Here is a 60,948-nt window from a genome sequence, read left to right on the forward strand (position 1 = left end):
GAGGCAGAAACACTATCAGTGCTATATGTGTGTCTGGCGACCAGCCTGGGAGAGAGCTGATTCTCTGCTGGGATACTGTGGCTAAGTGATAACTTCTTGGAAGGCACCAGACCATAACACTTCTGCTCCTAGAAAGTGTTTATCTCAATCCTGATGGCTGCAGAGGAGACTGAGGTTCAGGGGATGATGTTTGAGGCACCTGTTGCAGCTCAGAGACTGTGGACACTCATGGATGCTGCTGGAGCAGAGTGAGAAGACCCTGGGGGCAGCCCAGAACTTGGGACAGGCTAAAGACACCTGGCTGCTCACTGAGCCTCTGTGACAGCCAAGGGGAAAGCAGGGGATGGGGCTGGGGTCTTCACTGCCAGCCTCTGATGTGCTGTGATTGCAGAGTTCACACCTCATGCTGGAGGACTTGAACTGGCTGGTGGTGTCAGAACTTTCTGGGCACTGCTTCCCTGCCCAGGGAACAGCTCTGCTAGCAGCTGAAAACTGACCTGGCTAGGGCTCCTCACCTGCTATAGCTCAACCATGTAATATTGTAATAAATGCAGGTAATTCTGAACAACTTTTTGCAATCTCCAGACCTTGACTGAAACTCACTTAAGCCAGTTCCCATTAACTTCAGCCAGATTTGAAGCAGGTACTTACATTATTTTTAAACCTATAAGAAAATAATTTCAGCCTTAATGTTGTTATAGATACAACAGAGAAAGGCACTAATGCCTTCAAAACTCCCAGGTAATTTACAGAAGCTGCAGCCAAGGCAAGGAGCTGAGCACTGAGGGACAAATCTGATAAATTGATGCAATACAGGTCTGTATCTGTTAATCCAGCAGTCATGAACTTCTGCACTTTGTAAAGGATGACTTCTGTGCAAAACACATCTGCTGTGCTCCTTCATCTCTTCGCTCTGGAAAATATTGCAAAAATATTACATGCGGACTGTGACCTCCACATGCAGGTGATTTCTGTGACCAGTTTGAACTCTGGCTTTGTTCTGTGGCTACGTTTAAAATACAGAATTAGTTTAAATTGGTCTAAACTCCTCTTTGCAAGGTTTCTGGTCATTTTGAGCCACTCCATTCTGTGGCTGAAAAGAGCCTTGCCCCTGTCCTGGGGCAACTTGGCAGCGGGGAAAAGGGGTTTCAAAGGAGGGTAGAAGCCATTCAGGGTCAGGCACCTCCAGATTATTTTGGCATGGCAAATATTTTGTTCAAATTAAAAAAAAATCCAAACAAGCCAAACATCAGGCAACTTGCCAACAGTCTAAAAGAAGACTTGAATCTGCTTGAATAGGCATGTTTAGATGAAGCCCTGTATCACACTGGTAATTACAGACCCTGTTATCATAGTAACTCACTATCAAGTAAGAAATTCCTTATGAAATAACTACACCTAAGACCACATACTTATGCAAGGCAAAGAAGTAGAAGTAAATCCTTCACCCTTCTGCATCAGAGGGTCAAACTGCTCTCTACTGGGAAAAAAATGCAGAATAAGCACAAGGAAGCCAGACATTCACATATGCAAACCTAACCTAAGTACAAAGCCAGGCTTACAACCCATTTCTGACTGGAAACAACTATGCATGGAAAACAAGCACATAAATACCTTAAATATATGTGTGGATTTAACAGGAAAGATACAGAAATGAGACAGTAGAGGAGGGAGATGGTCTGCAGGTAAATAGGAGGTAAAGGAGGTAATTAATCTGGAGATTAATTTTCTTCCAAGCCACTTGGATCCTTGCTTGTAGTAAACAGCCAGTGCTTAGTATTCAGGACAATTTTCAAGAAAACCTACACTTTCAGCCTAGTGGTGGCAGGCACCAGAACCTCCCAAGCTGTTTCTTGTTTTCTTTTAAATTCTTAATTTTGCCTCCCCTTGAACAGAAACAAATGTAAACAGCAGGCAGGAACTGCTGTCTCTCCAGAAGAGTAATGTTGTCAAGGAATAGCTTCAGAACATACATAGTGCCTGTGTTACTGGAAGAATTCAAGGAAGAAATCTGCAGTTTTCCCTAGAATTCCAGGCATGGAATTAACAACATTACTTTGCATAATTTCTTAGGTCCAGAGAAATGGGGGAAAGTCTCACAATTGCATGCAAGTTTTTCATTTAGCAACCATTGAAAGACAAAAGCAGAAAGTCCACTTGAGGTATTAGAATCTCCTTCCAAAATTCCTGACAAAATAGCAGCTTTTAGTTTTAGTATTTACTTTTCTGTCCAGGCATGTAGCTGGCTCACCTGCTGAGTAGCCACACCAAACAGAGATACTCATCAACTGCATACATAACCAGTGACCCCTGTGTACCAGCCCTGTTCCAAGGAGAGCCTGCAACTTATGGCTACAACACACTTCCACTGCTCTGTTGTTCAGCTTTGTTCTGCTTTCATTGTTCACACCTCTCAGTTTTCAGGCGCTTACTTCACCGTTAGGATCTTCCTGAGGTGATGCATTCAAAGTGCTTACCCAGCTGTAAAGCCTCTCTGCTCACCAAGGCTGTCAAACAGAATGCTTTCACAACTGTTGCGGCTTTGGGGAAGTTATACTTCATTGAAAAGTTCAAACTCCTCACGTCTGAAGACTTCAGATCAAAATCTTCTTTGAGACAGTACTTGGGCCACTAAATTCTGCTACTGGTCATCATCAAAAGAGAGTGATGCTCAAAGTCCTATCACCTCTCTTAGCATTACGGAAGGTAGAGGGATGATGTGATGTCAAAGTGGAAAGTCCTACCCATTGGCCTCCAGCTCCTGGGAGCCAGTAGTGGTAAAAATGGAAAGGAAGATGTGCCCCGTGCCTTATCACAGCCTGTCTTGCTAGTAGAAGATAGAAGAGAAGATGGAGTTTTGTAGGAGTGGATGTAGCAGAGGTAATATGAAACTGCCTGATTCTAGGAGTGTTAGGGGGCAGTCTCCAAACAGCGAAAACATCCCATGTCTCCAGTGGGTTTTACTGGTGGTTTTCCTTCTCAGGAAAGGATAATGTGGGAGTTTTAAAATCACAGTAATTCGTGTGACCAGATGAGGTTTCAGAATAAAGTAGAATAATCCCACAGGATCCTTTGTGTGGACCTCCTGAGTTTTTCAACCTGCAAGGTTTGCAGTATTGATATTCCATTAGCAGATCTCTAAGCTTTCTAACATCTTACTATCAGCTAATCAATGTCCAAATCCTATGGAGCTGCTGAGAAAGCACACATTTCTGGTGAGGGAATTAGCTTTATCCCAGCTTCCATTCTCCTGCATGGAGCAGTGCAGTAGGACAGAGTCACACGTTTGTGTGAACATTCCAGAGCACAAGTATTAAAATGGAGACTGACAATGATAGCAGCAATTATTTTACTTGCAGTTAACGTATAGTATGCTCAATCAATCGGTCACTGCCTTATTCAGATTAGATACAGAGAAGGAATCTTTTACAGTGAGGATAGTAAAACCCTGGGACATGTTGCCCAGAGAGGGGGTGGATGTTCTGTCCCTTGAAACGTTCAAGGCCGGGTTTGAATGCTCAGGGCTCTGAGCAACCTGATCTAGTTTAAGATGTTTCTGCTTATTGCTGAACTGAATGACCTTTAAATGCCCCTTCCGTCTATGATTCTATGGTTCTATGGTTTGTGTTGCATGATAACTCCGGGTATAAAAATATCTCTTTGTACTCTACCAAGTCAATGCCACCCTTTACTTATGATACCACTAATAATGCTGGACCTCAGGGCTCCTCGGGCAAAAATCTAGTGGCAGTCAAGGAGAAAGTGACTCAGGAAATGAGGCACTGGTTGCTGCAGGCTGCAGCATCTTCATCTCTGCCTTTGCTGCAAAGATGTGACTTTTTCAAAGTACACAGCAAAGCTTCAGGAAGAGGCTAACATCAAAGAAGCACATGAAGAGCTGCTTTCTTCTGCCATTGATCAAAGAGCAGTGTCAGGAGAAGGAGAAATAATACTGCTGCTAAAAGGACTTTGTCTCCATGCCTCATCAAATTGCATTCAGAGGAGAGCAACTAAGCTGGTGAAAAGGCTGGGAGGTATGTCCTAGGAGGAAGAAGGCTGAGGACTTAGGATTTCTCTAGTTTGCAGTAAAGAAGGCTGGGGGCAACCTCACTGCTCCCTACAGCTTCCTGAGGAGGGAAAGCGGAGAGGCAGGTGCTGGTGTCTTCTCTCCAGTGACAGGACACATGGGAATCATCACAGTTATGCTCAGGGAGGTTCAGACTGGACATCAAGAAGCATTTCTTTACCAAGGGTGTGGTCAAACACTGGAACAGACTTCCTAGGGAGGTGATCGATGCCCTAGGGCTGTCAATATTTAAAAAGTGTTTGGATAATGCCCTCAATAATTTGCTCAAACTTTTGGACACACCTGAAGTGGTCAGTCAATTCAACTAGATAACCATTATAGGTTCCTTCCAACTGAAATATTCTATTCTATTCTATTCTATTCTATTCTATTCTATTCTATTCTATTCTATTCTATTCTATTCTATTCTATTCTATTCATTTCTATTTCTATTCTATTCTTCTATCCCAAGCGCCTTGGTACAGACTCTTCCTTGCATCTTTCAACCACTTGCTTCCTGAAAGTGTTTCCAGGAAGCAGGCTGGAAGGTTCCATCTGGAGATCAGACACACAGCAAAGATCCAGCTTCTCTATTCTGCATGCTCCATTTGGTGCTTCTCATCCCAAGTGGGAGAGACTGGGGAGCTGCTGGGCAGGAGGGCCTGGAAACGTGTTGTGGAGCTCGGCAGCTGTTTCTGAAGCTGCGGCATTTCGCCATGGGCAGAGTTCCCTGTGTTCTGCACACAGCCTGATGGACCTCAGGGAAGCATGCCTTGCAAAATGAACACCAGAGTTACTCCCTAAAGACCTTTATTTTTATTTAAAAAAAAAAAAAAAGGGCAATCTCTGTGTAAATGAAGTGCTCATTTACAGCACAGTGCCACAACTCTATGTGCTAAGCTTCATAGCCTTAGCTGGTTATAAAAAATATCCATATTATAGATATATATGGTGCAGAAGATGTAAAAGTCATAGAAGGTAAGAATAATAGAGATACTAAAGATAATAACATTCACTCCCCAAGACTTTACAAACAGCAGCCCTGACATTTAGTTTATGCTTCCAAAATACAGAATTTAGGAAAAATTAAGTCAAGGTACAAGTGTAATGGATGCAGATAATCGAGCTAGCATTTGCTCCTAATCCACTAAATTACTGCTACTTAATCACTCCAAATGTTTTATTAAATAAAGGTGACAATATTACAATTATATTGTAGTCTTTGCAGCTGTTTTCATATCTTAGCAGTAGAAACTGCCTTCCCTATACACATAAAGAGAGGGGCAGATATAACTGGGACTATTCAATTTAATATTTACAGAGAGTTTAAAGATGATCCGAGAACAGGCAAGAACCTGGATTTGAATGTATAAAACAAGTATTTAGAGCAGTTCAGTGAAGGGAAGAATAAGTCAAAGAATACCCTGGTCTCCAACTGACCGTGATGAAAAAAGCAGAATAGAAAGCAGGTGCATAAGAGAGGATTTCTGGGCATGATTTCCACTTGTGATGCTCTGTGAGAGACCCATGGGGAGAGGAAAGGGATGCTGACTGCAGGATGTCAACAAAGAGCTTGGAAGAGACTGATCCCTTCTGTAGGCCTTCTGCAGGCCCCAGGGCAAAGCCTGTGATTGTGCACAGATAAGTGAAATTTTCTAAAAGTTATTTCCAGTGCAAAGAATCTGGAAAGTTTGAAGCTGGAAATCAATACACAGGGTTTGTATTTACAGAATGTTCATTTGCCTTGTACAGAGGGGATCAGTCTGGCTAATATTTGAGTTTCTGCAGATGTTTCCCCATCCTCCTGGGTTAAAAGTTGGCATATTGGAATGGCAGGAGTTGAAAAGATTTAATTTAAATTAAAGAAAACAAACCAACCTTAACAGCATGCAAACACAATTTCATTTCGCTACTAAAGTGAAAAACAGGCAAAAAATGCATTGACGTACACAGTACCAAGTGGTTTACTTTAAATACTGCAATTGATTAGGAGGCACTTTATTGAGAGGATGGGAGGAAGAAAAGTCCTTTAGACTTATATTAGACTCCATCAGACAAAGAAAATTGTCTGATGGAGTCTAATATAACAGTTCAGCATTCAAAACTTTTGCAATGAGAAAGGTGTTTTGGAAAGCAATTTAATTTGTAGTTTCTAAACCAACTGTTCCAATAGAAAACACAACATCTAGGAATTCAGGTAACAGAGGCCTTGCTCCAATCTGCAACATGACATCAAAAGTATTGCAAACTAGAATTTTTTCCCCAATGGCAGAGGAATTTTTTTTATTTACCAATTAGAAGCACCTCATCATTGTTGGAATTTCTGGAATGCTTTTGAATTCTCCTCTAGAATACTGATGTGAAGACAATATTTTTTTCAATCAGCAGACTGAAAAATCAACCTCTGCCTGCTTTTCAATCAACCCTTACCTCCATTGGGCTTTAGGTCTGCTGATTCTCCATACCATAGAACTCAGAATTTCCCCTGGTCTGTGGTGCTGCATCGTCCCCTTTTCCCTCCATCTCCTTCTTCAGTTACATCCTTCCCCCAAACTCTTTTATCTGACAGCCATTCATCTCCTCTATTACCTAGTTTTTCATGTGTTACATTTCTTTTTCTGTGAGTCTCAGCACAAAACTACCAAATAAGCAGTTTGGCTTCTATATTTCCCCTTTCTTTTCTCAGCACACTCAGTAGTTTGCTACTTAGCAAAAGGAAACCCCTTTGCTGCCTAGAGAAAAGGGCACCATCACTGATGCTGGACTTCAAATTATCATGATACCAGATGTCTATTAGGAAACACTCATGTCAATACAGTCCCATACAGTGTCCATCAAACATTTTAAAGGGAGATAGGATAAGCCAGTGAGACAGAAACATGGGAATCTCAATAATTATCAGCCCTCCAAACGAGCCCCAGAGCTGTAAATGATTGGATCCATGTCACAAAGGCATGCAGATAGATGCTAAGGAGGCTGCTAGAGGGAACCCAAGGATTTCTGTGAGAAGCATATGTGGCGAGCTAGAAAGTTCGTTCAGAAGACATCGCTATGCACGAGGAGTTAGGCCCCGCCCTCTCCATGGCGTTAGCCAATCACAGCTGTATCGAAGTTACTTAAACCGGCGTTTGCCGAGCAATAAATGCATTTCACCGTCGACTGCATCAGTGTAGCCAGTGATTTGTCCGGCGACTGGGATTGTAAGTGTGTGTGTGTGTGTGTTCGCCGTGGCCCGCTCTAACCAGGTCGCCACTTGCCTTCGTTTCCCCCCAACGAAGGCAACAAGCATACCTTGAGATAGAGATTCCTTTATATTTCTAAGGAGATGTGCATTGCTTTGACCCAGGCAGGTCTCCATTATGGCTGTAGAATTTTAAAAATTTACTCTAGCCCCTATGGAAATGGTGTATAAAAATGGGATTTCATGCTTTCTTTCTCTTAATTTCTCTTTATTTCATATGGAAAGTACTTTAACTCTTAATTTCAACAGAATCAAGATTTTGTCCAAATTGCTTTCTTATTGTATATAAACCATACATACATATAAACCCTTCACTTAATGGTTTCACTACAGTCAGAGTCCCCTTCTTCTGTCCTGTCTTCTGTTTTTACACTGTCCCCTTTTGCTTTCTTCTGTTCCCAACCCTCCTCATCCTAGAAATGAAACATTTTCTTCTATCAAGAAGCTGAAATGGGCTATGCTTCAGCTTACAAATCATGTACATTACTATTGTTGACTAGCCAAGTCCAAATTAAACTCATTTTTCACCTAGCTTAAACAGCTGAGGCAAAAGATGGAGGAATCAGAATTATCTTCCCTAATTTGTCAGTTATCTGCACCTGCATATAAGCACTGAAATACCAGTTAACCCCAAGACTCAACTTATATCACTTTTGGAGGTACAGAATAAAAGAAAATGATGGTGCAACAAACACAAGCCAACATTTCTGAGCTGCTAAAGGCCATAGCTGGGAGTTCAGCAGAATTAGATCCCAGCCATTAAGCACTACCTGCATTTTTACTTACATTAAGCCAACCAATGCTTTGGAAAGTAATACACTTCTATAAGTCATTCATAGCATCATAATGCCAGTAATTTAACTCCTCTGGGGCTTCTGTAAGATCTCTGCAAAAAAGCAAGTAGAAGAAAGTCTATGGCTGCTGCCTTAGGCCATCTGTGGGTGTTAAATGCATGTAGGCAAATAGCTGACAAACCACATATTCAAATTAGCACATGCATATTCATCCGTCTTACTCAGGTTTGCGTAGGACTGGTTTTAACTTGGTCAAGAAAAAGCGTTCTTCCTTCTCCTCTCTGTTAGTCCTGTCACTACTTATTGTAAGAAAGGAGCACCCTAATTTAATTAGTGGATGTGGCCTAAAAAAATGTCAAGACAGATAGGGAATACACATACCTGATATATGTAGATGATGAAGGGTCAGATCCCCATCATACCTCCTCTGCAGCTGGTGCTTTTAAACCCACTAGAAGAGTATTGTTTTTGGCACTCCCATTACAGCATCTCTTTATTGTCACTTTAACTGCTGTGGTTAAATCCTCTCAAATGCAGTGAACGTGAGTGGGCACTGACAGCAGGGTAGGCAGCAGAATGGCAGTCTCTGCACTGGGATCTCTCCAGAAGCATGGCAGAAAGGAGAACTCCTGCACACCTGGCTGCCTGGGATGCCTGTGAGAGGCTACCTGGAACAGAGGCTAGACAATGTTAAAGGAATAAAGAAGGTATTTATTGAAAAGGCCTTCAAAGGATACACCTTGGGCAGTACAGGAGCCCAGGTGTGGCTCCACCCAAGATGGACAGCGTGTCATGGGTTTTCACACTTTTATAAGTTTTGGTCCATTTACATATTTGGGTTAATTGTCCAGTTACAGCTTCAGGTTCTGAAGTCCCATCCTCCCAGACTGGTCTCCTCAATTTGCTGTTGTTCACACTTTTTGGACCTAAGCTGCAGCAGTGTCCTTGGTTCTCAGGCTGGAAAAGGATTGTTTTGTCTGACTAAACTGTGAAGAGAACTTGCTGACACTGTGTGAAAATCAGAGTCACACACCAATGCAGTACAGAAACTGAAAATATGAAAGCTAAAGGCATCACCTGCAGGAGTGGATGGTAACCCTGAGATGGGAGATGGGAGAGCAGGGCATACCTTCAGGAGCAAGCATGGAAGTGACTGTGTCATGATCATGTCACAGGGTCTCAGGCCATTTTTGCCATCTCCCTCTGTACCCAAGGAATCAAGAAGAAGGCTAAAAGAGCTTGAAACTGCTAAAGTGCACTTCTTAAATTCCCATGTTTAGGAATCCTACCCAGAGTGAGAGCAAATGAAGGTGAAAATTGTTATTGTCCTACAGGAGAAAAGAAAATAGCTCTGGCTCATACTCTTCATTCTCATCTTTCCAGGAAGGTTTTAATTCACTAGATATTTGCCATTTGTGGTTTCTTACTTCAGAAAATAGTCTGCCCTGGGCTTATTCCAGGAGACAGGCAGCTCAATAAGCAGGACTTGAGTATATTTGCCCCGTTTTATTGTTTGCTGAGGCAGGCTCTGCAGGACACTCTGCTCATGCTTACACTGGATGTGTTCAACAGTTTTCCCAGCTCTCCAGGCTAGTGCTGACCTGTGCCATCTTGCTTCCTACTGCAGTGGCAAGACCAGCTCCTGCCTCAGTTAGATTTAATCAAGTCAGACTTGTTCTTACCTCTGTGCCACTATTCCTTGGTTGCTTTCTCCTTGTTGTTGAGCCTGGCTGGCCCTGTTCTTCTTCAGCCCTGTTCATCATCCTCATTGTTCCCTTTCCCTTCTCTTCAGTTTCCAGCCCTTCCTTTCCCCAGTCCTCTCCTCTCCTCTCCTCTCCTCTCCTCTCCTCTCCTCTCCTCTCCTCTCCTCTCCTCTCCTCTCCTCTCCTCTCCTCTCCTCTCCTCTCCTCTCCTCTCCTCTCCTCTCCTCTCCTCTCCTCTCCTCTCCTCTCCTCTCCTCTCCTCTCCTCTCCTCTCCTCTCCTCTCCTCTCCTCTCCTCTCCTCTCCTCTCCTCTCCTCTCCTCTCCTCTCCTCTCCTCTCCTCTCCTCTCCTCTCCTCTCCTCTCCTCTCCTCTCCTCTCCTCTCCTCTCCTCTCCTCCAAATTATAGTTAGCTGAATCCATACATAAATGAATACAGCATTTCATTTTGTGTACTCTTTGTCTGATTTTTATCTTTTCAAAGAGCACTACTATGTATTATGTGTAACACATACCAAAACTTTTAACCCACAGAGGGCATCTAACCCATTGTATCCTCAAAATAAGATGGGACCTGCTGCTGTCCGTTTAGTACAGTCAGTTATTAACATTTGATAATTATTGAGCACTTTTGATTCTGGAAAAATTTTATCAATCTTTTTCTTCATCCCTTGTATTTATCTATATACACATTCACATGCATGAACACACACACACACACACACACACACACACACATATAATCAAATATATCTATGTCTATGTCTATGTCTATGTCTATGTCTATGTCTATGTCTATGTCTATGTCTATGTCTATATCTATATCTATATCTATATCTATATCTATATCATCTATATCTATATCTATATCATCTATATCTATATCTATATCTATATCTATATCTATATCTATATCTATATCTATATCTAATCTATATCTATATCTATACACATATACAGGAAATCCAGGTCCAAACACTTTTTCCAGGTGCAGCCTCTTTGCTGAGTAGAAAATCAGTCCTCCTACTGGGTCAAAGCTTATCCTTGGCTTCTCTGGAAGTTTCCTAAGCTTATATTTCCCAGTATCTCTTTTAACTCCTTAGATTAGTCATAGTGAACTTCTTAGACTTTCTAGATTTGATTCTTTAGTTTGATCTCTTCCCTGATATATTCCACAAAACTTGCAGTGGCTTTTGCTGTGAGTGGCTTTCCTGCTGTGTTCCTGGCTATGATTTCAGTGAGGACTGTTCAGCAGAGGTCCTCTCAGATCTGGAGAGTGTACTCAGCAGTGCAGGTCTGCTGTACACTTACTGCCTCGTACTGGCACCCAACCAGAACCTGTGGTGCTCACAGCTGCTGCACCTTTTTCGCCTGCAGCACATTCTGAATTAGCATGTACTGAAAATATTCATTTCACAGATGTTCAGCTTCAAATTCCGCTGTTTAAAAGACAGACTTTATTAGAAAAAGAGCAGATTTTAAGGACAGAGTCTTCCCATGGACAAACTGAACCGAAGTTTGCTCTTTGCTTTCTTTCTGGAGCAGTCTATTGCACAGCAAAATGTCAATTCCTGGGAAAGTTTATTTAATGCATATTAATTGTTGCTCTGTGTGTCTTAGGTTATGCTTACACCTGAACATTTGTACTAGCCCTGAACTAATTAGATCAGCCACAATAGGATCTGATCAGGGTTACCAACCTATATTACAGCCCATATATTAAATGTAGGATTGCTGTGATGGGATGGCTACAGGTACATATATTTTGTATCCTCAATTTTTTTATTCCCCTCTGGTATAAAATCTTAAAATAACTGAATGAAATGGATTTCTACCATCGATTTCAAGGGAATCAGGATTTCTAGTTTTTGTTTTGCCTTTGGTGCAAGACTACAAAATCTCAAAGTAGTCTGAAGATGTCTTTTTCCTTTCTGTTGTAAAGCATAAATTTCACTTTTACCTTCATCACCAGGACAGACATTACCAGAAGCTATCCTTTGGACAGAAGGAACATGAAAACTGTAAAATTCTAGTTTGATGAATGCTTGTGAGGAATATTTTCAAATGTGTTTTTCCTCAAGGTTGCTGCTTCTGTGTGCAATGGTTGCTCATTTAATTCAGGTAGCACCTGTCTCTGATCATTATTTTTTAGAGAGTTCTAGTAATCTATAAACTTAATCTGGAAAAGAAAACATTGCTAAACTGTTGCTAAAATAGTCTCATAGAATCCCACTCCTGTTTTGATTACTAAGGTGCACACGCTGAAGCATTTTCTTGGCTAGAGATATTTAATCTCTTCTGTACCTTGCTGTGGTCTCCTTTCTCCTTTTTCCTAGTTTTGCAGATGCTTTTTCTGTCACTGCTTCAAAATTTTCCTATTGTTCTTGTAGTAAAGGTTCCTCTAATATCAGCAACTGATATGAGCAACCATCACAGGACCAAAAATTCCATAAGTTCTTATTGTTGTAGACTATAAGAAGTATAAAAAAATCCTCAGCTAACATGATACCCTACTAGTTAAGGCTCTATCCCAGCTCAGATTGCAGCTATAAATGCCATGAGGCATCGTGGATGGATAGGCACATAATGATGAACTTCCTCTCAGCCTGGAGTTAAAAATGGTTTATGCTAATGTCAGTCTTCCACTGACAGTGTTATGCTCTCCATCCACACACACTATATGTGCTACTAATATTGGCACTATTTCCTAGCTTTTTGGTGGTAAATATTTTTCAAGATAAGGACACTTGAATACTTCAGAAAAGAAAAGTGCAGCCAACAAATCCTCTCTGCCTTTTAATTATCATGGTTGGAATGGATCTGTTGACCTCTGCTTTGTTCATTCTGCCTACTGTGGAGATTACTGGAATTGGGAGCTGGGTCTCTCTGTCTCAGCCATTCTGAATTAGCATCCCTTCAAAGGCAGTGGCTTGCCTTCCTCATCTCTAGGACAGCATATCCAGCACCATCAGCAGAACAGAGGATCTTCTCTCATGAGTCTTACTGGTTTCCTTCTATTTTCTCTCTGTGCTGGGAGAGGAGGGTGAGCAGGTTTCAGTTGGGAACCAATCCGAGGCAGTGGGTACACAGCAGACCTTGGATCTGAGAAGCCCTTTGCTGATCCATCCTTATTGGAGGAATAGGCAGGAACGTGGAAGGATGGCCACTTGGAGCAAACATGCCTGCAGATATCTCAGACCATAATATCAGGGAAGAGATCCAGCTAAAGAGGGGACTGAAGGAGGAGCTGTGCGGGTGTTTGGCTGTTGGCTGGGGTCCACACACCAAAATGGTGGTGTGAATAGCACCAAGGTGCTCTTGTATGATGGGGAGGTAATAAAAACAATTTTATGTGTTCTCTCATTTGGGTTAAAGGAGAGTTTTTATTCCTTGGACTGTGTTCTCACAGAACTCATAACAAATTTCAAAAACTCATGGGAAAAAGAACAAAGGAAATCCTCTTATGATATCGGGAACAGCAACCCTTCAGCTGTGTTTCCATACATAACAAGGTGCACTTATTTTGTTACTACTGCACCTTCAGTTCTTAAGATGGAAGAGATACATGGCTGCGAGTAAAATATATTGTAATATATTACAAACTAGAATATTTTGATTGTGTACTTTAATAAAAGGCTTTAATGTGCTCAAAAGTATCAAAGTTTCTTCTGTTTAATTGTTATGAACTGGCCAAATAACTATTGGAGACTGAAAATAATTAACATACGTATATATGTTAATATATATTAATATGTATAAATACATAGATATACACAAATATATTCACATGTACACATATGTATTATATAGATATAAACATGCACATATATTTTATATATATGTACACACATGCCGACAATTCTCCAAAGAAAGGTCTCTGATGAGATGAAAATATTCCTTAATTAAACAGAGTTATAAAACAATAAAAGAAATTGTTTTTGTCAAATTTAGCAATTGGATGGCAGTTTGCTTAGAATTATAGAGATCAGAAAGGAGTTTTCCACCTGAGTAAAAAGCTAAATATTTAAGTTCTCTTTAGAAACACAGCCCTGCCATAGCTGCAAGTGCTGAACTGCATTGCACTATTTACAACCTGGGATATTTTGGGAGAATTTCAGCGTAATGGCTCATTTTGCTGTCACCTGGGATGGCTAAGGGACAGGCTCACCTTCCTTTTTGCCACACCTTAAGCAACATGGTGTAATCTACAACAGAAAGATGTGGCTGGCTACTGGAAGTGGTAGTGAAGTCACTGCAGCTAAATGACATTCAGCTATTAGAATACATCAGATTTCAGTGCTGAAGTTTGCAAATCTGTAAGGAATGAGTGTCATAAGCACACAGACAAGCAGAATTTCCTGAACTCTTAATGTAATTTTCCTTTCAACACTCCTACAGTCCTGGCATTTGTAATGTTTCTTTTGGTACTGAAGTTTTAGCTAGAAGAGTGCAAGAATCTCTATGCATATTTAAGATACTAATCCCAGATTATTTTTGAAAGTCAGTGCTTAGGTAAAATGAAAGAAGAAAGAACAGATGAAGTGGTTTGGTTTTGGTGTTTCTGGTCATGAACTAATTATGCAGCATTTGCATTTCTTAGGAATGGTGATTCTTTTCCAAAGGGCAGAGACAAAGTAATCTAATAATTTAAATATGAGATAATTTTATAGACTTACACTCTAATTTGCTTGTAGATCAAGTACAGTATTTGTGTTGGCTGAAAAGACGGGCAATGCACTGTATTAACAAAATCTTTGGTAAACAAAATGACTTACCAGCTTACAGTACCACTCTTTTGTGTTTTTGAGAAATAGGGTGTTTTTAGAAGTCAGACCCCCAATAGATTTGTAGCAGAAGTACAGAAGTACAGGAATAAAAAAACACAATAGCATCTATTTCATTGAATCCAGCCAAGTGCTGACTGCAATTAATTCTGTTGTGCTGACAGGCTAATCCCTGGCAGCTTCCAGATTCCACAAATAAAAAGCATTAACTTATCTTCTGAAGCCTCTGAACTTGTCTGAAACCTGTTGCCTCCCCATTGCCCAAGTGTGAGCCTTTCTCAATGTCTTGCAGTGTCAGGAATGCTGTACTGAATGCACTTAAGTGAAGCTGCAGGCATTGAGATATTCAAAGAGAGTTCCCCAATATGGGGGAAAAGTGTTAAGAGTCCAGATTTCCTGAAATTATTTCCCCTTAACACTCCATAAATGCAAAAGAGCCTGTTCCTCAGGACAGTGTAAGGAGGTAACACCTCCTTCCATAGGGAGGATATAACACTGAGGGTATAACATTTTTATCTTCCAGCCTCCATTAATTTCTTCATAACCACCTGTTTTTCCTCTCTGGAGGCCCAGGCACAAACATATAAGAATAGTTTTAATTTTCTTTGGCCTCGCTCCACTGTTTCAAGTCCTCTTGTAGGTGTTCTTGCCAAGCTCTCACTTGACTGATGTCTCTCCATCACTTGGCAGGCACTGGGGCTTGGATGGCTCTGAATTGTTGTATACTAGGGGTAGTGGGCATTAAACATAATTAATCTCCCTCCTCCATCAGTCTTTCCCTTTTACCCATCTAATTGCACTGGTGTTGCATTTGTGTAATTCGGTTACACAGACCCAGCTATGTATCTTTGTAAGCTGATGTCTGGATGGGGCACCATCAGAAAGGGCTGTTCAGTCAACCAGATGACAGTGGGAAATCACTGTCCCTGGCCAGACAAACAGATGTTGCAGCTCTGCCAACCACTGATGCTGACAAAGGTTCAGCTGGGTTACAGCAATGTTTGCCCTAATCAGGATGCTAACTCTAAGGTTTCCCTAGCAACAGGAGCTGTAAGTCCAAAGTGACATCTCATTTCTACTAATCTTTTATTTCATTTTCAGCAGGTAATTGCAGGTAAATCCTCCAGCAGCTGTTCCAAAGAAGGATGTAGGGGTCAATGCATTTCATTCTGCTGCCTACAAATATGAGTATATGAAGGAGTAGTGCCATCAAATTTTATTCTGAGACACTCAATCAGTATATTAATAAGCATTATCTAAAATAGATAGGTTCTCTTTTTGCAAAATTATGGCATACACTAGCAATGGAATATCAACTTTTTCAATTACATGATTGAATAGAAGGGAGCTCACATACTGTACTGAGGCTGAAGTATATAATTTTGATAAGAGAATTGAAAATAAAATTCTTATCATATGTCTCAGTAGACTGTGGACTTCCCTATTACTCAAGTGGTTTCATTCTATTACTAACAGCAGAAATAACAAAAGGAAAAAAGGAAAAGTGCTATATGATCCCCTATGATCCTTTTTTTTTTTTTTTTTTTTTTTTTTTTTTCTGGCTGTAGCTAACCAGCACCACCAGCACCCTCAGTCTTTGAATGATGAAAAAAATTTGGGAGGATTAGTTAATGTTAGAGGGGAGACTTCCAGAACATTTGCAGACATCTGGCAATAATTGTAGGGGTGAGTTGTTATAAAGTAAAGCATGACACTGCTCATTCCACATTAGATCAGCTCTCTGTCATGTCGTTGCTTTGCAAAGGGAGCACTTTACAATATCTGTACTGGCTCCAGTGACCTTCTGGAGAAGTCTCAGGTGGAGATTGAGAGACTGTGTCTTGCTCTCTGGTTGACAGCAAGCAGTTGTGGTTAGTGGCTGTGGTGGGGCTAAAAACTTTAACAGACGTGATAGAGCTTTTTCCCCCTGTACTTTTCCTATTTCCTTAGAAAAGGAACTCATGTTTCTTGCGAGGATTAACAGAGCTTGGTTTTGTTGGAGATTTTTGGTAAGTCAGAGGAAGATTTGAGGAAATGACTTAAAAGACACATGAAGGTCTGGTGTGAGAAGTTGTTACTTTTCAGAGTATTGGATAAGTATTCCCTTTCTTTTTATGAGAGACAGATTTGGTTTTGAAAGGGCAGGTGAATCTTGATAGACTTGATCTTTCTCTTATATTTTTCCAAGGAGTTGAAACCTTGGTTTCAGTGATTTGAAAACAGCTTATAAACACTCAGGGACAGAGAAAAACAGGTTGTATCTTAGTATTTATATTGCCACTGACTAAAATGAGAAGTTTGTCCAAAACTGATCTCTTCTAATTTAGTTAGCAAAAGACAAAAGAACAATTTCTCTCTGTTAGTCACTGGTTTGCCATTACAAATGAGTTTTGAACTTCCTGAATGCTGTTCAAAGGGATGGAGAAGGAGTAGGAAGAAGAGAAGAAAAGGCAGGGAATAAAGGATACAGAGCTTGTATTTCTGATCATCATGGTCTTCCAGGAATAGAAGTAGCACATTTCAAGCTGCTTGCCCTTTGCTTTCAGCAGTGGGAGTCCCCTCCGGCATTTATGTCTCAAACACTCCCTTTGGCTGCTCAGCCTGAGACTTAATAAGCAAGGACACAAGCTACTAACAAAAGAAGAAATGTTCCACTTATTATTCACTCTTAGAGCAATACTTAGAGCACTTTCTTTGTTTATTTAACACAGGTAAATGTAGTGCAGGCAAAGACAAAACAGCAGATACATCAATCTCAACTGCATAACAATTTCCCAATTTCCATCCAACTCTCAGGCATACGCCTGGGTCCTTAGCAGAACCAGTGAGTAGCTGCCTGGAGTCTGCCCTGCTAAGGGTTCAGACAGTCTGTTTGGTTTGTTTGAAGCTGTCCAGACTTCCCCTACCTTTCTTTCTCTAATTGCTCTCTCTTTTTTTTGGTTTTTTTTTTTTTTGTTTTGTTTTGTTTTGTTTTTTTTTTGTTTTCCTTTACGCATTTGAATTCCCTTTACCTATCTGCTTCCCAGTCAACTTAAGCGTTAGAAAAAAGCATGCAAACCGAAACCATGGTTTTCCATGAAAGAACATAAGAACACACAAGCATCATGCTGGAAAGGACATAAAAAGTCATCTGGTCCTTCCCCTCACCCAAGCCAGGATCAACTGCCATTTCTGACAGATCTTTCTCTGATTAGTTCCTGAAGATGTCCCAGGATATCTACTCAGAGAACTCTCCTGTCAATGCATTCTTTATCCTTACTTCTTTTCCCTTACTGTTTTTTTTTGTGTTCTTTATCCTGACTTTTTCTTGTACTACATATGAATTTTCTGATTGAAATGAAATCAATTATTTCCTAATATTTCCATCACATCGGACTCTGTTTAACAAATCTCTCAGTACTCTCTTCCAGCTGTCTCTTCTGGAGACTATGAATTATTCAGGTTAGTCTTTCCCATTTTCTAGACCTCTGATTATTCTCGTTGCACTCCTCTGGACTGTCTCCACTTGGCCTAATTCCTTCTTGAAGTTCAGTGCCCAGATCTCACAGTATTCTAGAATAGAATGGCAAAAAAAAGAGGTCTCCTTCAAGTTTTTTTTTCCCCCTCAAGTGTCATGAAGAAGCTTTCTCCCAGTTGCTCAAAATCATTTTTATTTACAGGATGGTCCAGCTGAGGTCCAGCGGGAAGCAATCTGCAGGGTCAGCTGCTCATAGATCTTGGTCTGTGGGGCCCTCTGCAGAATCTGACAGACCCTGCAGGAGTCAGGTAGCCTGGATAATGGTCCCTAACAGAGCCGGTGAAATTTGCTGCCTGATGTGTATACCAGCACTGATGCCAGGCTGTACTAGATTTACTCATTGCTTAATTGTGTCAGCTAGACAGCAATCCCAGTAAGAGCAGAGCAAATGCCTGTGACAGGCACACTGAGGAGGCAGAGCAGACAGGAAGTCAGGCATTTCTTGTTTCTGAGCACTCCCAGGGACAGAATTTTGTACAGGGGAGCCTTTTTCCCCAGGGCAACTGGTCCTGCTTAAAACCATGTGAAATTCAGGCATAAAATAACTGGTCTGTCAAGACATTTAGCTAGTGGAAGCAGAGGCAAGCAGGTACCAAAGGACCTTTGTACTCTCTAAGGTCATCTGTAGAGTCAGAGTTTTCTCACAAAATTGTTTGTACATCCATGTCTCATTTGGGCGGAAAAGGGAAACATTCCAGTCTGAAGGAACAAAGGCTTTATTTGATTTGCTGGTTGCTGTCTTGAAAGGCTCTTGTCAGCCTGACTTTTGCCTAGGGGGAGAGAACTGCCATGGTGTGAGGCTTGCAGGCAGATGGCTGGAAGCAAGCACGAGGCTCAGTGCCTCCCCGTCAGCCCAGCTGTAGCTCCCAGATTGGAAGGATCTCACGCTCTTTGCCTCTAGGTAGAAAACGTGAATGATAAGAGCCTGACAGAAATGTCAGCTTCCAGCTGCGTGACAATTCCTCTCCAACACAAATTTAAAATAAGAGTCAGGTAAAATTGAAAATTCTCAAAGAATTATTCTCTGATAGACAGTTATTAAAACAGCATTTTCCACAGGAAAAAAATGACATCTTTTCCTCCCTGACAGGAAACTACCAACCATTTCCACTCACTGGTGCCTCAAAACCTTTCAGTTCTTTTCCAGATGCTCTTTTCTCATCCATAAGCCATTGCCTCTGATTTCCTCTTGCAACCCCTCTCACATCCTCTTCTATGAGCCTCACCCTGCTCACTTCACATGCCCATTATCCTTTGTACCCTTCTCCCTCTAATCAGTGCCCCTCTGCTTTTCCAACAAGAATAAAATAAGAAGAAAGCAGCATAACTCGCCAGTCAGAGATATCTTGCTACTAGTGCTTGGAAATCATAGTGCTGCCTGCTCAGTGATGCCAGCTTTCATTTCTCTTTCTTAATTCTTTCACTCTATTCACAGTTAAAATTTCTTAGGTCACTTCTACTCCCATAATTATACAGCATATTGCATTATGACATTTCAGCTTTAGCAGGAGTCTCTAAATCTACATGTAGCTGAACTAAGGGAAAGTGGGGAGGGAAGGCAAGAAGAAGGTGTTGTAAGAAAACTACACCCTCCTGGGTACTCACACCTACACCTTCCTAGGTACTCCCTCTTGCTTGGCTGTAATTTGTTGTTGAAACCAGGACACCATAGGCAACCTGCTGTCTGTTGACTTTGTGTCACTGAATTCCAGTTCTGTCCAATCAGCTTACTGGGAACTCAGCTAACATCCCAAAATACTGCAGGATTCATCACCTGTGCTTGTCCATCTGCCATATGTTTTTTGCAATGCTTTCCAGCACTATAGGTTCTGGGGTGGAACATTTCTTTAGTGGGGTGACAAATAAAACCCCAGCCAAGCTGTGTTGCAGGTAGAGCAAGGTGCCATACTTTCCCTTTGGATTCCCTCTAAATTTAATCCAGTTTCTCTGGGCCCCTTGCTGACATCTTCAGTAGGAATTTTTAATGTGTGCACTGCAGGCCTCACCTTCTGCATTTCTACATCTGTATGTGTATTTATGCGAGGTCAAGTAATGTGACATTCAGCTGGGGAGGCAAGTGCTGAACACAAATAGTGTTGGCTGCCTCTTGCTCGGGGGTCAGAGGAACGAGCAAAGGCAGCACACAAGCATCATTTCCTTCCCCTACACATCCAGTTTCCCACAAAGAATTGACTGCAGAAGTCACTGCTTTCTGCCAGCTAGCAATACCCTGTTACGACTAATTGCAAAAGCCATTAATAAAAGAGGGGAGGGGGGGAAGCAAGACACAAAAGGGAATAAATACTGTACATAGCCAGAAGGCCTTTCCCTCCTACACATATGATTCACTGTTGTTCCTTGCCTCACATGGGAAAATGTTGTCCTGCTGAATATGTACCTTAAAGGCAACTCTGCCTCAGAGACATCACATATGCATATTGATAACATGCACTTTGTAGTGCCTAGAGATGTTTTTAACGAGGCTTGCTGAAATGTACCAACAACTTTCTCTCTTCTCCTTCTGTGTGCCACAGATGATTTTTAAATGTGTTTCCTGGTGGTCTCTGCTCCCTGTGAGAAAGCAAAAGGACAGCACAAACAATAACTCAGGATGGCAGGAGAGGAGTGAAATGGCTTTCCATGGTCCCCAGTTGTGCAGGCTTGGGTGGGCCTGGGGACCCTATTTCCCTTGAAACCTTCCTATAAGCTCCTGGGGTTTTTCATGTAAGACTAGAGAGACACATGGAGCAGGCTTTAGGTGTAGGCCAGGTGAGAGGCCACCCTGCCAGCAGCAGAGTGGGTGCAGAACCACTCATGCAGGTCACCCCATGGGCTCATACCCCATAAAACTCCACCTACCCCTGCACCTCTAATTGACATTACTACATGGCTGCCAGAGGGCAGTTGAAGCTTTCTTGCAGTCTCAGAGTGTTGCAAAGAGTCCTGTACATTGAGTCCTTCCAAGCCTTAACTTCTAGTCTCCTCTTGTGTAGCCATTTTTATGGATCACTATTAAATTAATGTAATTTATTTTCAACATCCATCTTATGGCGTCATGAGCAATCAAAATGGAGATTTAGAGCCACTGGAAGTGTGATTACAGAAACACTGATATCCCACACATCCTATGTGGGATGGCAGAGACCCATGCTTCATCCACCCCTTCTCCGACCTAAACCACACCCTGCAGCTGTACTGCACTTGGAAGTAAAGATATATTATGTAAAGATATATGAGCAAGATTTAAATAGCTTTATTCAGGCATCAGAATCAGCTGTTTGCAGTGGAATAAAGTCACAACAGTCCCATCGTCTGATTTGGCTCGTTTAAAATTTGCTGCTGTGTCCCTCTGCTGGGGCAGCCAGGAAAGAGATGGAGGAGAGGTGGAGGAACTGCACTTGGCCTCATCTCTCCCTTGTCAAGGGAGGCAGTTACAGTGGGCAGTGCTAATGGGATGCTGTGAAGCCTCCATACTCCCTTTTTTACCCACCTTTTGTGCCACCCTCTTTCTTAATACTTGGTCTCCTCTTACTTTTACCTGCTGAATCAATGAAAGGGAGGTGTTTTAAATACAACAGCTGTTGTAGTGGCTGGTAGGTTATGATACTGTTGCTGGTTGGTTCTGGAAATCAGAGAACTTGCCTAGAGTGATAGTTACAGAATTTAAGCATAAGAAACTCCTCTTTCCTGACCCATCACCCCCCGCTCCACACTTTAAGAAAATCAATTGTTATTCATTGTGGGCATAATCAGATTTATATGACCGTCATAGTAGGACATTTTTCTCTTATATAAGAAAACTTATTGAGCCAATTTAGAAATCTAGAAATTTTCAAATTTAGTTAAAAATACTCCCGAAAGACAGTGTGCTGATTTGCTTACTTACTTGCTTGCTTGCTTGCTTCCTTCTTTCTCTCTACTGAAATAAAATTTTGGATTTCCATTTTTATTGACATATCACCGCAGATGACATAGTCTTCAAATCCACAGACTTCATTACTAAAATAAATGAAATTTTTAGGTAACCTCAGATAAATTATCATTGTCAGCATCATGAATGAGCCCGGATTCATTATAATATGATTTTCACAGCAAAGTGTCTTTGGGGAAAGCAGATCCTTGCTTGAAAAGAGCATACACAAGTGGGACACACACAGAGAAGCATGCTCTAGGCTTCACTGGTTGTGAAAGCACATAGACTGCTTCTAGGAAAAATAAAAATAAATCTGCAAAATTTGGTTGAAGTTTGTCAGGCATCGTACCACCACACGTTTGATTACAGGAGACATCATCTCTCTGAGACAGGACTCTGAATAGTTCTCATGTTTTCTAGAGGGAAAGATGCTCTGGGTGTTGACACAAAGATCTGCCTGGGAATCTGAGAGTGGTGACAATAAGTGAAGAAATGGAGAAAATGCAACACTTCAGCTCAGCTACGATGTCCAAGTATCCTCACTGTGTACTCCCCACCTTGGTACACTTTCAAATGCCATTTCACCCTAATTTTCTCTGCTTTCTTCTGCTTAAGTTGAGCATTACAAAGGATGGTTTTCTCTATGCTTTTGTTAAGAAGAGGTAGCAGCTTGCTTTCAATTTTGGATAAAATCCTTTCACAGACTTTATTTTGCCTACACGTATTCTGCAAAATGTACTTCAGCTCTCATAGAACATATTCATTTGAATGTTATCCAGTATCAGCTCGTTTATATCCCTGCAGATATATGGAGAGCTTCCCAGCCTTGAAAGCAAAAATCAAGAGACTAGAATTGGCAGCTATTGGCATTCATTTGGGTGGGAGTTTTTCCTGTTCCTTGCACAGGTCTATATTATTTTATCCCTTTAGAATCCATTCCTTTATTTTTGGGACTGCTGGAGGGGAAACCAAGGAAGAAAAACAGAAGCCTTAAGGTAATGACTCAAGTAAGAGTGTTCACACCTTCATTTTCTATGTGTGTTAAAACAAGAAGGGAAGAAGGAAGGCAGGCAAATGCAGTTAAGAGGCAAATGCAGTTAGGGAAACCAATAAATGCTCATTGAGAGCCACTGGCAGCAGAGGTAAGAGTGGGATGATGAGCTCCCTGCTGAGACAGGCCCTTCCTTTCACCCCTGGGGTCACCAGGGGCTGTCACACTGTTCCAGTGCCAGGGAAGGAGAGGGGTGAAGGGCTGTGTTTGTGCAAGAAGGATAGCCCCCACAGGCAGCAGGCATAGGGTCTGGGTAAGGGGGAAGGAAACCAAGAGGAAGATGCAAGGATGAAGAAACATTTCCACCGAGAAGGGGGGGCAGGGTATAATGAAACAGAAGAAGGAAAAGGTATGGTAAACCAAGGTTGGTAAAGCACAGGTGAGTGTGAGCTAGCCATGAATGAATTCAGGATGGGAATTATGAGAAGTTTTCTAATTTTGAGATCTGTAACCTCTGGAGCAACCTTCCAATTAGACCAGCTATAGAAAAACTGGTTATCATAACTTTAGGTAGGTTAGGACTTTAGGAAAGGTTGAAGTGTTGGGTAGAAAGCATTCTATTGTTATGAGAGACAGTAGAGGACTGGGCTCTGTAGCCTACACGATCCTTTGCTGGCCTGTGTTCCTAATTAAATGAAGTAGGAGTTTTTTGCTGTGTATAAAGCTGGAGGGATGTGAACAAACATCTCATAGGCACAGAAGCCTTTCTGTTCCTCCTAGAGCTTCCCTACCAGCAGTCTCCTTGACAGCACAAACCTTCCTGTAAACAGTAAAATAAATGCAAGGCTTGAAGAACAGAAAAATACAGCCAGGGAATTATGTTAAACAGTGAAGCCCTCAACCTGCTTCTATGCAGGTTAATAAGAAGGGCCATATTCTGACATCCTCACTCCTTGTCTACCAGAAAAAACATTTCTTCTGACATAGAAAACTGTAACTTGGTGACAGAAGCTGACTTAATTACAAAATTCCTGTCAAATCTTCTAGCAGAAGGTACAAAAGGAACATATAAAGGTCATTGAACTATGCTCCCAAGGGTTGGGCAGAAGTGGTGTAAGTTTAGACAGTATCACCTTACACTTCATATTTCTAAGGCAAGCAGGGCCAAAATAATACATTTTGGATAGATTTATCATAGCTTTTTAGCACAATTCCAGTGGGGTTCAGTTGAAATCCAGAGTGAGCCTGCAGGTTGATTTCTATTTGCTAAGGACCACTTCACCTTTTTGTAGAAAATATAATCGATCTCAGTGTAAATATTCAGAGGTATTGGAACTGCCTGATTATTATACTATTAAAATGAAGGATGGGTTTTAGGAAGATAGACCGCAGCAGACTAAGAGCAACAGAATCTGCCTGATTGACACAAAAAGTGTTTAGACTCTTTTCTTCTTTTTGTTTTTTAAATAATGTTAAGGTGGATGGGCATTCTGAAGCAAATGTAAAAGGCAAAGAGCCAGAGGGAAAGTAGAAACACAAATACACTGCAGTTAGAAATACCATGGTGTGCGTGCATGACTCCTGGGCACAACTATGACCTGCACCCCAGGACAACAGGTCATCCCAGGAATAGCCTTTGCTTGGAGCATTCAGTGTTGTTGGCGAGGAAATGCACGTACTGTCATGTGGTGCCAGGTTTTATTTTGATGGAGAAGCCAGGAGCCTGGCAGGGGAATGAATTCATTTTCCTCACACATGAGGTTGGGTCAGCTTTGCAACTGGAAATGTGGTCAGAGTACATTGGGGAAAGAGAGTTTGCCCCTTGCTCTTTTTTTTTTTTTTTTTGACAGTGCTAAGCTGCTGCAGTGAAAGTCATTAATGCTAATTGCAACTCTTTGCTTGAGCTCTTAGGGATTTCTGTGTGCTTTTAAACATTCAGTGAGCAGAGGGGCAATATCAAGTAAGCAATACTGATGTGGCTGTTCTGATAAAAAAGATGTGTATGAGTCCCAGAGTATTCCAGCTATGATTTTGTGGGTTGGCAAATGCCAGGAGACTGGAAGCATCTTCAGTGAGCAGAGGAGGAGAGTCCTCTTGGGAATGGAGCTGTGGGATGCTGTATTGGAATGGGAGAGGCTCCAAGGTGCTTGTGTTGGTGGTGGTGTTGAGAAGTAACAAGGGGAAAACACCAAAGGAGAACAAGGCACCAGAAGCAGAAGAAGCCATGGGAAGACAATCTTAAAACAGGTCTATAATAGAATATTTACAAAATAATGACAGTACATTAGTCATCCTCATGTTAAGGAAGCTTCTCATTCATGTGACTACCTGGTAGCCTCACTCCCAAGGCCAGAGACTTTCACTGCTGGGACTGAAACTCCTTCATAGCAGGAGGCTCCAGTGACCAAACAGGTCCCCACTTGACTCCTCACACACCTCACTCACACAGTCAGACCAGGTTTCCTCACTGGTTCAACCCCAGGTTCCCCATGGTAAAGTTCCAGATGTCTTCCATAAAGTCATTTATTCATGGTGTAGTAACACAGAAACAGCCCAAGCTGGTGCCTCTGAGCAGGATCCCCAACAAGGAACCCCATGGCTTTTATACCCTCACAGTCTCCAGAAGTCTCCTCTTCCTCCTGAGTCTTTGACTCCTGCCCTCCTCTCTATGTCCATCCATCTCACTGGCTCATAAAACAGCTTTATCTACTTTTTAATCCAAAAGGCTACAGTTCCTGACTCTTGCTGCATTTCCCAGTGTCCATTCACCTGGCTGGTGTCACCCACCATCATGCCCTGTGTTATCCCAAAAGCTGGCAGTTCATGGCCTCTCTTCTCAGGCTCCTACCCAGATCATCTCAGTCTACAGCTTGTGAGCCTGGCTACTTGTACCCCATGTATTGCTCAACACTCTTACTCAAAATGCAGTAGCACTGCAGAGGAACATGTGCAGAACCTGCAGTGGAGACAGCACAGAAACATTCTGTCAACTAATTGGATGTTGTCTATTGAATGCAGTGCCTTTAAGCACCAATATGTTTTCACTTCACATATACCTTGGTGTGAAAGCCGTGTCTCATCTGCAAATGATGATATTTAGCCTCTCTTTTGGTTTTGTTCGCTAACTCATATTCTTTGGTAGATGAGGCACTGCTTGTGCTAGGGACAAGAAGCTTCAAGCCTGTTTTTCCAGCCATGCTACAGTATACAGAGTTAACACTTTCTTCTCACATGTCTTTTCTCAGGGAAAATAAAAAGAGAAGAACAAATATACCAAAGGAATTCCAGCCTCCCCCCTGTAGTACTATTGTGTGAAACAGAGAAAGCAACTGGTGTTGCCATAAGAGGGCACACTGCAGCTGTAGTTTCCACATAGTCCAGCAAACCTTTCTTAGGAATGAGAAGTGGCAGTTACTTTCCCTCTGACACTGTGCAGTTTTTGTACTGAAGAAAGTCCAGGAGGCTTTCGATTAAGTTTCTCAAGTGTCTTTTTGACTGATGGCTTCTGCCTCCCCATCCTGCCTTTCACCCTTGTAGTCTTTCTTGGGTTGCTTTTAAGGGAAATTTTCAAAGCTTGCAGAACTGTTGTTCCTTAAAGTTATCATTCTTCACCACAGTTTTGATGAACTTGCAATTTTTCTTGCCAAGTGTATTACATCCAGGGAGCACACTGCACTGCTTTGGAGAGTGTACTGCTCTAAGCGAGCAGAAGAGTGCAGGTGCATACAAAGGCATCCTGTCTTGGGGTGAAGAGATGCAGATCACTGATTGTATGAGAAACTGAAACCCTGCCAACAGCAATTTTTGCAATGGGTCCCAGTCCTTACATAGCTAAAATAATTCTAACACTAACAGTATCAGGAGGGCAGACAAAAATAAGAAAAGTGATCAAGAGGCTGAAAAGGTCAACATGTACATCAAGAACAACAGGTGTTCTTTGGTTAAAATAACACTAAAAAAACTCCACAAGATTTGAAGGCCACAAACTTACTGGACAGAGAGAAACTGTGTAACTTAATAGAAAGAGGGTTTAGGAAAATTGAAATAAGCAGAGGCTATGACAAATCTACTAATTTCAGAACAAGAACAGTAAAGTCCTTTTGTAGGTAGGGTGGAAAAGTATTAACAATTTTAATTTAATTATTTTTTCCCACATATGTGGTGGGAAAAAAGTTCTCTCTGATAGAGGGGTACCTTGGATATACTCAATACTTCTTTCCTTATTAAGTAACTTGGATAAGTGTACCAGGCAGAGATTAAGGATAAATTACCTTTATATTCCAAAGGTACTTGGCATGAGGATAAAAGACAGCACCTGGTTTGATGTGATCCTTGTTAACCTGCTGCCTCTGCACTGTTCCAGTTACCTCCACTCCCCAGGGCTGTTTGTTTTATCACCTTTCTAGCCAATAGCCCTCTAGTTTGAGTGCCAGGCTTCTGTGACAGAGATCATACTTTGTTATACTTCCACACTTTCTAGAAGAGTGAAGCCTTGACCTCTGGGTTGTCATGCTATGGTAACACCTAATGACGATAATCTGATCTGATGGTACAGAATTGCAAGTAATAAAAAGAGATGAACATCTAGGTCAAAGAGCAGAACTCGCAGCCTTCCTAAATGCATTGATTAGGCTGTTAGGCCACATCTGTGTTTGCTGGAAATACCACAGCTCCTATATATTGTTGTCAGCCTGGTTGCTGTCAAGAAGATGAAAATGCTTACTTTCAAGTATTGTGGCACCACTTTTCTATGCCATGGTCCCCCAAAAACACTTGAATAATGCTTGCTGCTTGCAGAGATTGTATGCTGTTTGCAAATGCTGGTTTTCTATCCTGCTAAGCAGGGTAATGATCAGACATCCTCTCAAAAATCAGTCTAAGGCTTATGGGGTGCCACCGGCATGTTGTCCCTTTACTATCTCCTGAACAAAGCTCCTAGGATTAATCACTGGACCTATCTACCATGAGAAAGACAGTGCCTTAGGTGCACTGTTGTTTGATAGATCATCATCTGGTTTAGCAGGCCTCATAGTTTTACCTGGAGTCATTGATGCTGATTTTACAGGAGAAATTATGATTTGTGCTTATACACTTAATCCACCTCTCACTGTCACAAAAGGGACTCAAATTACTCAATTAATCCTGTATCAAAAATACCCAGTAGATGAGGATATTTTTCACCACGTCCCCAGGAGAGGAGCAAGAGACTTTGGGTCGACAGGAGACACCATTGTATCATTAGTACAGAAGCTACAACAGCGGCCTGTCATGCAAGTACAGCTGAGATGCAAGCAACAACAATGTGCCTTTCGAACCATGGCCGATACCGGAGCAGATGTTACAATCATCAGTGAACACGTATGGCCAACAAACTGGCCTTTAAAGCCCTCAGTCGATGCTGTGCAAGGAGTTGGTGGTGGATCTATGCCTAAGCAGAGTGTTGACATCATTCAATTTGTATTGCCAGAAGGACAAACCGTCACTTTGCAACCATATGTCATGAATCTACCAGGAGATCTGGAAGGCCTGCTTGGTCGAGACATCATGGCTCAGCTAGGTGCTTCTCTTATAATTCCAGACAAGAATTTTTACTAACAGCCACTGCCAGGCAGCCGCCCATCCCAAAGATTCAATGGAAGACAGATACTCCTGTGTGGGTGGAGCAATGACCACTAACTAAAGAGCGGTTGCAAGAAGCACATCAATTAGTAGAAGAAGAATTGAAAGCTGGACACATTAAACCTTCTATCAGTCCCTGGAATGCTCCAATCTTTGCTATCCCAGAAATGTCAGGAAAGTGGCGACTACTGCATGACCTACGAAAAGTAAATGATCAAAGGCATGCAGTGGGAGCCCTTCAACCCAGCATGCTGCTACCCACGATGCTGCCATCAGATTGGCATCTTCTTGTCATCGACTTAAAGGACTGTTTCTTTACTATCCCTTTGCAACCTCCAGATACAGTCAGGTTTGCTTTCACCCTTCCAGCGATCAATAGACTGCCCATCAAGCAGATATGAGTGGGTGGTCTTGCCCCAAGGAATGAAGAACTCACCTACTATGTGCCAATTGTATGTGGCATGGGCTTTACAACCAGTGTGAGAACAATTGCCAAAAACCATCATATATCACTACATGGACGACATCCTACTATGTCAGCCAGAATCACTCCAGCTAGTTTTGCTTGGATTCACGTGCACAATTTGAAATGAACAACTGGCAGACCCCCGACTGAGATTTGTGATGATGCAGCCCTGGGTGGAACGCCCAAAGGTAGTACCCCGACCTGTCAAAGGACTTAGTATGTTCACAGATGGTGGAATACGATCCAAAAAAGCTGCCTGAGTCTGGAAGAACGAGCATGGAGGATGGAGCACTCATGTTATACAGTGACAAACAAATGACACCTTACAGACTCTCGAATTAGCTGCTGTGTCCTGGGCACTAAGTCAATAGGCCGTAGAGCTAATCAATGTTATATCGATTCTCAATACGTCTTAGAAGTAGTACAAAGAATTGATGAAGCTCTCATTCGAACACCAAAAAATAAACTATTAGGGCAGTTACAGTAATTTCATGACCATAAAGCGCACTGGACTATAAGGTGCACCCCTGGGGAGTGGGCAAAATTTGCAACTTTGTAGATCAGATAAGGTGCACCGGACTATAAGGTGCACTTTTTTTTTGTAGCGAGGCTCCGCCCCCAGCTCCCCCAGCACAGTTGCTGGTCGAGGCCCCACCTCAACCTGGCAGCCATTGGTCCCCGGGCCCGCCTGTACTCGGCAGGGGCGGTGCCGTGGGCCCCCAGGTCCGCCTGTACCCGGCGGGGCCGGGGCATGCCCACTGCTGCTCCGTGCTGCCTCTCCGGGGCCGGGCTATGGCCACCGCCTCTCCGTGCCCCTTCCATGGCGCCAGGGTGTGCCTGTAGAGGGGTCATTCTGCCTCCACGGGGCCAGGGTGTGCCTCTGGAGGGGCCATCCTGCCTCCACGGGGCCGGGGCGTGCCTGCCGCCGCTCCGCCCCGCCTCCACCTGGCAACCATGGCACTACCGGCTCCCCCCACGACTCGCAGCTCTCACTTCTGGGTAGGCAAATTTCTGAACTTTGTCAATCAGATAAGGTGCACCGGACTATAAGGCGCACTTCCGGGTTTGGGGGATAATTTTAGTCAAAAGGGTGCGCCTTATAGTCATGAATTTACTGTATTTTTCCAAGTTCGCCAAAATATTCAAATTAGGCAAGAGCCTTGTTGCATCATCTATGTATGAAGCCATCAAACTGAATTAGGACTAGGTGAAGGCAATACTAAGGCTGATGCAGTCGTCATTCCTGCCTTTCACGCACCCACAGACTCTTTTAGTGCTGCAAGAGAAAGTCACGCCATGTTTCACCAGTTGGCAAAGGTTCTCAAATGGCAATTTGGGCTTACCTGGAGTAATGCTCAAGGGTTTGTTCGAGTGTGTTCCCAATGCAGTCAACATGGGACAGGATTAGGTTTAGGGGTGAATCCAAGGGGGTTGAAGGCATGTGAGCTATGGCAAATGGATGTCACATATGTGCCCGAGTTCGGACAGTTGAAATACGTGCATGTCAGTATAGACGCCTTTTCAAAAATGCTGTGGGCCACAGCCCAGGAGGGAGAATGAGTAATAAATGTGATCAGGCATTTATCAGTCTGCTTTGTTGTAATGAGAGTACCTAAAGAAATAAAACCAGACAATGGACCTGCCTACCGCAGCCAGAAAGTTGGGAGATTCCTGCAAAGGTGGGGGATTAAACATACTACGAGTATCCCACATGAATCCACGGGGCAGGCCATAATTGCAAGAGCACATCGCACACTGAAAGAGAATCTTAATAAACAAAAGTGACCTGAAGAAAATGACCCCACAGTTAGATTACAGTAAGTCCCATTCACCCTTAATTTTATTAGTGTAACAGGGGAACAAGAGCAGCCTCCAGTAGCAATATGCTATAGCAATGTTTGCATGCAGCTAACTTCTGGAGTGCAACTACGATATAGGAACCCACAAACTGGGCAAGGGGAGGGCCCCAGGCCGTTGCTATTTACTGGCAGAGGATACAGTTGTATCTCCACAGATCACGGACCACTTTGGGTGCCTAGCAAATGGACGCATCCTGCATGTCCAGACAGCAAAACCAAGAGGAAAGACAGCGACAGCTACTCACAAGAGCTATCTATAATGCCATCGAACGACTAGATAGCTACAGTCGAAGTCCTGGACTCCATCCCATTGATCCAGCTGACATAACACTCCATATTTTCACTCGTCAGGAATCACTCTGGCAATGGGAGGCAAATGAACAAATTGAAAGAGTGGCATGTCAGCAGTGCCAAAAGTGCTTAGGCATTTTAATGCTTAACATACAATGTGGGCTTTGCAAACTGCCATTTGCTAGATCTAGCTATGACCCAGATAAAGGGAATTTGCTTTGCTCTGAATGCTATGAAGATTCCCCTTGAGCTTTTGCGTGAGATTTTAGTTATCTCTCTAGGGAGGATCCAGAGTCCATTCCTGAGGACAAAGAAACGTGGAGAGTTAAGTGGATCTCAGTAAAGAATCCGTACTGCACACGGAAGCCTGATGAATCTTCCACATCAGCCAGTAACCCCACAAGAAGAAGCCAAGAAATAGTGCAGAGCCTATAGAAGAAAATGATCTGCCAGAAGCAACTCAAGAACAGAATAGAGCTTTATTGCTTGTGCAAAAGCATGTTGCTCCTTTTCCTTTGTTCTAATTTTGGTAGTGAAGCTTTACCTGTAAATCAACCAAAGACGAATGTCTGGGTTGCTTTAGCTAAGTCTGCAGGCTCCGATACCACTTGCCTATCCAACACAAGTCCTGACAAACCCTTTTCAACCTGCTTAGTTGGTGTACGTCTCCCAGAAGGCTTTGACAATGTCACTTTTAAATAATATTGGCCATATGATGACCACCATTTTTCCCCAACTCCTCCCCTGAGACACCAAACTTACATTGATAATTTTAAAGTTGACAAATCTGACCTACAAGAGTTTGAAATTCTAGGCTCATTAACTATGGATACCTGTTACTACCTTCACTTCAAAGGAGAGAATGGTCCTTACTTAAATGCTACCCCATATCACCCAGTTAACAATAATATAACTTCTTGGTGTCATCACACTCATCTTATCTTATACGATGAACCTTATGTAGACCACCTTAACAAACTTCTGATTCGATTTCCTAAAGGAATTTGGCTTTTCTGTGGAGATGGGTCTGGCCAGCTATACCCTCCAAACTAGATGGTGGCCCTTGTGCCATGGGGCAACTTAAAATAATTGCTCCCAGTGTTAAGGAAGTAGTCAAAAGAAAGAACAGAAAGATTAGATCCTTCACAGAACATCAATATGAAAGTGATAGTGATAGTCACATTCACCCTTGGAATTCTGGAGAGTCAATTGTCACAAGTAATTTTTTACCACAGCTGAGTTCTGCAATTGCATTAAAACAATTAAACAAATTGGGGTGTTGGCTCAGTAAGTAAGTAAATGCCACCTTGACTACCATCAGTGATTTGTTAACTGATGAAGAGGCAGTCAAACATGCCACCTTGCAAAATAGAACTGCCCTTGATTATCTTTTACTAGTTCATAGACATGGTTGTGAAGATTTTCTAGGGTTGTGCTGTATGAATTTATCAGATCATTCTGTTTCCATTCATCAACAGTTAAAAAATCTAAGGGATCTAGCCAACCAAATTACAACGAATGACCCATCATGGCTAGACAGTTTGTTTGAAGGATGGAGTTTTGCACCTTTGCTAAAGGAATTCTGCAAAATAGGCTTGCTTATTTCGATAATAATAGTTGTTATTATAGTAATAGTACCTTGCATACTCCAATGTGTGTGGCAACTACTGAACAAAACAATATCTAAATTTTAGCGGTGCAAAAAGAAAAAGGGGGAGATGTTAATGGAATTTATGAAGGAACAGTCTATGAGGTTCTCTATAGGGCCTGGTTGCCTAATGTGGCCTATGTAGAAGAGGACACAGGCTATGTGATAGAAGACACGGTTACTGAAGTAGGTAGCTGCAATTAAGGGAGCCAGCTGCAAGATGTTGTCCTTGCTACAGCTGCTAAGAGGGAGCAATCAAAGGATGTGTAGAGACAGTTAGACACAAGCTTGCAGATGCTCAGAATGCGGTTCTGAGTGTAGGCCAAAGACCAGAGCCAGCTTACGTTAGCAATTATTCTCATGAACAGTAGCTGTAGACCACTTACTACTAACATATATTCGCGTGGACAATATCCTTAAGCCAATCATGTGTAAGCACAAAGCACATGAACCCTGCAGTGCATTATAAATGCAACCTTCAGATTTGCAATAAACGAGCATTGACTCTACCTCTATGAGGCTTTGTCTTTGACTCCGAAGCAGCCTCTTGCGACATCTGGCATCCTTTGTCTGTGTCAGGGACAGAGAAAAGGACTTGGAGAACTTCGGCTCCAGAGTCCTGACATCAAGATTAAAGACATTTGCTTCGTCCAAGAAGATTGGCTGCTTTATGGAGCACAGTCCAATGGGGTAACTTCAATTCTGGTAATGAGGACTTAAAGCACATCATCTTGTAACTCGAAAAACTTATTTTTGCTATCACTGGAGAGAATCCTGACTTAACCTCCCAGAACAAGAGTATTGTTCTCATATATTAGTTTGACTGAGTAGGAGCAGCAGAAAAAGGAGATTTCTTAACAGAGATTAGAGCAATTCATAGTTGCATCTGGGACTTTGAACTCATCTTCAAGTTGGCCTTACTAATTAGCAACATAAACTCCTGCTTCCCTTATGAGATTGGTTTGCAACTGGAATTTGACAGAAGCTATAAAGAAATGTTCTGAGAAACTACTCAGGATGATAAATTGAAGAAAAAGCCCAAAAATACAGTGCAATTCCTCATGTGAAACTATTAAAGTGAGATATTACTCACTGTGAAATGTTTTTTGAAGTGTCTACTTTCATGCTCTTTATTTCACCCTCTTTTTATACAAATTTTATTCTTAGCACAAACAATTTTCCCATAGTCCCTTTGAATTTATGTTAGCAGTGTCACACTGCACAGAAACACACCACCACCACTACTGAAGCATCTCTGGCAATTTTTGTTAACCATTGTCTGAGACAGATTCCAAGTCATCTCGTACTATACAGATCACCACTTCTGTTTCCAACAGATCTAGCCCCATCCAGAGGTTTTTTGAGCTCCTCTGCACTGCTCTGAGAGGCATCACCAACCTAATCCCCTGACAGAATTTAATTCCTGAATCATTCCTAGTGGAGATGCTTCACATACTTCAACTGCTGCAGAAGCACTGCATCATTAGAAACAAACGAATAACGCAAGTGTATAATATCATTGCTACTTGTAAAGTGTTTCATCAGCCTGGCTGTATTCTTTAAACCCTGGAGTCTCAGATCGTGGTGTTTCCAGCTCTCACACTTTTATCAGATGATCATGAGATTAAAAAAAAAAGGCAAATAAAATGTTTTAAATTTAAAACATCTGATTTACAAAAATAATGTTTTGATTCTGAATCTTGCAGCACAACTGGCAGTATTTTGGATTCCACACAATAGCTATTGTAAAGTTTTCCTAATGTTATTGCAAATCTAGTTGTCTTGTTCTCACCAAACAGACAGCGCAAACCAAACCAAGACAAAACTAACCTCCCTCCTATTTAACAGTAGCTGTCTGTCCCCAAGTACTCATTAACATTCTCTTTCAACACTAAACCAGATTTGTGGGTCTGGGGCAGCTCAGTAGTACGGATAAACCCCTGCAGCCTTGTCAAGCAGGAGAGCTGGCACTAGTGAGCTAGTGGAAGGGAGTTCTGTTTTATCAGCTAAAAACTCACCCTCATGACTGAGCAGGCTTTTACAGCCCTGCTACCACCATGAACGAGGGATGGGAGGGGCACAGCCACAGTGTAAATGTATACATAATCAGGATTTTGTTTCTGGCACTGCTCTTCCTTTAGGTTCCCATGTAGGTCTGTAGAAGAAAAATAGCTGACCTGCATAAATCACCATGCCTATGTTATACAGATGCCTCTCAAGCATCAACCTCATTAGAAAGATTTGGTCTGTAAAAAAACACCCTAAAAACCCCATGATTATTTTCATCAATGTCTTATCACCACCAGAGATGCTCCAAGCAGGTAGAAGGATACACACACACACACACACACACACACACACACACACACACACACACACACATACACAAAATAACACACAAAATAGTCTGTATTAGCTCTGTTGATATTCTGAAGGAAAGGATCTGGTAAGATCTGCAGTCATGGCTGGAAACAAACTGGCTGATCTTCAGGACTTCCTGACATGGATTACATTGCAGAAAGTACAAAGCAGGTAAGAAAAACCCATCACGTTCCAGCAAAAGCAAGCTGTATTAAATTTACTCAGTGCAGGTGTAATTATTTGTTACTTACAGAGAGCATTCATAGCTGCATGTTAAATCAAACCGCAAGGAATTCACTGTCTGTGGAACAACCATGAGAGCAGACAAGGCTTCCTCTTTCCAGATTTGTCTGCAGCATAAACGCTTTATGTTGGCTGGAGAAGTGTTAACACTCATAAGAGAGAAAATACCAATGTTCAGAAAAGAAAGATGGGAGTCAGAGTGCCTGTGTTATCTTTCCTGTTAAAGTTTACTATCAAATCTATGGAGTAACAATGGCTTATTAGCCATTGGTTACATACACACACACACACACACACACACACATAAAATTTACATGTACACACAGAGAGGTATATATATATAAAAGATATATAAATATATATATTTATATATATATAACATTATATTCTTATGTGTGTTTATAATGTAATATACCTATGTTTATATGTATGTATATGACATTATATACACACATATCTATGCAAATTTAAACATGGAATTACATATAGAAACATACATAAATGTAAGAGTAAAAATAGTTTTGACCATTCCTAGAACTACAGAGCTCAGCATTTGAAACCTGCTTTAGCTATAGCATTTCCTTCTGACCACAGAAAAGCTTAGAGATTTCCCACCCTCTAACTGCAAAACTGGAAATCAGTGTCTAGATTTTTACCTCATGTTGTTAGGATTACACATTTCCCAGTTTACCCTCAAACCTGAGATGTTCTATTATTGACAAAAGTTTGTGTTCGCATGGATATAAAATGACAACTTTTCAGGCTCCTTCCATCACCCAAGACTCCAGCACTGCTATATATTATTGCCTGAATGTGAGTTTTCTCCTCAGACACTTAAAATGAGAAACAAATGAAGAGGAATATAAGAAAAACAAGTTTTATATAGGCAATTGTCTCAAATAGGTAGGTTTAATGACAAATTCTAAATAACTAGCAAAATGTTGAGAAAATGGATTAAAGAAGGCTGGATTCTGAATAAAAAATTTGGTACATAATGAAAGAGAGCTCATAGAAAAAGTGTATTTTGTTAAGAAAAATGGAATTTGAAATGAAAATTAAAAATCTGAATCAAAAATTCAGATGCTTGGAGCTTCATTGTGAAAATCTTTGCAGTTTCCATAGGGTCCCAAATTTGTTGAAAGGGTAATTGTCTGTGCAGGAAATTTAGAGAAATGGAGACCATATGATGGAGTGTGCCATCAGATCCTGCACAGCAAACATGTCAAACAGCCAGAAAAGTTCATCCTCTTTGACCAAAAAAAAAAAAAAAGAAAATTAATTGTTCTACTTAATTCCATATGTTTGAGGATTCAATCTGTAGAAAAAATAAAGCTAAATGTGGTCAACCTGAAAAAAAACCAGAACACTGTAAGAAGAAAAAAGACCAAACTGCTCCCTCCCCCTAGTGCCCCCCAAACACACAGAACAATTTTTCCTATTGGGGGGATAATAAAATCATTTTGCCTTGACCTTTTCCTCACCACTCAGACACTATAGCAATAGTTGTTAAATATAAACCTTAGATGCTCTTCAGCTTTGCTCTACCGAAGCATATTTATTTTAACTCAGAAAGGCAAGTGGTAAAAGAAGTTGAGGGACATTTTCTTTACACAATAATAAATTAACCTATGGATCATTTCTCTAAGGGTAGCTCTAGGAACGACTAGGATGAAGAGGAATCCAGATGGAGTTTTGACCTCTTTTGTTAAAGCTCCCTCCATGGCATTTGTTGGGCTTTTTCAAAGCTAAAAGCTTGGAGGACACAAAGCTTTATTCTCACATTTTAGTCTTGAGGCTAGAAAAGCTTCTGCATTCATGCCCTAGCAATGTTTGCCTCCAGTAAATCTGAAGTATGCTGGGCAGCTGTGGAAGGAGGGAGAAAAACAAAAAAGCCTTGTGTCTGAAACATTTGTGTTTGTGTGCATCCTACCCCGTACAGCTGGTCTGACTCAGCTCTAAGATGCTGTGCAGCTGTTTCTCTGGAGCAATACCTGTGGGCAAACAACAGCAGAGTCCAACCTCTGTGTACATCTTCCTGATCTCCAGAGTTCATTTTGTCCCTGCTCTGTCATCTTTAATCATGGAGCATTAGGCTTTTTCTTACTGGATATTCATGCACATATGTTCAAAACTTACAGGGACAATCAGCCATTGTTCCAGTTTTCCTATTGATGTTTTTCTTGCAAATCAGAGCCCAGGGACTGGCCACAAGCCCAAATCCCATCTTTTCAAAACTGATTACTTCTTTGCTGGGAAACTGTTTGCTCTACTGCAGTTGTCTAAGACTGGGTTTGGCTGGTGCAAACCTACTTCATCTCTTCTGGAAGCAAAGGCAGGATTTACCCTATATACTGTACAGCTCTGGAAAGTCAAAGCAGATGAAATGTCCCCCTGCCCCAGGGTAACTCTGCTGCTGGCTAGAAAAAGTGGCCCCAAGTCTGAAGTGGCAGTAGCAGCTTGAAGAAGCTCACAGAAGGGGGATCTAGAGACTAAATCATCTCATTCCAGCTCTGATGAGCTCATTCAGCTGGAAAGGCAAAACAAAACAAAATATGCATGCATTCCTGTCTGAATATGGGACCACAAGGCAGTTAGGCACTGAGATACCATGCAAATGGAAATAATTAAGTATTGGAACAGGATAGCAGAGATATCACTGGGAAGTATCAAAGGAAATTTTTGAGGATAAATGAATGAATCTCCAAAGCCCTGAGATTTGTTGTTCTAAAATAATGAAACAATTCCCACAGAATAAATGGATTTAACACTAAGGTAGAGTGGAATAATGGTAAAATATTTTGCATGCTATAAAGTTACAAAATGTCTAAGGTAATCAAATTTTAAATGGTTGAAATATGGGGAAAGAAAACCTTGTGGCAAATGAACTTTGGGAGGAAGAGCAGCAGAACCCAATTGGCTCCATGGCAATAGGAGATGGCCATGACCCCATTTCAAGCTGAAAACCATGTGGCTCAGAAATAAGTGGAAATAAATGACCAAGTCATTAGGATCCCAGTGGGACATGCAACAATCGCAAATGGCAGCTGATCTCCCACAGTTTTACCCACTGATCTTGTCCACTGCTGGGAAGAAATAAACACTGTGGCTGTGCCACATTGTGCCTCCCTGCACCTCTCACACACAGGTGTGTGCACACAACACACATATATGCACATTTCAATAGACACATGTATATTAACAAGAAACTCTAGGCATGCTGTGAATTCCAGAGGTTTTTGTGGAAGATTCATATCAGAAGGAAAATAGAGATGAAACATCACAGGGAGCTCATGGCTGTGCATGAGTGGGGAATAGCAATTGGGAACTCTGCCAGGCACGTGCACAGAAAACCTCTGCCTCTCCCCATCCCACATGGCAAGGTGAGGGACAAATAACACAGCTGCTTTTGCCTTTCTAGAGAACATTAGGACATCATTTTCAGTCAGATTATGCCACAGATCTTGTACTTGTAAGGATTGTTTTTCTAACGAGGCAAGAAAGGTCAATAGAAATTAATAGCCAAGGTAACAGTTATCAGTCTGATATAAATAAGGCAGTGTATAAGGTTTGCAATACACTACAATCTACAACTGATAAAGGAGTCTAAAGCCAAATGAGGGTTTAAAAGGAAGCTGTTATTGGAAATATCTACTCTCTAAGTTCTCTTTTTAAGCAGATGACTGGGTCACAGTTGCTGTTTGTTGCTGTTGCTGCTGAAGCCAGTGCTGCCACCGAAGCCTATAGTAAGGACGTTATTGACCCAGCACAGCTCAGCCTCTCCATGGGATCCAAAAAAGGCTCAGATGAGATCCAAAAGCCTCATCCACATCCTCATACAATGGGGACCATGTTTTAATCCCACGATACCTTACCCCCAGGTAAGAGGTATAATACAAAGATCTCCTCTGCCCACATGGTTGTGTTTGTGTTCTTCCCAGGACCCTTCATCTTAATACTGCAGACAGCTCCATCACCATGTGTTCGTCTTGTAACTCTCCAAACACTCATATTCCTATTTCCTTGTTTCAAAATGTCGGAGTGGCTCCTTCCTCGTGTAATTTTAGTAGTTCTCCCTAAATTCCCTTGGGAACCTGTTTCAGTACACAAATCATGTGTATTAAGTTATGTGCAACATACACACTCCCCTAAACTTCTTCTGAGGTGCCTCTGGAGCTTGAAAAAGCTGAAGGCAAAAGCTGAAGCACTGCAAGGGGTGAATATCAGGCATGAGCTGTTCCTACTGATTAGAAGCTATCCCAGGAGATGTGTTTTCGTATTAGTCATTTTCAGGATCCTGATTTACCTCCATTAATGTCGTAGGAGCTAAACTTTGCATTCCAAGCAAAGAGCTAGACAGCTAGAAATGTAAATGCCACAAGATTTGATTTCAATTGCTGAAGATCGTCATGGGAGTTGGGTCTCACAAGCTGTGTTTTAGTGAAAGGGGTCTGAGGTGCCAGTATAATTTCTATCACTTTTCAAAACCTTGGCTCTCCACTAGTCTTATGAGTTTTTAATCCATTTGGCAATATCAGTGATGTACATATATGACCTGGTTTCAGCTGGGCTAGAGTTAATTTCTTCTCAGTAGTTGGTACAGAGCTGGTTTTTTTTTGATTCAGTATGAGAATAATGTTGATAACACACTGATGTTTTGGGGTTTCTTTAGTAAACTGCTCTTATCTCAACATACAAGTTTTAGTTTTGATTCTCCTCCCCATTCCACTGGACTAGGAGTGTGGGATATGAGTGAATGGCTGTGTGGTGCTTAGATGCCAGCTGGGCTTAAAACACAAGAGCACGCCAGCATAATTTTTGCTTTAATTGGTTTAGCTCACTTCCTTAAAGATATTAAATCTTTTGCACGAGCAGCTCTCTTCTCTGATAAATATTTTTCTACAGTAAATCATTCATTCTCTGTTGCATACACTTCCCGACTCCTCTTAGACATGTTCTAGGGGTTGGTTTCAGGATCTTTCCTTAGATTTCAGTCCTGAGCTTTAGGATCATGAAATGTTTCCAATGATCACAAGATGCCTCTTTTTTTTTTTGACAAATGTTTATTTGCAACAGTAGTGTGAGATACAGTAGAATACATGTGGGAACCAGATAATAATGTATTATTTTATAGTGAATTTTTCAGTAGATTATTCCAAATATTACATATGGAAATTATAAGTCCTACTACATTAGTTCTGATATCATGGTGACTAAGCACTTAAACAATAAGCAGTCTTGTGAAAAAATCCATATACAGTTTGCTTTACTTAATTTGTCCTAAATTTCAAACTGCAACAGGATGACTTAGATCATATAAGTGGGTAGAAAATACTTCAGTCTTTATTTACATATTGTCTATTTAGAAAGTCCTTGAGAAACTTAGATACACACAGGCTAAATTGAGATACAAAAAATTGTGCATGGTGTTTTCATCTCTCACCTTGAAAAGAAAGACTCACAATGTAAATTCTCACATATTTTAAAAATATTAAAAATATTGGATGGTGTATAATATCCTGAATGTGTTACACAGCCAGCAGACAAGATGCTTCAGAGCACAGCAGCAGCTGCTCTGCCATCAAGCACAAGAAAGGTAGATGGCCATCTAGCTTTCTAAGCACATACTGTGGTAATTTCTAATAATCAGAAATAAAGCACATTTTGAAAAGCTGATATGCAAATACACGTGACAAGTTAACCACAGCATGAGATGAATCTCACTCCTACTTCCACTGAAAGGTGGAAGACTTCAACAGAAGGGTTATCATGACAACTTCAATGCTGCAGGGTTTCTTTATATTTTTTTTCCTGAGAATAGTTAGAGTTTGGGTGATGAATTCCTCAGGGTACACACAGCCTAAAAGGTATTTGTGTGCTTCAATGGAATCACCCTTAGCTTCCATGTTTTCTTTTCTGAAACCCAATGACTTAATATTATGAAGATGCTTGTTAAAGTGCAAATATAGCATTGAAAACAATTGTGCCATCATGGAGGAGTGAGACTCATCCAATTTTTTGGGGCCCCAAAATGATGACAGACCTGGCAGTCTTCCTGCAATATCCATCCACCATCATAAACAAAAAACATTTCCCACCAAAAACAAGAAATGTTTTAAGAGGACATCAAGTATCTTATAAGGTGCCATATAGAACTGAAGAGCTTTAGAACACAAATCTCACTCAAACAGTATCAAAATATATATTTAAAAAAATACTAAAGCAAAAGTATCTTGAATCCATAGAAAGGTCATACTAGTCTATTATTTAACCAAGTATGACTATTGTACAGTGATGATACCATTGCAATACAGCTTAGAGGAGCACATATCCCTGTGCTAAACTAAGTCCTAATAGATGCTGAAGAGTGCTGTTCCCTTATATGAATGCTGATGTCTTGTGGTGGGGCAGAACCACAGCCACTCCTAGGGATTTACTTTAGGGTGGGTCATAAACCTCAAATTGAATGCATCTTCTTCCAAAATTAAGTATACTGCTGAAAAACTTGGATTTTAGAAAAAGCACAGTGAAGAGTGTAAGAGAAGCCATCAGGCCCAAAAAACCTCAGGATCATTTCCATTGTAGTCAATGACAAACTCCTCCATGAGTTTCAATCTGTGGGATCAGGAGCAGACCTACCACACATTGCTCACCTGCTAATGTTTAATGGCATGGCATCAACCTTTACTGTCTGGTGGCCTCTGTTTTAGCATCCCTTTTTCCCTGATCTTTTCAGAAGTCTCAGGATCTTATCCTCAGCAAAGAGCTCTGCTGCTTCTGGGGCTGGTTCTGAGTTTGCCACAGTTCATTAATACAGAGTGTTTCAGGAAAAAGCTCCTCCTAACAGAGGTGGCTGGTGCTATGCTCACATTATGCTCACCTCAGCAGCAGAATCAGGCTGGGTGAGGAAAACACACATCAAGCCATTTGTGTAAAGGACCCTTAAGCATAAAACAAATCACAGCTTCTTATTTAAATAACACAGTACCATGCAAAATTCACAAATTAAGGAGTGTCTTTAAATAAAAAAAAAATGCAAACCTTTGCTTAAAAATCCACCAATTCTGTGTGTTTTTAAGCCATGCAGAAGGTTTAACCAAAATGTCCCTTTAACAAACACAGATTGGAGCTATATAAAAAAGTGCCCAACTAAATGCCTAGGCAAATCCCCCAACAAGTTTTGATCTTTCTTATTGAATCTTTTCATAATGGTATTTATCAGTCTGAGCAGAGGTCTAACACCACATCTGTGCTGCCCTTCCCTGGGAGACTTAGTCCTTGCTGTGGGAAGGAGCTCTTATCTGCAATTTGACATTGTCCATTGCAGGTCCCCAGCCACACTCAACTGCAAATGCACGAAGGAGTCATGAATCTCATGCTCAGTGCAGGGAACATGTGCCACACTAACAGGGTTTAAAACAAGAAAAATGTGAAACTTGAAAAAGGACGTGCTGGGACTATACATGCCTGCAAGCTGGGATACTAGAATTGCCCTTGGATCATAGTGCACAGATTTGAGGGCTGTAGTGGTTTATTATCTCATTAGAAACATCTAATTCCCTGTAATAAAGACTGCATGTAGAGTATGTCAAACAACAGATGAGGCTAATACAGCCCACAGTCAGGACTAATACTTTTTTTCTGCTCTTGTTGCTAAACAAGCAGGGGTAGCTTTTCAATTTAAAAATAAAAACTATATAATTACAGTAATAATACCATGCTCCTGACTGCTCTGCAGTTGCATATTGTAAAACTCAAAGCCACTGATCAGAAACAAAAGCAGTAAGTAAGTAACAGCTTTACCGAAATGTTCTGCTGAGGTGATTATGCCTGGCAAAAACCTCTATAGGGGAATGACTGTTTACCAAACACACTTCATGTCCTTTTCCCCCTAAAACATCCTGCAAGCAGTTGAACCTTTTTCTAACAACAGATAAAAAAACCTTTGCCAGAGGTGTAGTTTATGACTATAGGAACACTGGAACAAGCAGGGAACCTGTTCAAATAGTTAGGAATCTGTTATGACAAAAAAAGCCAGAAGCAGTCATATTTTTATCATCTGTTATAAAAAAATATTTCCCGATCAGTGTCTCAATATAGCTAAAAGTTAAAACCCCTCTGCATTACTAATAAATTAAAAAAACACTATCTCCAACCATCTCGTAAGAAAATAGGTAAGTAATTTAAATCTTTAGTTTACATAAATTAGCACAGAAATGTGTATTCAAACAAGTGCACTGAAAACAGATATGCCTTCTTTTCTTCTGATATCTCTTATTTAAGTTATTTAGTAACAGGAAAGCCTTTATACTCTTTGCATGACCTTGAGAGTCTGCTAACACTAAATGGTCAATAGTCAAACCCCAGGAGAATGTTTCACAGATAGACAATGACAAGAGGGAGCATGAAGTACAATCAACTGCTTTGCAGCCTTATTACCGTACACTTCAACATTCCATTTCAGCATATTTACTCCTGGGGATGAAAGTAATGTATTTATATGGCGAATCACATGAGTGAAATTTGATGGGTTGATAGAATTTTTTTTAAAGGCCTGTTAAAGTATCATTCTTTTCAGAGGTAGTTTCCAAGGCAATAGTGATGTACATGAGTGGAAACAACACTCCTTTGCTTGACTGTGGATAAAACTATTAAATAGTGCTGATGCTGTCTCTGAACCTCACAGAGAACCCTTAATGGGTAAAATGTTATAATCGGAGCTGACAACAGCCAATTAAGTGTCAGAAGAACAATCTGATAAGTAGGTCTTCTTGTCTATAGGCATTTCCTGATACGTCTTAACTGTCAATCTGAATGTTACACATCTCTATCTTTATCTCATTATTGACTGATTTACTAAAGGAGAATGCTTTCATCTCTTTTTTTGACTTTGGGGTTGCTCCAGAAAGAAGGAAAGGAAAATACTAGGAACAAGTCTAAATTTGGAATAATAGATGGGGAATCCTAATTACAGCAAAGTCCTAATCTTCCAACTGAGCAAGCATATGGTTTGGTGACACCACTCCATGCAGCTACCCACACCAAACCTTTCAAGAAGTGGAAGGTGCTCATTCTATAGAAGGTCTGTTTCTTTAATGGGTGGAAGGATATCTGTGGACGTGCTAGCAGGCTGCTCTCTGCTTTCAGTGCTTCTTGCTAGTCATACAGAAGACAACACTTCACTGGATGGATCTCTTCCCTTCTTGTCCTCACCCCTGTCGATATCAATCACATGAACTATGCCAGGCTTCAGGATCAGGTCATCAGTCTCCACGTGGCTCCTGTTGTCGTCCACCTCGATGTACTTGCCCTTGGAAGGCTGGGTAGCCTTACCGAAGACATCTTTGAAGCGGCGTTTAAGTTCAACATCTGGGCAATAGACGTACTCATACAGGGCACCGGCAAGGACTGCTCCGATTATTGGCCCCACCCAGTACACCTGCAAAAAAGGAGGTGGGAAAACCCCCAGGCATTAAGGTTTTAAAATAGCAGTGGTAAGAAGAGTGAAAAGCAGGCTTACTTCTTCAAAGTGAAAGAATTTTGTCAAGTTTTATTGATCTATCTCTTTATAGGAGACCTCTTCTAAACTTTTCATTGCCAGCTGTAGACCATGAATATGGACTCTTTGCAAGAAGACACACAAAGGAAACATCGATCTAGAAAAGTGATTTTCTTTCTGCATTTTGAACCAAGATGACAATGAACTTTCAAGGGAAAAAACCTCTTCCTAGTATACACACAAACACGAAGCTATGCTTTGGTATTTCAAAATTTTGTTTCCAAAATATTTTGAATTTGGCATTTAACCCTACAGAATACAACAGGTACTCAACCATAACAGACAGTCTGATAATCTAATTTGAATAAGTGAATACAAAGCACACAACACAACTTTTTAGGTACCTATCTATTTCATCATGACAGGCACCAGTGCAGTAACATTAGTATGTGCCAAAGCCCACAGGCTCCTGTCGATGGTATGCTGATTTCACTGCTCTGGAGGAGGAGAAAAAGCTGTCTTTCCAAGTGACCAGGACAGGAACTAAGCTTCCCCTGCAAGTTTCTCCATGGTACATTTGTTTATTGTTTATAGCTTTAGTTATAAATTACAGGCTTCCTCAGAGTATGGATAATTAATCTTGTGAAAAACTAGTGCAGTTTTTCATATGAACAAGCCATTCACTGATAACTGGGTAAATCTGCCTCAATAGGATAACTCTTGGGAACAAAGTTACACATGGTATCGTGTTTGCAGAATTGAAGCCTTAGGGCCTGAAGACAATGCTATTTCTATTATTAGCTGCAGTGGGAGCAATGTGGGCTTCATACTTTAAAAATCAAGAAAATCCTTACATGCACTGTAATATGCAACTCTTTCAGTTAGCACTGAAAGTGTCCCTAGAAGTGATTTCCCTCTCTATAATGAGGTGAGGCTGAGCTGTGATCCATCTCTCCCTTATAAAATATGAAATGTTTTTTTATGTCAGATCGTTAGATGCTATAGAAATTTACTGCATCATTCACAGCCTGCTTATAACATTGTTTCCTGTGCACTGCTCCTGGCTAAGCTGACACTTTCAAACTGAAGCAGGTAACATCTGGCCTGGTCTGCAAATACCAGACTGCAACCTCTTCATCTCTCACTGCAGGCATTTGCTGAGGCAGGCTCTCCCCCAGGAACCAGATCACAGAGGGTCCCTGTTCTCATTTTATACATCTGTCCCAGTTTGCTGCAGAACCAGGTGAAATGTGAATTCAACAGAATTACTTCCATAACTCCTCCCCAGCATGACCAGACGGGTTTCCAATCTGCCTTGGAGAATTTTTCTTTCCAGCAGTTCAATTCTTTCAGTCTCCCTGGGTTGCCTTTTTTTGTTTGTTTGTTTGTTTGTTTTGAACTTTTCATATTATTTCCTTTCTAGTCCAGCTATTACCTCCACAAAATGGCCCCTAAATAGTAAGATGCTATTCCAACACACTGCATGCTGCACTGCAGTCCTAGGTGAGGGGCATGATGATGCCTAAGCTTGGGGCAGGTCAGTGCCTGTCTTCCTTGGGGATGGTCTCTATGAGATACACTGGGAGAGATAACTGAAAGCAAGTGATGTATGAAAAATCGTGATGAAGGAAGCATGAGAGTTACCCATTGGTTTTCCCATCTGCCCATAATGACAGCAGGTCCAAATGATCGAGCTGGGTTCATACTGGCACCGGTGTAATTGATCTAAAGCAGAGAGAAAATGTTGCCTGTTATTAAAGTCTGGGAGGTAGTGATTAAATTTCTATGGGACACCCTGGTTTTGTACAGCTCCTCCTCTTTACAGCAGATAGCATCACTCTCCTGAGTCTTAACACAAAGTTAAAAAAAAGTCATCGCATGAACAGCCAGAAAAGTTCTGGTGCAACACTCTACCCAAGGGGACACTGCTGAGATTCCAAAAGGCTTTTGGCATAAAGAATATAGCAGCTATATAGCTGTAATTGCTCTAAAGGTCACAGAAGTTTCCATTTACTTCTGAAGTAGTCATAAAGGGTAAAGGGATCTATTTTTTAAAGAGAAACCATTAACTTACAGCAAATAAATGTCCAATTGCAACAGAAAATCCAATTGCTAAAGCTACTGAACCAGTGACATCACTTCGTTTTGAATCACAGCTAGCAAAAATAGTAAAAACCAGCTGGAATGTAATTATCAATTCCACCAGGAGTCCATGGCCAGCAGAAAGATCTCTGTGTACCTGGAAGAAGGCAAAGAAACACCAGAAATGAAGAAAAGGTGATTTTGCAAATCAGAAATACATTACATGCATAGATTGTATTTCAATGAGTGGTATTTCTAAAGTAGCAGAAAGTGAAAGACAATGATGAACTTTTAGAGGTACAGATTCCCACCTCTTCACTCTTCTCCCTTTATTTTTTCTTTTTTTAACTTAATTTTTTTGTTGTTGTTTTTTGTTTTGTTTTGAGAGCAATGGAAAATCACTGCTGGACTGAGAGCAGAAGGTTTAACAGTAACATCTAACTAGAACTTCAAAGTTAGACTGCAGAAGTATAGTTTATTTTTACACGGGGATTTGCAAATGCTGCAGTTCCCTTTCACCATTTTTTTTTCTTGGGAGCACTGTAATTTACTATTCAATTATAAATTCATTAATTAGCCCTGACTTAATTAATTTAAATTTCAATTAAAAATTAAGCAGTGTGCAGCTCAAGTGCATTTTTAATAAGTCCTGCAACAGGGCTAACTGATGGCATTCCTTATTAGTTTAGAACAAAGCTGAAATCTAAGCCACAATCTATTTCAAAAGTATGTCATTTTAAATTGATGTTTTTTCAATCCCCATCATAATAGCATGGAATTAATTTCCCCCCTCCCCGGACCATATAGAAATGGCATTTCATGCATGTATTATTTAAATTTTGTATGTAAATTAACATTACCTGATGTCATCAGATTTGGGGAAGTTCTAGGAAAGAAAGCTTCTATAAAAAGAACAGCTATTATGCTGCATAAACCCATCCTAAGGAGAGCCTTAAGCCCTGTCTGGATGCTGTAAATAAACCAGCAAGCTGTTAAAATCTGTACCTGAGCTCTCCTCATTCTGCCTGACACTGATTCTATTTTCTCAGGGTCTGAGCTAGCCTAGTGGAAGAGGCAGAGGAGAAGTGTTTACCGCAGTGACTCCCAGGCCTCCCACCACGCTGGGCGGTGTGACAAGGTACAGGATGCCCGCGCCCACGATGGCCCCCAGGCACTGGGCAACAATGTAGAAGACGGACTTGGCCAGGCTGATCTTCCTCGTGCAGACCATTGCCACGGTGACAGCAGGGTTGATGTGGCCTCCGCTGATGTGCCCGAAGCACTGCACCATGGTGGCAATGCTGAGCCCAAAGCAGAGGGAGATAAGGACCATGTCTACAGGCAGGGGCTTCTCTGCTCCACTCCAGTTGATCGTGGAGCCGAGGCTGAGGAGGACAAAAATGAGCATGGCCAAAAATTCTGCCGAAACGGCTTTCCAGAAGGGCTGAGTCCAGACTCCTTTAAACGCCACCATAATTTTCTCACACTTACACAGACGTCCACACTTACTGAAAAGGAAAGCAAATCTTCATCAGACGTCACCAAATAAACCTTAGGTTCTCCTGTCAGGGGTTGTTCTTCAGCAGACTTCGAAGAGAAGGCAGCAACACTGAGTATCCTTGGGCTGGGACACCCACAGACTACACTCTTAGAGCAGACTGCCCCTAAAACCTGCCCAGTGTTGGAGGGTCTGCAGGACACAGGGTAATTAATCACTCCTTGTGATAACTCTTAAAGTTTCAGCTCCCAAAAAGCAACCTTTGTGCTTTCTGAAATGATCATGAAATTAAGTGTACTCTTCTATGCTTGTTGGTCTCTGATTTAAAGACTCTATATATGTATATATGTATATTTATGTATATATGTATAGCTCTGTCACTTCCAGTGGCCTGTTGATCATCATGTTCATTAAAGCAGTGAGTATCCTCTTCTTCTATGCAAATCTGTAATTTTCACAAAGCTGTTAAGATAATTCAATGAAAAGCAGTATCTTAGTCAAAACCTAGTGGTTTTGATGACAGTGTAGTGTTGGGGAGCTGCCCTGAGAGCTAGAAAAGAAAGTTTATTTGCTTGAACACTCACACAGACCAGATTTCAATTCATATTTATGCAAAGAGTAGTTTCTTCACTGTGGATATTGGGTGAAAATTGAATTCAGGCAGGAGAATAGATGCAATCCTACATTCTGACATTTAAATCAATTGTCTACTCAATAAAGTGTGTTCTTTTGGGCTAATGGTGCTGACTGAGTTGGGGAATGGAGCAATATTTTCTGTATGTGTGGTGGGTAAAACTCTGCATGGCAAAGAAGGAAGTGTCTTGGATTTTCTTCCTGTCTGGAGATGCTATTTAATAGTCTACACTGCCTTCCTGATGAGTTACAATTTTGCTAGATGTTCAGATACCTATGAAAGTGGGTCACCAAAGAAAAGTTATTTGTGGTATTAATAAATTAGGAGAATAAGCCAAAAGGGAAGCATTTTAATTAGTTTCTAAGGAATGCTAAAAAGATTCTTCTCTAAAAACAAAAGTAAGAAATGTCCAACTCATCCAAAAAATAGAAAACAAAAGAAAGAATATTCAGCTGTTACATTTGGGAACAGAATTTCAAGTGGAAGATGGATGAATTTATGTTCAGTTATCTGAGGTAACTGAGCTGCAGTGCATATTTAATACCAGTTACATCAGAAAGAAGCATAAAAGGCATGTCTGCCCTTTTCAAGTCATTGCAAGAGGAATGGCCCATGAATTTCTTAACAGTTCCAGAGAGTTAGGGAAAAGCAATTTAATGCTGTGACTGGAGCAAATAATTTGTTTCCCTGACTCATTTCCTATGCTAATTTACTCTGTATTTTGGATAGTCTTTTGAGCTCTATCTCAGTTCTCTAGACTCTCAGATGAGAACAATTACATTCTCTCCTAAAAATGGCTCTTGCTTATGAAGGGATCTAAGACACTTGAACAAGACTTGTTCTTCTAGAGAAGTGAAGCCAGAACCTCAAAAGAGAATAAAGTAATACCCCAAATCTTCTGATTTTAGGTTGAACTCAAGATAAATGGAAAAATGTTTTTGTAAGATCTCATATTAACAGTCAGTTAATGACCAACCATCTAGACTAGACTTTTTGTACAAAATGAACCCAAAATCATTTGCCTCCCTCAAAGCTGAAGCTCACAGGTATTTGGCTGTTCTTACCTTTGATCCCTATGCCCAGATTCACACTGAAACTTAAAGGCTTACCTCTGAATCCCTTACTGCTTCCTCATTAATAATTTATCTTAGTGACCTGAGTAAGATATAAGAGCTATATCCATACTGAAAAAGCTAATTTTCCCCATTCCCTGGGCATGTTCCAGGTGAACACAGGGATAACACCTATAGTGTAGCCCACGGAAGAGAAACCTGGGATCTGGGTGCACAGACAAGGGAAGCAGCACCCAACTAGCTACTCTTTTATCCCTCAGCTCAGCTGCGATGTAACCTGGATTTCCCTGGTGGAAGCCCTGGTGTTATATTCAAGAGGTTTGAAAAATTTCTCGCCACCAAGGGCACTGTGAGGGGAATGTAGGTTTATGGAGCACGGTGGTTTCTGATGTCTTTGTTCAAATGTGCCTGACCATCTCTTTCTGTACTCAGAAAACAGTGAGATCAGCAAATTAATTACACACCTTCATCCCACAAAGTGGACAGAAAAAAGTGTTTGTATTTGGCATTAATATCATGCAACTGGCTTCTCACTAGTTGTGGAACATCTTGGAAAATCACCTCGAGAGTGAGTGTGTGTGCATGTACATGTGGAAGATCACACCTTCTACTGGACTGCTGGTGGGCCTGACTAGAAGGAGGCTACCACTTATGAAAGACAGATCTCATATTGCTTCTCCAGCTGAGAGCACACGCAGTCAATTCAGTCAATATTATTTGCAGCCCTGAAAATGCAAAAATGCTGCATGCAATGCCAAATGCTTCGAATACAAAAGCTAGCTCATCAACCTAAGTTTTGTTTTTCTAGAACATCATATACATAGAATTCTGTCAGACATATTGACAGTTAATAAGCTAAACATCTATTTTTAATCCATACCCCTTTTTCTATGATTTCAACACCAAGCAAAATGCTCAGGTGTCAGGGCCAAATTTTTCTTTTAAACTACACACCTTTCCTCCCTATAGCAACTCCCCCTATAAATGTTAATAAAAGCTTAATACTGTGTTTGAGCCCTGAGCCCAGGTTTTAATTTAAATCCAAAGCCAATCAGCAACTTTGAAATCAAAATTATCTCGAACATCCACTATTTGTTCAGCATGCAGTTAAATTTAAATGCTGGAGATGAGGCAGTGATGGTTGTAACAGGTCTGAAATTGAAATGGGACCTCTCAGCAGCTAAGATTTGCCACCAAAGCTGCAAACCAGTTTGTTTTTAGTAGTTGTTCACGTTTTCCTTAGATAAACTCAAAATACAACAGAAAAACACTTTAATGTGATGGTCACACATTAATTTCACACGTGGCCACACTGGAACTTCTCTGGTCCGGGCTAGAAGATTACACAGTAAATTGTGTCTGATAGGACACAAGGTGGATTTTGCACATCACGTTGCCAGCAGGGCTTCAGGCACGGCTATGGCTTCAAAGCCATAACAATATAAACCCTAACAAAGGTTTCGGCACAAAAGCCAAACAGTATGTAAAAAGTTCTTCATTTTCTAACTAACATAATTTCAAGGAGCAGAGCACACATCCTGGAGGCAGGCTTGTGGCCAGCCAGTGCACAGGACGCTGCTGTCACACACAAGCTCTGTGCGTGCTGTGGCTATTTACAGCGGCATCTCCGCAGCACCCTCCCACGCTGCCCGCCCCGAGCTCGCACGGCCGGCCGGAGCTGGGATGGCATCGGGCACCTGCCGGCCAACTCTGCGGGAGGAGGCCACTGCTGCAAAACCAGCGCACTGCCGCAGGGCTTGCTTGTAACAATTCTGCCTCTTTTTCCAAAAAGCTGTTAAATGAGCTGCAGGAGGTGGGGAGCCTCTGGAGCTCAGCACCGCAATTTTTTCGATGTGCGGTGCCTGGGCTTTCTCCACATATGACTCTCCATTGCAGGACCGCAAGCGGACAAGAGAGTTTTAACATGCGAAGAGTTTCCTTCTCTCTGTATCCTTCGCACCTCTGCTGTTAAAACTCCAGAGTGACCCACAGGCTCCGACAGTGCCTTCGGGAAGGGGGAGCCGCTGCCTGGCTGCCATCCCTCGGTGCCAAACGCAGGAGAAAGGCACCAGCGCGGAGCCCTCACCTGGCTGCGCACTCCTGCCGGGGCCGCGCATCCCCTCCCGCGGCCGCGCACCCCCTCGCCGAAGCTTTCCCATAAACTCCTCTTCGGTTTGGGGGGGCTGTCCCCGCCCGCCTGCCTGTCTGTCTGTCTCCTGTCTGTCCTGCCTGTCTCCTGCCTTCCCTCCCCCGCTCCGCTCCCCGCGCACTCACCCGCGGCGCGGAGCGGCCGCTCCGTCGCTCATGCCTCCCCAGCGGGCGCGGTGAGCGGCGGGGCCGGGCCGGGGGCCGTGGCCGGGGCGGGAGCCGGGGCGGGGGCTCGGCTCGGGTCCCGAGCGTGCGGCGCTGCCCTCCCTCCGTGCCTCCCTCCCCCGTACCTGGTGCGCCGGGCGGGCGGGCGGCACTCGAGGAACGGGCGGCGGAGCGCCGGCTGCGGGCCCGCTGCGGTCATGTGCCTCTGCGGGGCGAGGCAGGGGGGTCCCGGCCGCGGGCAGGGAGCAGCGGGCAGCGCCGGAGCGAGAGCGCTGTGCTCCCGCCGAGCGCGGCCGCCCGGCTATGGGCAGGACTCTAGGGCTTCTCAGTTTCTTCTCCGCCACGCACTGTGTGGAGGGGGAAGAAAGCCCTAGTAGTTCAGCAGCTGGGGAGTTTTATCCATCTAAAATGCCTGTTAGTACATTACTGGAACGCTACTGGTTACAAAATCACAGAATCATAGAATATCCTGAGTTGGAAGGGACCCACTAAGATCGAGTCCAACTCCTGGCTCTGCTAAAGGCAGCCCTAAAGAATCACGCCATGTGCCCGAGAGCATTGACCAAACACCTTTTGAGCCCTGGTGCTGTGACCACTTCCCTGGTGAGCCTGTTCCACTGTCAAACCACACTCTTGGTGAAGAACCTTTTTGTAGTGGGCAATTTAAACATCCCCTGATACACCTTGGTGCTGTTCCCTGGGGTCCTATCATTGGTCACCATAGGGAAGCTGATCAGTACCTGCTGCTCCACTGCCTCTCATGAAGGAGCTCTAGACTGTGATGAGGTCTCCCCTCAGTCTCCTTTTCTCCTGGCTGAACAAGCCAAGTGACCCATATAGCATATGGGAAGCACATAGCTTCCACTGTAGGTCCTTCACCCTCCCTGTAGCCCTCCTTTGGATGAATGGCTTTATATAATTCTTATATTGTGTTTTGTTTGTTGAAGTTGATAAATTGAATGAAGTTTGGACTAGTATGAAATGCCAAATGGAGGCCACCGTAAAGTAGTGTTTAAATTAGACTGTGATGCTGTCTGTTGAGGAAATTCAGTGCCTCTATAGCATGAAAACAATTCAGTGAAAAACAGCCCTTCATGTAATAAGAAAACCCACAAATTTGCCTAAGGCACCAGGCGCAGAATGCACAGAAACTGTCACTTGAAGAAGACATGGTTGAGAATGGAACAAAGTATATAGAAAATCTGGCTTAGACCTTTGCATGCTGTAGAAGAATATGTGCACAAGTTATACAGAAAACATTCTAAGGAACATGTTCAGCTGTTAAATGAGGTTAAACTACAGATAAAGCCATGCATCCATGCAGCAAAAAGTGAAAAATCAGTTTGGTATGATCAGCCATCCTGTACAAGACACATTGTACCAGATAATCCTTCTAACCACAAGTAAATGGTGCCACATCTGAAGAACTACTCCAGGAAACCACAGACAGAAAGTCCTCCCTGAGCTTCTGCTAGGAGATTATAGATGATAATTTACAACAGTGAAAAGTGAGTATAATGTATAACACTATCAATTAGGGATGCCCTAGACCAATTTGCAGACACAGCAATAAAAAAACCATGTTCTTATATTAAATGCTTGCCAATCACAGTTTATGGCAAGTACAGGCTATCATAATGTACGAATGTAGGTGTTTCTCTCAATTTACCTCTTCCTCCTCTAAAGCCATGCCATAAAGGATGCCAAGAGACACTCAAAATTTGAGGGCAAAAGAGAAACTGCAGGCTTGATACTTGCTTTTTTTGTTTTCAAGCTTCTTTTTATTTGTGTTTTGAGCTTAGTCAAGGGATGGGGGGGGTGGTTATGTACAGTCATCATTGCACATATCATTTGCTGTGTTTGGGTTTTCAATCAAAGCCCTTCACAACCTGCTACAGTGATTTCAGAAAAAAACTCACTTGTTCTTTGACACCTTGTGGACTCTGCTCCTTTGGCATGTTTGTTTGTTCACAAAATTCACTTAGCAAAACCAGTAATTGCTTTTCCTTTTCTGGCAGTGTATATCTGCTCTTTTTGATCTGCAGAGCAGATCACTGTCTCACAGAGAAGCCAGAACATTGATAGCTTCTGTCACTGCTACCATTCTTATTGTGAAAGATCTTCTGGAGGATTAGACAAAGATTGTGGCCACATAAAACAGAGAAAGGCAATGCTTCGGGCACAAACCTGGAGCGAAGTGCTCTGTGCCAGCTCTGATCAAACAGACTATGTTCTGTTGAAAGCACAGAAGGCAAGGAAGACATCCCTTGGGATGGCACTGAAAATCAGAGGAAAGCTGCCCCAGTTTGTCCAGGGATAAATTTGTCAGTGTTGGGAGCTGGGGCCACATATGTTCTTTTTTTTGTTTGTTCATAGTTTTCTTCTTTTTTTTCCTTGTATATCATCATCTTTATAAAACCTGGGTTAACTAGTTTTGTATTTCTATCCAACAGTGAAAGACTCCTACTACTGTGCTCAACATAGTTATGGAAATAACTTACAAAAGAGTATTATGAAAAATTTAGAGATGGTGTTAAAACTTAATCTGTGTCAGGGTGGGGAAAAATGTGCAGGGGAATCTTGCTGTGTTTCTACTTCTCCTTCACTGAACATTAAGTCTGAGTTTCTACAGTAATTTCTAGGACATCATGAATTAAAGATCTTTGTAAGAACTTAAGCCATGGTGAGAAGATGCTGCTACACATAAGACATCCCTATTCTGATCAAGAACTTCCCAGGCAGTTGAAGCAGACTGGATCTGGGATTTCAGTTTGGTCGGTTATGGAGGAGAGGGCACAATGCCAAAGTCAGAGAGGAATGTGCAAACAGCTAATTCCAGCTAAAACAATATGAGGGAGAGGGGCAGAAAAACTCTCAGCACAAGATTTTGTCGTCTCACTGAATAGCAGTGTGGGAAGAGTCCCTTCACTGCTATGGCAAATCTCATAGATACCCATCCTGGGCAACTCTGCCAGACTGTGGGGTTCGTCAGCAAAGACTGAAACAGATTAAAAGAAAGGCCAAAACTAAAAAAAGAACACAATTTAGAAGCACTGTGTGTTTTCTCAGTGTCTTAGTCCTTTCCCACTTGCACCCAGTGGATCTGGACTCTATCTTTCCTTATGTTGCTGTTGTTAAACTCTTCAGCTTGCTCAAGTCCTCTCAGCATCACTTCAGGTTTTTAGTTTCCAAAAGCAAAGAGGTTTACATGCCTGTGCTCTCTCTCCCTCTGTCTCTCTTCCCCTCTCTTTGTTCTGGGTGTTCCTGCCCTTTTCAACAGGTCTTGAACCCACTAGCCAGTTTCAGCTACAGCTGATGGAGGATCAGAAATCCCAAAGCTGTTTAGGCTCCTGCCAGTTCCATGGGCATGAGTGGCTGCAGGTAACCACAGCAAAGGGGACACTTGTTGTCACTGGCGGGGCAGACTCCAAGAGGATTTGTAGAAGTGCCCTAGTGATGGAGGACTTAGTTGCTATTTTCAAAGTAGTGCAGACTCCTAGGAGACCAAATTCCTTTGACCTTCCTTGGCTCCTGTCGACAAGAGTGTTTAAGAGCGGGCTGTGAGCCTTTTCAGACACCATTTGCAGAAACTCCAGGCTTTTTTTTTTTATTCCTGAGTGATGAAAAGTTTCATTCTGTTGCCACCAATAAATCCCCCTCCCCTCATCAATTCATGTTTTATAAGTTTGGGTTAAGCTTTGTATACTAAAAGGATCGTACATAAAACACCGCTTACTGAAATGTGATCTTTGCACATTTCTGAAGTTTTAATTTTCCTGCCGTGTAATCTTGTTACTTAGGTCATTCATTTTGTCACGCCTTGGTATCAGTCTGGTCCAGGTTTGGCTGCAGGGCTATGTTCTCCTGACATTTAGAGCAAGAATTCCCTGGGAAATCAGTCAAGAGATTTGACATTGCTGCTGGCCAAGCTCCAGTAGGTTTAGTTTTACTCTCCTTCTCTATTTATTGTGGAATCTGTCTGTCCACAAGCTGCACATTGAGTTCTGTACTAGAGAAGGAGAACTAAAAGGGACAAAATGGCCATTCATTTGGGGGATTCATTCAGGCTTTTCAGAAAGGATTTACAAGAAGCTGTGCACTTAAATGACTGCTGAGCTTCCTTAGCCCTGCCCTATTACCTCCCTCACAAGACAATTTGGATTGAGTGCTTTTTCTTTGCCCTCTCCCCCACCTCAATAGACTTCAATTACTGTTGGAAAAGCAAAATTAAGAACTAGGTAGTACAAGAACCACCTAGAGGTTTTTCATCTTTAGAAATAGTTTAATTTGAACATGGCATGGACAGACACTGCTTGGAGGAAAAAAAACAAACCAAACCAAACAAAAATCTTTTTCTCTCCTCCTGCCGCAAACTGCTGCGATGTCAGTTGTGAAAAGCTGCATCAGTGGCACAGCTTGGCAGGATTTGATGAACTGGACAGAAGGGGGAGGGAAGCTGCCCTTGGCACTTGTGGGGGCAAAGGAAAGTTAGGGGAACAGCCCCAAGTCAACTGAAAATAGAGAAGAAAGGTCTCTTGTGGAGGGGGGCAGTGACATGCAGCAGCAGCACAGAGCAAGATGCAGTCAGCTCTGAATGTGCCAGGAGGGAAAACCAGCCCATCATACTGGTGGTCTGTCTGCCAGGGCTGTTGTGGCCTTAGCCAGTGGGACCAAGGAGATTTATCTGTCTTTGCTAGGTGAGACACTGAAATTCAGTGAAGCACTCACAGATTTTATCAGCCACAGAAAATGTAGTACTCAGTAAACACCACTGTTACACACTCTGTGACATCCAACCATGTTTTCCTGATCAGTCTGTGTTACTCTCACAGTCCTTCTGCTGTTCCTAAGCTACTCACCTCGAAATGCTCATCTTCTTCCCTCATCACCACTTCAGATTCCTACAGAAAATGAACTCAGTCAAAGAACTGTGGAGTTCAAGACTAGATAGTAACATAACATTTTCTGTTTAACTTTGTATATTGTAGACCATCACACTTTACCTCAAGACGCATTTCATGAGTGCAGTAACTTATATTTGGTTAAATATATTTTGAAAAAGCATCCTTGCTTAGATTTGAAAACTCATGGGAAAGAAAATCCACCCATTCTCTTGGTAGCTTTTTCCCCAGACTAATAATTTTCATCACCAAAAAATGGTCTTTGTCTCTAAACTGAGTTTGCATGAATTCCTCTGCCATATGCTGCTTCTTATTATGCTGTTATGTGCCAGATTAAAAAGCCTCTTCTACTGTCTCCCCATGAGGATACTTATATAATGTGAGCAATTCATCTTTTCATCATCCTTTTGATAAGCTTAGCAGAGTGAGCTCTCAGTCTCTCCCTCTAAAGAAAATTCAGTAACTTTATTTTTTTTCAGGTCTTGTTTGTGCCTTCTCCACTTTTTCAACATGCTTTTTAAAATGCATATTTAATATTGGCCTCCCAGAAGGCATATTCTGAAGTAAAGGCATTTCTTTTAGCACACCTGGGAATTGAATTAGTCATTCTTGCCACAGTATTGCATCGAGGAAGCCTTCTTTCTTGCTGTTCCACAATAACTCCTGAGACCTTCTGGGGATATAGCCCTCATTCTGTAGATAAGTCTTGTTTCACTCTGAGGCAATGCAATTTTGCAGTCATTCTGTCTACAGGCATCACACTGGAGCATAATCCTGTCTGCTGTGTTTGGCCATCCTTTTCTCAATCTACTGATTTAAGTCATGTTCAAACTATACTGGCCGTGATTCTGTATTTACTTGCAGACTTCCCTGCTGAGGAAAATGCACACGAGGCCTCACAGAGATCCCTTCAGATCACCCAACAGCTGCCATGATTAGTACTTTAAGTATTTTCAGAGATCTCTCAGTCAGTGAACCCATTTACTGTTCTGTGGCAAATGAACAGTGATAATGCTCTAAGCAAATATAACAGCAAAGGCTCTAGAAGCACTGAAACACACTGCTCTCTTCAGCTACCTCTGTCAACCATTGGAGGATTTTAAAAATTATATCTGTCCTGTGTTCATTTTCTTTCTTTTTTTCCTTCAGCAAGGCTGAGCTTCAGTGGTGTATATTTGACATGTGGCCAAATGCAAGGAATTTGTTCTTTGTCCAAGTTGTTTTGTTTTCTTTTTTTATTTTTTTATTTTTTTTGGTGAGGGGGAGAGGGGTTTGTTGTTTTTTTGTATACAATATAATGAAAATATGTGTAATGCATCCATAGCTTCATGTTCATAGGATTTATATATCTAATGGAAATATATGCCATGAATGGGCTTGTGCATAACATTCCAAGAAAGACATTTTTGATTCAGATCATTTAGGTTATCTTTGTAGATTATTGCAGTAACTGTTGTCTTAGTACTATGTATTTTACAGGGGTTATCTTCCCTCTCAACACTAATACTTTCTAAAAGCTAAAACCTCGGGGGACAGATGTGAAGATGTTGATCCTTTTCCCATGGAGTGGTGCATCTTTCATTGAACTACCCAAAAAAGGAAGGTCTGACTATGAATATTTACAAGTCCTTTTGTCCATAAGCTTCTAAAGAAAACCTGATAGCATGTTTTTCTCAAAATCCTTTATAGAACAGTAACTTTATTTCTGACAGATTTTTGTGTCTACAGCTTGGAAAAACTCCAACACATCAAGCTATTGATTCAGGTGCTGCATTTTTACTGGACTAGGAGAAAGGTTTCAAACTCAGAAATGGCAATTGGAGCTATTCAATCCTTAACTAAAAATAACACAAAAATACATTTATTGCAGGAGATGTTAAAAAAAAAAAGTATTTTTTTAAAACTTTTTTTCAGGCTTAATATAGAAAAACTGGTCTGCGACCATTCTTCATGACTTACTTCTTTAAACTCATCAGTCATCTCTTTATTTGCATCAATGTTTTAGACAGATAGCCTTGCTATAAGTAGCTGTTTGAAGTGGATTTTATGAGTTATATGGAGAAAACTACTTTTGTGCCGACAGGTATTGTACTGAATTAGTGTCTATGAAAGAGACAAGGCTGGTGGGGACTCCAAAGCAGGGGATTGGAAGGAGAAGATCTCCAAGGCCCTCTTCCAACCCAAACCATTCTATGATTCTGGGACACCTTTCCAGGTCAAAACAGTCTGATCCTGGTTAAAAACAGATGTAACTTTATAAAAATACACACAGAGAAAGGGAGATTTCTGAGGGGTTTATGGTTTGATGTGTCCCCTTTTGTTGAAGCTTAAAGTGTCCAACACCTATCTGATTTTCTGTGTCAGCCTGCACACTTGACCGACACGAGCACATTTGCCTCACCGCAGCGCGGCAGAACCAACACAGCAGTGAAAGGGATTCTTTTCAGCTACACGCCTCACCGGCACCCTTATCCCTGCTGCTCCCACTGTGGCCTGGCTGCTTCTTGGGGTGTGGGAGGGCATGGAAAACCACCCAGCCTGTGCCTCAGTGTTGCAGGGTGCAATTTGCAAATTCAGAAATTAGACTTGACTTCCAAACTGAATCTATTTAGTACAAAAGGCACAGGAGGGCACTTCCACACAGTTTCACAATGCAATTTCTGCTGTACAATGCCAGAAATTTGTAACCCATTCTTAAAAGGTCACCCTGATCCAATGTGCCCTGCCTCAAAGACTTGTTCTCTGTATACCTGAGAAATCGTAGACACTTCAAAGTATCCAAAATCATGAAGAGGTATAAAATGCCTATAAAGTCCATGTAGACTGTAGCCAAAAAAGCAATTTTTTCCCTCCCCTTCCCTCCCCTCCCCTCCCCTCCCCTCCCCTCCCCTCCCCTTCCCTTCCCTTCCCTTCCCTTCCCTTCCCTTCCCTTCCCTTCCCTTCCCTTCCCTTCCCTTCCCTTCCCTTCCCTTCCCTTCCCTTCCCTTCCCTTCCCTTCCCTTCCCTTCCCTTCCCTTCCCTTCCCTTCCCTTCCCTTCCCTTCCCTTCCCTTCCCTTCCCTTCCCTTCCCTTCCCTTCCCTTCCCTTCCCTTCCCTCCCCTCCCCTTCCCTTCCCTTCCCTTCCCTCCCCTCCCCTCCCCTCCCCTCCCCTCCCCTCCCCTCCCCTCCCCTCCCCTCCCCTCCCCTCCCCTTCCCTTCCCTTCCCTTCCCTTCCCTTCCCTTCCCTTCCCTTCCCTTCCCTTCCCTTCCCTTCCCTTCCCTTCCCTTCCCTTCCCTTCCCTTCCCTTCCCTTCCCTTCCCTTCCCTTCCCTTCCCTTCCCTTCCCTTCCCTTCCCTTCCCTTCCCTTCCCTTCCCTTCCCTTCCCTTCCCTTCCCTTCCCTTCCCTTCCCTTCCCTTCCCTTCCCTTCCCTTCCCTTCCCTTCCCATTTGAGTTATTTAGTTACTTAGTTTTTTTAT

General features: G+C 41.9%; 1 protein-coding gene across 2 annotated transcripts; it reads right to left on the reverse strand.

Annotated features, from left to right (window-relative positions):
* Window positions 1-40,833: 40,833 nt before the first annotated feature.
* On the reverse strand, window positions 40,834-52,808 carry AQP4 (aquaporin 4). 2 transcript variants are annotated; one of them, XM_033061343.2, is made up of 5 exons: window positions 52,716-52,808; window positions 48,166-48,580; window positions 47,065-47,229; window positions 46,635-46,715; window positions 40,834-44,930 (listed from the first exon to the last, which is right to left on the reverse strand). In XM_033061343.2, the coding sequence occupies exons 1-5, from the start codon at window positions 52,787-52,789 to the stop codon at window positions 44,652-44,654; spliced, it is 1,014 nt and encodes a 337-aa protein (XP_032917234.1). In that variant the 5' UTR covers window positions 52,790-52,808; the 3' UTR covers window positions 40,834-44,651. The 2 variants fall into 2 exon arrangements, with proteins under 2 accessions (XP_032917234.1, XP_032917241.1); XM_033061350.2 differs by lacking the exon at window positions 52,716-52,808 and adding an exon at window positions 52,552-52,632.
* Between the last annotated feature and the right edge of the window lie 8,140 nt (window positions 52,809-60,948).

Source organism: Catharus ustulatus, chromosome 1 (assembly GCF_009819885.2).
Source record: "Catharus ustulatus isolate bCatUst1 chromosome 1, bCatUst1.pri.v2, whole genome shotgun sequence".
Lineage (NCBI taxonomy): Eukaryota > Metazoa > Chordata > Aves > Passeriformes > Turdidae > Catharus > Catharus ustulatus.

Excerpts from the sequence above, each read along its gene's own strand:
- AQP4 (XM_033061343.2), bottom strand. The coding sequence starts at position 52,789 with ATGACCGCAGCGGGCCCGCAGCCGGCGCTCCGCCGCCCGTTCCTCGAG. Across the intron at positions 48,581-52,715 it reads CCGCCCGCCCGGCGCACCAG|TAAGTGTGGACGTCTGTGTA; the intron begins GTACGGGGGAGG and ends TTTCCTTTTCAG. Across the intron at positions 47,230-48,165 it reads GAGGCCTGGGAGTCACTGCG|GTACACAGAGATCTTTCTGC; the intron begins GTAAACACTTCT and ends GCCTTCTTCCAG.